General features: G+C 34.9%; 4 protein-coding genes across 5 annotated transcripts; 2 read left to right on the forward strand and 2 right to left on the reverse strand.

The window, feature by feature from the left end:
* Positions 1–33,170: 33,170 nt before the first annotated feature.
* Positions 33,171–34,260, reverse strand: LOC134839722 (craniofacial development protein 2-like). The gene is made up of 3 exons (XM_063855344.1): positions 34,226–34,260; positions 33,725–34,130; positions 33,171–33,470 (listed from the first exon to the last, which is right to left on the reverse strand). The coding sequence occupies exons 1-3, from the start codon at positions 34,258–34,260 to the stop codon at positions 33,171–33,173; spliced, it is 741 nt and encodes a 246-aa protein (XP_063711414.1).
* Positions 34,261–39,006: 4,746 nt separating this feature from the next.
* Positions 39,007–43,809, forward strand: LOC134838989 (mothers against decapentaplegic homolog 5-like). 2 transcript variants are annotated; one of them, XM_063854366.1, is made up of 6 exons: positions 39,007–39,142; positions 39,495–39,758; positions 39,832–40,053; positions 40,606–40,986; positions 41,288–41,426; positions 41,639–43,809. In XM_063854366.1, the coding sequence occupies exons 1-6, from the start codon at positions 39,007–39,009 to the stop codon at positions 41,898–41,900; spliced, it is 1,404 nt and encodes a 467-aa protein (XP_063710436.1). In that variant the 3' UTR covers positions 41,901–43,809. The 2 variants fall into 2 exon arrangements, with proteins under 2 accessions (XP_063710436.1, XP_063710435.1); XM_063854365.1 differs by having other exon boundaries at positions 39,832–40,071; positions 41,639–43,808.
* A 5-nt stretch (positions 43,810–43,814) lies between these two features.
* LOC134838990 (uncharacterized) lies at positions 43,815–57,070 on the forward strand. Its single transcript, XM_063854367.1, has 2 exons — positions 43,815–44,573; positions 56,351–57,070. The coding sequence occupies exons 1-2, from the start codon at positions 44,496–44,498 to the stop codon at positions 57,026–57,028; spliced, it is 756 nt and encodes a 251-aa protein (XP_063710437.1). The 5' UTR covers positions 43,815–44,495; the 3' UTR covers positions 57,029–57,070.
* Positions 57,071–69,495: 12,425 nt separating this feature from the next.
* On the reverse strand, positions 69,496–71,108 carry LOC134840019 (uncharacterized). Its single transcript, XM_063855646.1, has 2 exons — positions 70,893–71,108; positions 69,496–70,578 (listed from the first exon to the last, which is right to left on the reverse strand). The coding sequence occupies exons 1-2, from the start codon at positions 71,041–71,043 to the stop codon at positions 69,551–69,553; spliced, it is 1,179 nt and encodes a 392-aa protein (XP_063711716.1). The 5' UTR covers positions 71,044–71,108; the 3' UTR covers positions 69,496–69,550.
* Positions 71,109–72,089: the final 981 nt, after the last annotated feature.

Genomic DNA, 72,089 nt, shown 5'->3' on the forward strand with positions numbered 1-72,089 from the left:
GAGGTCAATGGGTTTCCAGGAACTATTTAAAAAGTTACCAGTGCAAAACATTGATTTTAAAATGCTACCCATTACAAATGACGGACGCATTCCTAAAGGCGCCATAAAAAACCATGATAATTATAATCTTACCTTTACCTGTATTGGTGGACACATCAATGTAACCTCCACGATAGTCAGAACTTTTTTTCATTACATGGGCCACAATGAAATTCACATTCGATTTTTCCGTTTTTTCTTAAATTATAAAATACTAATAATTCAATCAGCAAGGACAAACTTCTTCAAAATTGGTTCTGCTATTTTAATCTTTATCACAAAAGCTTCTTTTTTCTATTCGTAACTAGAATTTATATACATTGACTTTGTGATAGCTAACAGAGTTAAATTCATGATGCATTTAAGCAAAGATGGAAACGAATAGTTTTCCATGGGTTGCTCAACATCTTTCAATATGTTAATTTGGTGCCTTCAAGCGCATTTTGCTTAAGAAATGAGGGTATCTCCAGCGCACTAGAAAGATTTTCTTCTAAGTTTTTTTTTCATAGTTATGAACTTTTTGTTACCGATATTTAGATGAGTTATACATTTTCTACTGAAAAATGTTTTCAATTAGGCAAAGTTTATTCCAAAACCGGGTCCGTTAAGGAAATTTTACATTTTTTAGTGTCGCAGAAACATCCTTAAATTACTCAAACGACCCGTTTTTTGGCGCTAACAAACGTGGAAGATTTCTTTTCTTTAGATGTGATAGATCCATTGAAATTGGCACCAAAACAAAAATAAGCGGTCACATAATTTCAGTTCCTAAAAAACTTTGAAACAATAGGTAAGATTATGAATTGACCTTGTAACTACATCTAATGGAAATGACACCAGTACTGTATTTAAAATATCTAACAATTAAGCAAAAAAAAATGAGTTTCCTGACATTTTCGCTTAATTGCTTGCTACTACTCAGTCCAAAATGATCTTTTTACTCCATATTTGCCGTACTAACAATGAAAAAATCAAATAAATCATATATCTTATCAGGGCCAGACAATTACCCTGTTTTGTTCACAAGCAGAACTAAAAAATTAGAGAAACAAAACAACAGTCTAAAAAATTTTAAGGTAAGAAATCTATATGAAACATTTTCAATTAATATTTAATTGGGAAGAAACTTTAAAAAGAGAAACCTAATATCGGAAGCAATGATCCGCATATTATTTCGATTATTGTTTGAAATTTTTCTAAAAAGTGCCTCACACAAAAAACCAGACATTATACACGATAATATTTCAAAACGTCAATCAACGAAACTTTAATTTGCTATCAATTTTGTACGGTACAAACAAAACATAGCAAAAATATTGAATTATAATAAATGATGCAAGAAAATTAAAGAAATTGTCTAACATCAATTCAATTCTAAATATTTTTTGATAAGAACTAAAAGCTTCAAAGTGGCAAATCTCTTTAGCAAAAATTTTTCAAACTGAAATTTTTTCTATGACAAAGAGACTAAAATCAAGCTCAATATAGACCCTCAGTCCATCATCGATATTGACCAAAAATCAATTTTGTTCAAATTCAAAATCGTTAGTAAATGAAGGTAACACGAGCTTCTCCATAAATGCAAAAAAGAAGCCACGCCAATCTTAAAAACCCGTAATGGAGACTTAAATATGGTTGCTTCAAAATGAACTTAACTAACTTTTTTGATCGAGTACCTGAAAAGCAAATTTTTTTTCGAAAAAAAGTAATTCAAAAAGCTATCAATTTACCAATATACCTAAACTTGAAAAATCAGAACTCAACAAATCTATCTTCATCACTAGATCACGGTTGAAAAGCTCTTGAACAAAAATATTTTTTGATAGATAAATTAAAGGAAATTTCTATCCCATAATCATCTAACTCATCTTCATTTTGATTACAAACCTGAGATTTTTTTTATGACAAAGAGTCTAAAGTCAAGCTCAAAGTAGATTCAGAACCCATCAAAATTTTTTACAGAACTAATTTTTTATTCAAATTTGTTACTATATTTAAAATAATTCAGTTCTTGTTTAAATTCGTTAGTAATTTAAAAAATAAAAAAAAATTCCCCCAATTTAAAAAGCAAAAAAGAGGTCAGGCTAATCTAAAAATATAAAAAGGAGACCTAAAGATTATTGCAATGAAGTTAAAACCCCATTTTTTTTCATGGAGTAAATGAAAAAGCAAAATAGTTTGAAAAAAAAGACAAAAAAAGGAATATACTAAAAAAAAAAAAATCTTTGAAAACTCACAAAAAAATCAAATCTATCTCAATTACTGGACCGACATTGACGGTTATTGAGAAAAAAAAAAATTCAAAAAAATATCTGATGTAGTTTCTATCTTAAAAATTGCTAAGACATCTTCATTTTAATCTATATATCTATAGAAAAAACCTAATAAAACCAGTATTTTTTTGCATCCTCATTATCAGATCTCTCTGAAGCTATCAATTCTATCAAATATGATCACTTCAAACAAAAAATAAATTTTTCTGAGTTTTGTTGCAACTCCGCAACATAATTGATAAATTTTCTCAATAGGCCATCTTAGAAATCAAAAATTATTAAAACCGGTGTCCTACTTGCTCTGACTTCATCATGGTAAGCCCCAGGGTACAGTCTTAGGACATCCTATTGTCAACCTGTGCCTTAATAAACTTAACAAGCAATTGACTAATTCATACAAGATAAAGCAACATGCAGAAGACCAAGAGCAATCTTTGCATAGAATAAAAGTTTTCTGCTGGTTACCAGAGTTCAATTTGTACGCTTTATGAATAAAACTTTTATAAAATTTTATTTGCGAAAAAGTTACAATGTTTTTTCTTCAATAATTTGGTCGAGGGTGACCAACAAAATTGTTCATTTTTTCAGTAATCGTCATTGGTGAAAAATAATTGTTTGAACCTTTTTATGGTTTTGTGCTTAAGATGAAATCTTTGATGTTAGTTTCAAAGGTTGTGTTGCTTGTAAATTTGCGCTAAATTAGAAAAAAATTTGGACAAACCATTTACCCACGCACAGTGTTACTGAAGAAACGACTGGAAATTTTTTCTTCTTTCCTTTTTGGTTGAAAACCAAAATTGAAAGAAGAAAAAATTACCAGTAGTTTCTTCAGTAACACTGTAGGTGGTAAATGGTTGTCCTGGATCTATTCAATTTCTTGTCACAGCAATTAGTATTTTTATAAAGCTATATTTATAACTATCGGACGAACGACCCCTATGGAGATCATAAAAGCCAAAGATAATTATAATATTAACTATTAGATTTATTGGGCATATGAATACGGCCTCCTTAATAGTCAGAATGGTTTCACTCAAATCATGGGCTAAAACCAAATTCACAATCCATTTTTCATTTATGCTAACCGGTTCTCACTTTTAAATCAATAAGTCTAAGTTTTCTTCAAAACTACTCTGTTTTTTCAATCTTTAGCATAAGTGATATTTTTTTCTATTCGTAACTAGAAAGTATGAGGTATTTTTTGTGCTAGCGAATAGCTGGTTTTTACAATATCTCTTTACAAAGAAGCAAGTGAAAAGTTTTCCATTCATTGCCTTAAATCTTTCGACACGTTCATTTGGTACCACTTAAATGCATTTTGTTCAAGAGATACGTGCCTCTCCAGCGCACTTCAAAAAAAATCATTTTAAAATTCTCAAAGTTATGACTTTTTGTGACTGATTTCCACGGTAGTTATTCATACTCTACTTTTAAAAGGTCTTCAAAAAAGCGACATTTACCCAAAACAAAATTAAATGACTCAAACAGAAGCTATGGGCTCACGGTTGTGGAAATTTTTTTGTCTAAATATGATTGATCGATTAAAATTGGCTACAAAACAAAAATGGTCCGCATCTCAGTTCCACTGCCCAAAAGTTTAATTCACAGCTCGCCAAATTTTATTTGTTCGTAACAAAAGTATAGCAGCTTGGAAAAGAATTTGAAACTTCATCTAAAGGTTTTAGGAACTGCTCTATTGAAAATATATTATAATTCTAATAGAGGCTTTCAGGTGCATTGACTCCAATTTAATGGTAGGAAAAACGGAAACAAGCTGAAAACAGAAAAAAAATTACATGATTGAACTACAGGGAAGAATGCATTGAAAAATGATTATTGTTTAGTTTTTTTATTAGGTTAAAATAGCTAGAACATATTTCGAAATTGCAAGATGAAGTTTAAATCCTTTTACGAGATTGTCTATTGGCGAAAAACATAAATATAAAAAAACACCGCTTCTGATAAAAAAACACTACTACTCATCGCTTCTAATTACCTACACTACTGTGACAACCTAATAAATGATTTTTCAGCAATCTCATGGGTAACAAAAACTAAGCTGGAGAACTAAAACTAGGAAGATCAAGCTCCTAATAAACAATCTTTTGGCTTAAAACATGAAAAAAATAACTTAAGTACAAACACAAGAAGTATGAAACTACTACTTGTCGATAATTTTGTAGGATAAAAAATGTGGCATTTGAGCAGAGTGCATTGAAAATTGCATTGCATTTCGAACAGAGTGCATTGACAGTTAACGACTTTATCTACAAAAAGAACCCAAAAGTGAAGATTACGAATGTCCGATGAAATTTTTTTGAAATTTCGATTGAAAAAAAGACACGTAACAACTAAATACTTTCGCGATAACTAAGAAACCGTGAAAATCAGAAAGACGGTTTTCGCTGCCAGAAAACAGACAGAGAAGATAAAAAGACGGCAAATAGCTGCAGCTGATTGCAAATGGAAACGAAGCCCTGCCGCAAGTAACGGTTATACCATTGCAATCGTTACCGGTCCTATTTTACAATTCGAGAACGCCGAGCACAAGAAGAACGGTCTTTGCTGGTTGTGCAGAAGGCATTTCCTCAGCAAACTTAGAGAAATCCGAAGAGTCGGAAATTGTTTACAAGAACTAACAATTTGATCACCTATTAGCTTTCTGGACAAGTTCTAACTTTAGTCTATTAATATCAATAGTTCATTGTTGGGATATGAGGAGCTTGGAGTAAAAAGTAAGGGTCGATCGTTTTGCGATGGATGGGTTGGATTTTCTCTACTGAACGAAAACGATCGTTAAAAATTGATGATGTAGCAACACTGTTTTTATGAGTGACCTCGTGTTCCGCGGTAACTAACTTTGCTCACTAACACTGCAGGTAACTTTGCAGGTAATTAGATTAAAATGCATGATTTGGCCGATATCCTTGAAAGAATATCAGTTTTTTTTGAACCGATTTTAGGAAAGGCCAGTTTGAATTGAAAGGCGCTATCTTGTCGCAAGACAATATTTACACGGTTTAACCTTACTTTTCGTCGTTATGTTTTTTCTCAGCAAATGTTACAGAACTTATCAGAACTTAGCGATACACTTTATAATTATAATTTTTGAGTGCTTGAAAAATCAGAATTCAGAGGATTAAATATGAAACTACACAGCTTTTTGCACATTTTTGCATCATCAGCTTTAAAGCAATTAACTTTTTGTGAAATGATCATCGATCATAAATCCTCAGAGAATTTACTCTACAGAAAAGTTTTTAAAAATTATACCACTCAGATATTTGAAATTATAAAATAAAACTTGCGCCAAATTTACATATTGATTAAAACATCGAACCTAATTTTTGAGAAAAATTTTGAGCTCCATTTTACAATTTTGTATAATTTAAATAGTTTCTCTTTCGAAATTGATTTGTTTTATTTTTTCCGCCAATTTTTTTTTATTTAGAACTCATATTATAGTGTCAATTCTCTGCTCCTCAGCTCTCTTCACATGTTTGTTTTCTTGGCCTCTGCTTCCAGATGTGAAGTTCTTCAAATGCAGTAGCTTGATGTTCAGTGTTGTTTGCTTGGTCTATAACCTCTCAGAGTTTTCTTACGCTAGTGCCCTCATTTTCACATTGCCTTACATGTTGTCCTACCGATGCGTCCTTTTTTGGTAATCTGATTTAATAATGGTAAGACTATGATTAATTTGGCAAACATAAATTGAGTAAAAACCTTGACAAATTTTGATTTTTGTTTACCCGAAAAAGGAAACTTTAACGGTGGTAGGCAGATTTTCAGATTTCTATGTTGAATAACATTGGTACCTCGATTATGTTCCGCACCTTTTTTTGCTAAATTCAGATTTGCCTTGCCCAGTTGATGTACCAGCAACATAGCTTCGGTATTGTACCGCCAGTGTTGAATCAATTTACTTGGTTTCGTTTTTTTTCCCTGGATCGTGTTGATTTTTTTTTAATATTTCATCCAGAGTCACCCATGCAGTTTTATCAATCTATGATTCTTAAAAATGGTTGTCAACCCATTGACTTTTCTTACTTTCAAGGCCTCTAAATTTTTTTCAAAATAGAGTACCTCTAAATATTCAATGTGCCTTCTTTTATAACTTTTTCTTTTTTTTGAGTGCAGTGCAACTTCTAAAATTAGAAATACTTCCTGTATGAAATGATTTTTTGTTTTGTTAATATCCACAGACTACGTTTTAACGTGATTCCTTGTCAACATGGATGTCCAGAAAGCTTAAGTTATGTTTTTCAGCGGCCTTTTGTCAAGCAAAATGTTTCTACATCAAATCATATCAGAAAAAACGCAAAGGTCGAAAGAACCAAAAGAACAATCAAAGAAGCATTGTCTATATAAGTGAGAGAAGTTCATAACGGCTAGATCAAAAAGTTTCAAACAGTTATATTCACAGAGCTTCATTTCCTGCATTGACAAACTACAGCCCGTTTTACTTGATCTTTGGTCGCCGTTGCCGTTGTCAATAGAATGCATGTACGAAACATCACAAACTCAAGTCTCTTTAACGCCAAGCTACTACATAGGGAACCTTAAGAAGGAACTCCAAACAAGCCACGAATATGTGCGCGATACGATAGATGTCGAACAAGAACGACAGAAAATTCTAATATGGCAGAAAACATTAAGGACCTAAAACTAAAGCGAACGACAAAGTACGAATTTTTAACCCCATTTTTTGCAAAGGACAGGTAAAGACCTTAAATTAGTTCTATAACAAACCGCATATAATCAAAGGATAAAATGAACAAGAAAGACATTTCATAGTTGTTGAGTTCTCTAAGGTTAGCCCAAGAAAAGGGTCCACTAAAATTTTTATCCCTGAGACAGTAGCATTTCGGGAAGAAAAAATTACGATCAGATCAGTATCCCATCGGAGGTTTTGGATTTTAGAGGACCTAATTGCAGAGCATAATTCTAGTAGACATTCTGACGAACCAGGAGAAGTTTGGTAAGTAAGACATCGTTAAAACTTATAAAAACAAAACCAAAATCAGAATCTGAAGCAGCTAGTTTCGTGATGGATAGTAAGAAGAGATCACCGAATGGATTGAGAATTAATAAACGGTATATGACAAGAAAGCCAAGTGAATGTTCAGCGCCTAAACGATTTGCGGACTTTTCTTCGTATGAAGACCCTGATCATGCACATGATAATAATAAGTTTTAGACAAATCGTTCGTGAAAATCAAAATTCAAATCCTCATCATGAACAACAAGGAAGCGTTCTTTGGTGATTAAAAGTTAATCCCACAATGTCTTATAAAATTGACTGGCAAAACTGTGATAGAATTTTAATTTGAAAAACTATTTCCGACTAAAATTGTATCATTGAGTAAAAACAGCAACTTTACTCGAGCAAAAAAACAATTTGAAGCTCTCAAAACAGGAAATTACTGTTTAAACCATTTGTAACAGAATAAGGGCTAAAGTTTTGCATCTTTTTCGCGTCATTTTCCGTGACAGGGCTCAAGAAAAGTAGCTTGTGATACGAAGCAAAATTCCTGCATGAATTATCAAACTTATTCCCATTTTCTAATCACTCAAGGAATCATATTGTTAGAAATAATGGGCTGAAAAAATTACAAAATCTTGTTTCATGAAATGAGGATGTTATTATACCTCGGGAAAACTCAGATGGTATGGTATGTTAGCATCACATAATTCAAATATGTTTATGGTATAATTATCAAAAAACTTTCAGGAGGAAAGGGAACAAAAGAAATATCAAATATATATATATATATATATATATATATATATATATATATATATATATATATATATATATATCCAGTGGAGTGGATTTCACCTAATAATCAAATGATGACCTAGTCTTTTTGCCAGTTTTCAAAAACCCAACAGGAATGCCACAAGTGAATTATTGAGGGAACAGTGGCTTCGAACTTGACTCCGTATTGTACATGCACGATGTTGAAACAACTGGACAACAAGTAACCTCGTAAGCTTTAAGAGATCAAACCATATTGCACAGTCATAAAAAAACGAATCATCACTCCGTGTTTTGCACATTTTATTAAGCCACAGTTGATTTTTTAACAATTTTAAATTAACTAACTGCTAAAAAATTTTATACAAATTGAATTCGATATATTTTTCAAGTAAAAGTTTTAAGCAAATATAAATACACTACGTGTTCTGAAAAAAAAACACGAATGTGATATAGATCATATTTTTAGGCATTTAGCAACAAACCAGAAGATGGGAAAACTTTAACATTGAAAAAAATTGCCTCGGCGTTATCGCTCCAAAAAATTGGGAGGTATGTTGTAAATATGTCAATTTGCACAAATGCAGGTCAGATTTTTTAACAAATTCATTTGCCTGGAAGATGTACAAGTTGAAGTCACAGCAACAGGTAACTCTTCTGTGCAAACAAATATGTTGAAGATTGTGACCTGTATTTTTGCATATTCAAATATCTACAACAGATCTCCAGCTTTTTTGGAGTGGTTTTGTTAGCAGTGTGTCGCATGTAAAATTTTTGAATCCAATCGGAAGAGGTTTTATTGCATGTATACTTTCACACTGTGCTCTAAAATTTATTCTAAATCTTTTGAATTATGTAGTGGATCCTGAGTATTGTATGCAAAACAACTGAAGTTGAGTCCCAGACGTAGATAGATAAAATAGATACAGAGCAACCAGAAAAAAAATATGCTATTTTCATCTCGCTTGATTTTGCCGGGATTAGCCCGTTATCAAAACTCAAAAAACGTGGTAAAAAGACAATAACAGAACGAGGTATCTTCCTTGGACAAAACGGGCAATACTCTCATGATCAGTTGTGTCATTTCGGACTGAAAATTTTATCATGTAGGTGGTAAATTTTTCCTGTTTTTTTTCAGAGAGTGAAACACAGATGCTCCAGTATCAGGCAAAAACTAGATATACTGCAATCACTATGCTTACAATTTATCGCCTCCAATTTAGGAGTGAACTTGCGTAAGTTTTTCTCTGCCGCTCTGATGAAAGACGGGGCAATCAAGGAAAAGATATTCCAGCCGTTAAACCCATTGGGGAAAACAGTTAATGCTTACAGCAGTCCTCGGTGTTTCTAAGTTTGTATGACATACTGCTGTTACAGGAACTGGCGCCAGCCGAAATTGTAGCCAGGCATTTGAGAAGCTTTTCTTCACTCTGGCATCCAGATAAGGAACTAAGAAAAGTATACCTCAAGATGCTGTTAAATGCCAATAAATTATGCTATAAATCATGATGCAGCTCAGTCGCGAGTGGAAACAATAAATTTCCATGGCGTTAAAAAGTGTAGGGAATTCGTGTGTATTTACGGAAAAGTCAAGGTTAAAACCTGAACTCATTTGAGAAAATAAGATTTCTGAGAACTGACATCACTAATTAACGATAATGAAACTGAAACAAGAGACTTGACAGTTGATAATAATTCCCTGTATACAATCGTCACGATCACATGACAAGCATACAGAAATGATACTGAGAAGATTCATAGCCTTGCTCAGCTAGTGTTAGTGATTTTAAAGAGGTAAACGGGGAAACACCAGACAATCAGGGGAGATTTGAATATCCCGAAACTGTTTGGTGACCTCTCAATCAAGAACGAATCCCACCTTGAACAATTGGTGGTTCAAATGGAATTTCTACTAACTGTGATTTTTTCAAGGTATATGAAAAACAGACATAAAAGAAAAATTGAAATTTAAACCTGCTTACATCCAACTCTGATACACGAGTTGCACAACCTTAAAATGTCAATCAAGTGCACCGTTTTTTTCTTCCGAGTCATCTTTCTTAGTTCTCACGATGTCATCCAAATAACTTAGTAAGAGTTTAATCCAATCACAGGTTGTCAAGCAAAACCGAGCAGTTTTAATATCTTAGTATATTCTCAACAGTTGCCATTTAGATATTCAGTGAGTCTTCAGTTTTTGGGAATCTCTTTTCGACTGTTTTACCCACAATTTTGCCATTATGACTGCAAGAGAGCTCTCATAACCAAACCACTCTTCTGTTTGTACCACAAAAGTATTTTGCATTGAACAAGTTACTTAATTTCAGGAACATCTTTTCTAATAACAGCAAAAAAACATACGTATGATTTTCTTCATTTCCTTTCAAAGGAGATCTAACGGTATCAACTTATGGCAAAAAATTTCAAGGAAGGATTTTTAATAATTTTAGAAGAAAAATTCGTGAGATTGATGGTATTTTACAACCAAAATCAAGATCACACACCAAAAAGTCTACCAGAAGAATTAAAAAATGTCACTAAAACAGTTGCAAAACTAGAGGACATTGAAAAAACGTCTACAAACAGGTGCTAATTCTTATTGAATTTTCTCTATGAAAACTTTCTAGAACCAATAATACAGTACAGTTGTTAAGGTTTTCTTGTAAGAAAAGGAGTTATTTGTTCCGATTTTTAAAATCAGCGAATCCAGAAACTACCTCACTTTGGTAATTTTCCTGAAATCTCATTACATACTAAAACCGAGTTTTGGTAGTAAAAAACTTTGAAAGCTTCTTTTGAAACGTTTTTTAAAGTCAAAACGTATCGAAATATCCATTTCTCCAAACACTCTGAATAAAGTAAGTACAACAGATTTAAAATATCCCAAAATATCCAAAGTTAGCCCTATGTCTTTTTCCTGAAGCAGCGTAATTAACTAAAACGGAGAAATTGACCAAACTGAAAGCAGATTCAAAAACTAAAAAAAGCCAGGTCACCTATTGGTTTTTGAAGAGCTTGATAGATTAAGCAAATCGGCCCTTTGCAAAGTATATTCTGATATATCACAAGAAAATTACAGGAAAACTAACTATCAAAGACATAAACAGAGACTTGGTTAAGGCCGACGCAGCAACCTTCGAGTCGACTGAATTCTAAGACCGTGACTGATTCACCCCATTCTCTGTACCAGAAAAAAAGTGAAAACATAATTGTACGGTCACGTTTAACAGCTCGGATTAAGACTAAAATTCTCCCTAATGACAAAAACATATACATACTTGGATGGCACCCATAAATAGAAACTTGAAGCTCTGAATCGGTATCCTGAACTAAAATTAAAACGAGTTCGTCCAAGATAAGACCAGCTCTGTTCTTAAACAGAAATTTTGTACCACTCATGAACTTATTAATAAATATAAGGTTGTTTCTCTTACTCAGTCAATTGCTACCCATTTAGCCCGGAAATGATCTTTGTTTGCCAAACACCGCCAATATTAGACAACCTTGCGGCTAATTTGTTTTTTGATGAACTTATTAATGGTAATAACGATCTATTCGGATCTAGACCAGGTTTTAAATTGCTCAAATTACATTCACTGTTGACGGTTTTAAAAGAAAATAGTTTTTTTTGGGCCAAAATCCACTTCGATGTGTCACAGCGCTCCTTTCTTACGTAACTGTTTTCCACTTTTGTTTGTAAAATCTCTAGCAACCTTCCATGAGTCAAACTATTTAAGGGTCATGCATCCCCATCCCTACCTGCCTAAAAAGCGCCTTTTGAGCTTTATCAGCACTCTATTTGAACAACAATACTAATCCTGGTTGCTTTCGAATGCATCCCCAATGCTGCCATTCTATCCGTAATCATATTCAAAATAATTTCTCTCACTTCCGGGCTACAATAAAAATCACTATCAAACATTCAATTATAGTAAGGGCTTTTTTCAATAAACTAAACTAGTTAAGGTAAATCGTTTTCAAATTTGGTGTGTTTTTTTTTATTTTACCACAATTGCTACTAATTTTAGTTGTAACCAATTTATCTGTGCTTGATTGTTGTGAAAGCAAAAAACTAACGTTTACGATGTGTTGAAAATATGAAACGAAACAAATTATTTTCCGTGGATAGCCAAATTTCCTTCCAATAAGTTTTTTTCCCTGCTTCTCCATTGCATTGTTTTAACTAAAAAAGGCTCACTAGCCTCATATTCTAACATTAATTTGAATTTTAAATTTTTCCGCGCTATATCTCCTACTTTGGCCACTACTTTTTTTAATTATAATTTTTGTTATTATTTTTTTTATTTTCACAACAATCACATAAACTTTTCTACAATCAAAATTCGTCAATCAGATGACATCCATCTCAATCCGGGTCCACTGATAGAATTTTGTTATCTCAAAAAAATTTCGAAACTACAAAAGTCATATTAAAATTTTATATCAAAAGTGCAGAAGCATAGCCAGGAAACGTTCAGAACTGAAATCACTTGTGATTACTATTGGTGAAAAAAACAGTTTTTGATTTTTCGTAAACATGGCTTAACTGCTCAAACAAAAATTATGGGATCTAGAATTTTAAAAAAGTGTTTTGCTTGGAAGTGTGAGATCAGTCAAAACCAGAAGGAAAAAGAAAAGAGGCGCTATCATGCTTTTAGTGCAAAAAAACTCTGCCAAAATTTATTTGCTTTAACCAAAAAAATTATGACATTTTATGGTTTCAATTCAAAACTGCAACCAAACAAAGAGAAAGAACAACTCTCTTGAAAGTATCCTACTCTGCAAGCAAAGTAACAAACCTAAAATCATTGCAAAAAATACTACACAATCATTCCACGCTGATATAATACTTTTTGGCAATTATAGCATATCGTACCTTAACCATGACAATAATTATTGATAAAATTCTCACGCCACACAATCTCGATGTTGGAAATCCAACAATTGATTCTCGCTCGAAATCACTAATTGACAACATAATCAACAATCGTAGTTTATAAGACCAAACAAACAAATCAATCCTATTAACACCTCTTATAAAAACGAATCATTTGGCAAATTTTTTCTTGACTGAACTCAAAAAAAATGCAAACAAAACTCCCTTCAAGCACACAATATATGATAAAATAACAGCTCAGAAGACTTTTTTGAAAGCAAATATGTCAAAATTTAAATAGGAAAGCTTCTACCACCTAAGTAACCCAGAAGTAATGTTCAACATTTTAGTTGAATAAATTACAATATGTGCTTCTTGATTGGTAATCTTTATACGTATTGATACATCAAAAAAAACAAGATACTATTTTGATATCGCAGTTATTCAAATAAAAATAGCTTATGTGAAAACGAAAAATTTTTAACGCCACAAGAAACTCCAAACAATTGTCTAAGAGCATTTCTCTTAAGAAAAATTGTTCGGAGAAATCATAACAATCAGCTTAAAAATTGCAAATCTCTTGAACTATAAAACTTTAACACTAGGTTGTTTCTATGAAAAAGACACCAAGAGCTGTATCACTGAAGAACAACATCAAATCAAATTTAATGATAAAACTCCATTTTCCTTCAGATTTATGCCTACCGTATTGTGTAAAGAGAAATTCTCAAAGCTAATGCAATAAAAAACACAAAGCAGATCTTCTTTCCATCCCTGGCTCTTAAAGATGGTTGCATTTAATCTACACGCATCTTTCTTTTCATTTCAAAGGAATACCTGAAAAAAAAATCGTTTTCCTCAGAAGCCTAAAAAACAATTGTTACTTCAATGTACAAAAAAGACCATCTTGAGTACCCAAATATAACAAGCCTATCTCAATTTCTGGAACACTATCAAATATGTTTAAAAAAATTAATAGACGAAATGAATACTCAATAATAAATAATACTGAATCGAACTAGAATACACTTCTTTAGTTTCAACCTGTACATCAATGGTCTTAACAAGCAATTGACTAACACATGCAAGCATTTCATAATGGATATGACGCAACTCTTTTCTTTAGCGATAAAAAACAATGAAACTGCCCTAAAAGAGTATGAAACAATTTACCATAATCTAATAGAGTACTTTTGGAGACACTTATTTTAACTTAATGCTATGAAAACAGAGCTTATCATCTTCAATAGAAAACATGTAAAAAAAGGTGAAAAAAACACACACAATTGCCCTTGACAAAATAGTATTGAAAAAAAAATCAGTTTGAAACATCACAGAGTAAATTTAGACCATTTTTTGACATTTCAAGAAGAATAAAAGACCGCTTATTACCAGCTTACGAGAAGCTTGAATTTGATAACAATCACATATAAATGAACACAAGAAAAACCATATTTGTCGATGCACTCAATGGGCAACACATTAAAAACGTAGTTTGGAACAGTTTATATGATAACAAAATCAGTTTCCAAAATATCTTCACTGACAGAGAAACAAAAACAATTTTTAAAAATTATTACTAACTTTTAATTAGAGAATATTTAACAGTGACAACCTATGGAAAACTCTAATGGAAAGATTTCAAACATTTATAGTGGAAATTCTGTTAGATGGGATACTGTTAGATTGTGAAATAGTTTCGTGTTTGTTATGAATCAAATCGTGTGGTAGGCCTCTAATTGGAGACAAAATACATAAAAAGACGATATTTTAAACCAGATAGAGTTCAACTCAACAGAAATGATCTAAATAACTTCAAAAACACCTATTAGAGGGCAGATTTTTGTAATCGAATACCACAAAAAACTGAACGAAGCCGAAAACACATAGGTGATAACTTGTCATAAAAACAATTGTCACTGTGCCGATCTGTGGAAACCTCAACGTCAAAAAATCAGTGAGTACGCTTAAAATAGATTTTCAAAGGGTATTTTAGGGCGCCATCGGTTTATCAGTACTAAATTTCTTTTCCAAAGGTTTTTTTCCAGATTCCAATGGTTAAGATGAGAACAATAGTTCATGTTTGGAAGACCTACAAAATCAACAGCAAAGAAAAAGAAAATTCTTATCACTGAGTCTCATGCATTTGTCACATAGATCTAACGCCTGAATGAGCAGCTCTGTCAAATGTCGCATGTCGCCGTAAACGGTATACGGGAGCTGGGTATGATAGCAATGTTGTAGTGTAATTGTTGTGTCGAGATCATTTAGCACGATAGGTTTATAAGAAAGAGAAGTGTAGAGAAAATGAAATTAGAACCAAGCTTGCAAAATCTAGAAAAAAACTGAGAGTAAAAATTTAGGCAGTATTTTCAAAAATATAAAGCTCATCAGGAAACTACCAATCAGATTGAAGCTGACAGCGGTGAAACCAGTGTCTTTGAAAAACCTGGCTTAATTGGCAAACTAAGTCAATTGAAGTGATACTAACTGATTTCACAATATATTGATTGAACAAAAAACATTAAATTGAAAAAAAAGGTGGATCACTACAAAATACATAAAATTATCATGATGGATCACTAATTGCCGTCAAAAACAGTTTTGAATTAAAGCACAACCTTCCTGACTCTTATAGCTTGTAGAGAAAAATAGATGGCAACAAACTAGACGTCTGCGTTTTCTACTAAATAAACATAATACTAGCTAATACAGATGTAATGAAGAAGATATCGAAAAAAGCACAATATTCAAAAACTTAACCGCTCTTGATATGCGAAAACTTAAACACTCCAAACATCAATTGGGAAACTTTAATGAGCAGCGATGAGTATGCGCAAATTATTGTCGACCTACTTGATGGAAAAAATATTTAAACCAGCGTTATTTTTAATACGTGTTCCAATAACCCGCTTGATGTAGCATTCTATCGAAACTGTCTTATCCATGCAGAAAAAAATAACGAATTTGTTTCTAAAGTCCATAATTGCTCAGATTGCAATGCAATACCACTTTTGGTGGAGTTTTTTTTACAAAATCATAAAGCAGGTTAAAGAGAACCGCAGAATCGTCGGCGATGCTGATTATAACCAACTCGGCAGGATGATTGAATTTGCACTTTTTGAGCCCAGATGTCATGCCACTGACCAATAAGAAAATAGCTTATCCAGATGAGTGAAGAATTGAATCAGTTTTTTGACGATGTCCTAAGAGTATGCGTTCAACGAAGAACGAAGCATGAACAAACTCTCCCAACATGGATATCTGCGAGCAACTCTAACTTTTTAAATAAAACACACACGCAACAACATTTGCTTCTCGCAAAACCTACAAGCTACAGAAAGAGGCAAATTGATAACTTAAGAGCGATAGTAACCAAAGCTCGAAAGTGACGGATTTAGACATCAACAAAACCTTATGTAAGAAGGGGCACTAATCCAATTTTTAAACACCTCAAAAGTTAAAATGCGAGAAACAGCAGTAACCAAAACGAAAAAGAGACACGATGAACGAATTCTCTCATTCTGATTTCTCACCGAAAAAATATTTTCCGATTGAAGACATAACAATAGAAAAACCAAAATGAATAACTTCCGCGTATTGGTAGAGACTCTTCAAGAGATAAAAAACACAAGATCCAAAAAAAACTAAACCCGAAAAAACACTATATCCGAAAAAACCACTAGCAAATGGCAGTTAATTTAGGCAGTATTTTCAAAAATATAAAGCTCATCAGGAAACTACCAATCAGATTGAAGCTGACAGCGGTGAAACCAGTGTCTTTGAGAAACCTGGCTTAATTGGCAAACTAAGTCAATTGAAGTGATGCTAACTGATTTCACAATGTGCAGAGTGAACAAAGTACATAAAATTTAAAAAACTGGTGGATCACTACAAAATACATAAAATTATCATGATGGATCACTAATTCCTGTCAAAAGCAGTACAAAGTTTTGAATTAAAGCACAACCTTCCTGACTCGTGCATAGCTTGTAGAGAAAACTAGATGGCAACAAACTAGACGTCTGCGTTTTCTACTACAGAAACATAATAATAGCTAATACAGATGTAATGAAGAAGATATCGAAAAAAACACAATATTCAAAAACTTAACCGCTCTTGATATGCGAAAACTTAAACACTCCAAACATCAATTGGGAAACTCTAATGAGCAGCGATGAGTATGCGCAAATTATTGTCGACCTACTTGATGGAAAAAATATTTAAACCAGCGTTATTTTTAATACGTGTTCCAATAACCCGCTTGATGTAGCATTCTATCGAAACTGTCTTATCCATGCAGAAAAAAATAACGAATTTGTTTCTAAAGTCCATAATTGCTCAGATCGCAATGCAAAACAACTTTTGGTGGAATTTCTTTACAAAATCATAAAGCAGGTTAAAGAGGACCGCAGAAGCGTCGGCGTAGGCGAAACAGCAGTAATCAAAACAAAAAAGTAGACATGATGAACTAATTTTCTCATTCAGAATTTTCTCATTTCTGACTCTGAACACTAAATCCAAAAAAAAGTCCGAAAAAACACTATATCCGAAAAAAACACCGGCTTGTACCAAACTTTTTCACAAAACCGCCATGCAAATGGCAGTTAATTTAGCCTTTATTTTCAAAAATATAAAGCGCATCAGTAAACTACCAATCAGATTGAAGCTGACAGCGATGAAACCAGCGTTCAAACTGAGAAATAGGCTATGTTTAGACATCTACAGACCTGTATCACTCCTAATTAATATTTGCTTAACTTATGGAAAAATGTATCGATAAAGATTTTTATCAGCACTTTGCGGGTCAGTTAACCTCAAGCCAGCATTGTTTTGTCTACATGTCTACTTTGTTGCTAATGTTAAGTTTCCCCAAGAAAAGTCTCAAAGCTCTAGACAAAGATTCAACTTGCTACGTCTTCGCTTTTTACACGGACTTTTTGAAGGCGTTTGTTAAAATGCTCTATAGAAAACTTCTCAAAAAGCTTGGTAAAACTGGCGTGGGCTGATGTTTAATTGACATCCGGGTCCACTGATAGAAGTTTTTTTATCTCAAAAAAACTACGAAACTACAAAAGTGATATTAAAAGTTTATATCTAAATTGGAGAAGCAGGAAACGTTCAGAACTGAAATCACTTGTGATTACTATTGGTGAAAAAACAGTTTTTGATTTTTCGTAAGCATGGCTTAACTGCTCAAACAAAAAAATGGGATCTAGAATGTTAAAAAAGTGTTTTGCTTAGAAGTGTGAGATCAGTCGAAGCCAGAAGGAAAACAAAAAGAGGCGCTATCGTGCTTTTAGTGCAAAATTTTTTTAAATCAAAACTATACCAAAACTTAATTGCTCTAAACACAAAAAACTATGACAGTTTATGGTTTTAATTCAAAACTGCAACCAAACCAAGAGAAAGAACAACTCTCTTGAAACTATCCTACTCTGCATACAAAGTAACAAACCTAAAATCATTGAAAAAATACTATACAATCATTCCACACTGTTAAAATACTTTTTGGCAATTATAGCATATCGTACCTTAACCATGACAATAATTATTCACTTGATAAAATTCTCACGCCACACAATCTCGATGTTAGAAATCCAACAATTGATTCTCGCTCGAAATCACTATTTGACAACATAATCAACAATCGTAGTTTATAAGACCAAAGAAACAAATCAATCCTATTAACACCTCTTATAAAAACGAATCATTTGGCAGATTTTTTTCTTAACTGAACTTGAAGAAATGGAAACAAAACTCCTCTCAAGCACAAAATATATGATAAAATAACAGCTCAGAAGACTTTTTTGAAAGCAAATCTGTCAAAATTTAAATAGGAAAGCTTCTACCACCTAAATAACCCAGAAGTAGTGTTCAACAATTTAGTAGAAAAAATTACAATATGTGCTTCATGAAAGATAGTCTTTATACGTATTGATACATCAAAAAAAAACAAGATGCTATTTTGATATCGCAGTTATTCAAATAAAAATAGCTTATTGAAAACGAAAATTTTTTAACGCCACAAGAAACTCCAAAAAATTGTCTGAGAGCATTTCTCTTAAGAAAAATTGTTCGGAGCGAAAATTTTAACAATCAGTTTTAAAATTGCAAATCTCTGGAACTATAAAATTTCAACACTAGGTTGTTTCTATGAAAAAGACAACAAGAGCTGTATCACTGAAGAAAAACATCAAATCAAAATTGATGATAAAACTCCATTTTCCTTCAGATTTATGCCTACCTTATTGTGTAAAAGAGAAATTCTCAAAGCTAATGCAATAAAAAACACAAAGCAGATCTTTTATCATCCTTGGCGCTTAAAGATGGTTGCACTTATTCTACACGCATCTTTCTTTTCATTTCAAAGGAATACCTGAAAAAAAATCGTTTTCCTCAGAAGCCTAAAAAACAATTTTTACTTCAATGTACAAAAAAGATAATCTTGAAGTACCCATAAATTACCGGCCTATCTCAATTTCTGGAACACTATCAAATAATGAACATCTTTTATCAAAATGTTTCTCAATTAACACTCAATTTGCAGTAGAAAATCATACTCAGTAGAAATTTGATGCTATTTTATTTTGCACGGATTAATTTTGAAAATCAAATGATACCAACAGTTTCTTTGATTTTTTTTATAAGATCTCTCTAAGACTTTTGTGTCAACTGACCATAACCATTAACAAAAACTCAACAACTAAATTTTTCTAAACCTGTTATAGACTTGGTAAAATCTATTACATATGACCAATATCATTAAGCAATAATAAATAATACTGAATCGAAGTAGAATATACTTCTTTAGTTTCAACCTGTACATCAATGGTCTTAACAGGCAATTGACTAACACATGCAAGTATTTTAAAATGGAGATGACGCAACTCTTTTCTTTAACGATAAAAAACATTGAAACTGCCCTAAAGGAGTATGAAAAAATTTACCATGATATAAAAGAGTACTTTTGGAGACACATATTTTGATTTAATGCTATGAAAACAGAGCTTATCATCTTCATTAGAAAACATGTGAAAAAAGGTGAAAAAAACACACACAATTGCCCTTGACGAAAATATTGAAAAAAAAAATCAGTTTGAAACATCACAGAGTAATATTAGACCAAATTTTGACATTTCAAGACGAAAAGAATAAGATCTTGAGAAAATTGATCTGCAAAATTAAAACCTTACAGACGATCAAAAAACCCTTCCTTAAAAACAAAGACTACTACTCAAGAGCGCACTCGTTCTCGGTCACCTATACTATACTTCCATCCTCTTGAATAAAAATTCAGCGAATTTGTCAATTTCATCACAAAAACAAATGAACTGGGCCCTTAAACTTTGGTCTGATCGTGCAAATTTCGGTTCATGATCTGATCTTTAATTGAAACACATTGTAGTGCCAGTAACAAATTTTTTTGAATGAAAAGTAATTTGCCGTTTCTGGAGAACAAAACACCGCTTACTACCAACTTACGAGAAGCTTGAATTTGATAACAATCACAAATACATGAATACAAGAAAAATAGTATTTGTCGATACACTCAATAGGCAACACATTAAAAACGTATTTTTTCTTTTAAAAAAAACAAAAACAGTTTGGAACAGGTTATATGATGACAAAATCAGTTTCCAGAAAATCTTCACTTACAGAGAAGCAAAAGCAATTTTCAAAAATTATTACTTACTTTTAATTAGAGAAGATTCAACAGTGACAACCTATGGAAAAATCTAATGGAAAAATTTCAAACATTTATAGTGGAAATTCCGTTAGATTGTGATACTGTTAGATTGTGAAATAGTTTCATGCTTGTTATGAATCAAATCGTGTGGTAGGCCTCTAATTGGAGTATTACTCTAGAGACAAAATTTATAACAAGACAATCTTTTAAACCAGATAGAGTTCAAATCTTCAGCTGACCAACGGTGGTGTGACAATCGAAATTGAAGCAAATTCAAACTCTAGCAAAAGTACTCAACACACGAATCTTGGTTAGCGTTGAAAGGAAATCAAAAATGTCATATCCGAAAATTTCCACATTCTTTGTCTTTGAGAAACCTGGCTTAATTGGCAAACTAAGTCAATTGAAGTGATACTAACTGATTTCACGATATAGTGAATGAACAAAATACATTAAATTGAAAAAAATGGTGGATCACTCCAAAAAACATAAAATTATCATGGTGGATCACTAATTGCTGTCAAAAACAGTACAAAGTTTTCGAATTAAAGCACAACCTTCCTGACTCGTGCATAGCTTGTAGACGGCGACGAGCTAGACGTTGCGTTTTCTACTACACAAACATAAGAATAGCTAATACAGATGTAATGAAGAAGATATCGAAAAAAGCACAATTTTCAAAAACTTAACCGCTCTTAATATGCGAATACTTAAACACTCCAAACACCAATTGGGAAACTCTAATGAGCAAAGATGAGTATGCGCAAAGTATTGTCGACCTACTTGATGGGAAAAATGTTTAAACCAGCGTTATTTTTAATAAGTGTTCCAATAACCTGCTTTATGTAGCATTCTATCGAAACTGTCTTATCCATGCTGAAAAAAAAAACTAATTTGTTTCTAAAGCCCATAATTGCTCAGATCGCAATGCAATACAACTTTTGGGGGAATGTCTGTACAAAATCATAAAGCAGGTTAAAGAGAACCGCAGAAGCGTCGGCGTAGGCGAAACAGCAGTAACCAAAACGAAAAAGTAGACATGATGAACGAATTCTCTCATTCTGTTTTCTCACCGAAAGAATATTTTCATATTGAAAACATAACAATAGAAACACCAAATTGAATAATTTAAGAGTATCGGTAGAGACTTTTTAAGAAATAAAAGAACACTAGATCCAAAAAAATTACTAAATTCGAAAAAACACTTATCCGAAAAATACAAAGGCTCGTACCAAACTTTTTCACAAAACCGCCATGCAAATGGCAGTTAATTTAGGCAGTATTTTCAAAAAAATAAAGCGCATCAGGAAACTAACAATCAGATTGAAGCTTACAGCGGTAAAACCAGCGTTCAAACTGGGAGATAGGCTATATTTAGACATCTACCGACCTGTATCACTCCTAATTAATATTTGCTAAACTTATGGAAAAATGTATCGATAAAGATTTTTATTAGCACTTTGCGGATCAATTAACCTCAAGCCAGCATTGTTTTGTCAAAATGTCCTCTTTGTAGCACATGTTAAGTTTCCTCAAGAAAAGTCTCAAAGCTCTAGACAAAGATTCATCTTCTTACGTCTTCGCTTTTTACACGGACTTTTTGAAGGCGTTTGTTAAAATGCTCTATAGAAAACTTCTCAAAAAGCTTGGTAAAACTGGCGTGGGCTGATGTTTAATTGACATCCGGGTCCACTGATAGAAGTTTTTTTATCTCAAAAAAACTACGAAACTACAAAAGTGATATTAAAAGTTTATATCTAAATTGGAGAAGCAGGTCTATCGAAACTGTCTTATCCATACTGAAAAAAATAACGAATTTGTTTCTAAAGTCCATAATTGCTCAGATTGCAATGCAATACGACTTTTGGTGGAGTTTTTTTACAAAATCATAAAGCAGGTTAAAGAGAACCGCAGAATCGTCGGCGATGCTGATTACAACCAACTCGGCAGGATGATTGAATTTGCACTTTTTGAGCCCAGATGTCACGCCAACATCGATAAAATGAGTGAAGAATTGAAGGATGGATTTAGACATAAACAAAACCTTAAGTAAGAAGGGGCACTAATCCAATTTTTAAACACCTCAAAAGTTAAAATGTGAGAAACAGCAGTAACCAAAACGAAAAAGTAGACATGATGAACGATTTCGCTCATTCTGATTTCTCACCGAAACAATATTTTCATATTGAAGACATAACAATAGAAAAACCAAAATGAACAAGTTCCGTGTATTGGCAGAGACTCTTCAAGAAATAAAAAACACAAGATCCAAAAAAAAAATTTAAATCCGAAAAAACACTATATCCGAAAAAACCACTGGCTCGTACTAAACTTTTTCACAAAACCGCCAGGCTAATGGCAGTTAATTTAGGCAGTATTTTCAAAATATAAAGCGCATCAGGAAACTACCAATCAGATTGAAACTGGCAGCGGTGACACTAGTGTTCAAACAGTAGGATAGGCTTTATTTAGACAACTACCGACCTGTAGCACTCCTAATTATTATTTGCTCAATTTTTAGAAAAGTGTATCGTTAAAGAGTTGTATCAGCACTTTGCGGATCAATTAAGCTCGAGCCAGAATTGCTTCGCCTACATGTCTTCTTTGTTGCACATGTTAAGTTTCCTCAAGAAAAGTCTCAAAGCTCTAGACAAAGATTCATCTTCTTACGTCTTCGCTTTTTACACGGACTTTTTGAAGGCGTTTGTTAAAATGCTCTATAGAAAACTTCTCAAAAAACTTGGTAAAACAGGCGTCGGCTGATGTTTAACTGAAATTTTGCAGGACTATATTAGCGGGCGAAATAACATATTCGTGTAGATAATACATGTTCCAGTATACTGGAAGTGACAAGCATTGTACCACAGGGCTCTCTACGGGGACTAATTCTGTTTTGTACAGCAAATTTAGCAACCCGTTCTTGTTCGCTAGTGACCTAACAACTCTCCCCGTAAACAAGCGTTATGTCCAAGTACAGTTACATTTAGACTCTCTTGATACCTGGGTCAGCAAAAACAAGATGAGACTAGCCATGCACAAATAATTCAAGATAATCTTCAGAAGAATTGAGACTCAGTCAATTTCACAAGTTGCTGCGCTAGAACAATCAGATGTTATCAAGGACCTAGGGGCGCCTTTAAACAAAAACCTGAACTGGCATACACACAGTAATGAGATTAAAGGAGGCTAATAGTTTTTTCTATCTGAAAAGCAATCTTTCGTACATTTTGAAAACATCGTGTAAACTGAGCCTGTACAAATGTTTGTTTTATGCTAGTCGGCCATATCGTGAAGTTTCATAAATGGTTTTGGATTGAAATGATGTTTTTGAAAAATTTGATTTGGCCATGTCATGCTCAAGTTTAATGCAGCAACTGAATTAATAGTCAGAAAAAATCAGAAGAACCTATTAATAATTGCGGGAAAGTTGACAGAAAGTCGGCTCAGAGTCAAATTGCTATTCGCAATTCACCCAATAACCAACCTTTCGAGTCGAACAGTCTTGTACCCGATAGAGAACACCGGGATATCGTTTGAGAGTGTCGTCACTGGACAAAAGAGAACCTTGATTAAGCAGGTCGACAAGTGAAGCGACCCAATGACCCAGACAAAAACATCTTGAGTCAAAGTTTTTCAAAAATATTTGTTATGTTTTATTAATTACCTTACTTAATCGATTTCTGAGACGTAGTCACTATGTGAGTACTGAAGTTATTTTCTAGAGTTATGTTTAGATAAGGCGAAGTTTAGGTTGATCCATCCGAATCGGATCAAAGGTCCACCGTCTAATGAAAACTAATGGTGTTTATTTGAGTTTACAACCCTGTTCTTAAGGGATTTCGCGTGTTTTATGTTTTTAGAGACCTATCCATGGGAACCTGCTTATTTCTAGAGTGGGGGTATTATGGTATTATGGTATTTCGTATTTAAGCTGTTATACGATCTTGATGACCCATGTCTTAAGCGAATCAAATTGGCTCCGACAGAATGAGGTGTGAAAACTCAACACGTAGTGTCCCTGTCTCCTGAGCTAATGGTTATTGGGCTGATTTCTCTTAACCTCATATGTGACGTAAGCGGACAATTTCTATGCGCCTTCCAATTTTTACATATAGGTTTCTGACCTTTCAAGTCTGGAAAATTTCCAAAAAAGTGATATTCGGTGAATACTAGGACAAAAGCTTCAAGTTATCTCAGTCAACTAAAAATGATGAAATTTTTTACCATTCCCCATGTTTTTTCAATTAAATGACAACCTTTTGGTTGCTAAAATGGGTGTTGAAACTGAGTCCAACAAATTCTACCAACTCGGTAGGTCAGGTAAGCCCGTACACAGCTCAGTTGGACTTCTAGGACTGAGTAGCTTGGGCAGCAATGTGGATAGCGTTCGTGATATTCTTCCAGTAATTTCTTTCTGCTGCAATTCGAGCGAGGTGGAACAGGTTTTCGAGTGTCTCCAGTGGTGCGATTTCAAGGATTGCTGCTGCTTCTTGATTTGTTGCTTCGAATAGTTTGATGTCTTCGTTTATGGTGGTCACGAGTGTGGTACGGTGTTCTTCCTCGGAATTTCTTCAATCCTTTTTGATTGAAATAATGGACCATAGACCGCCAGCAGGGTGCTGTTTCTGGTAGACGTAATATGTGGCCGAAGACATTCCAGCGTCTTCTGGTCACTTCGAGTGATACTTGGGATGAGTCGCACCATTCGTATAGTTGTTTATTGGAAATCTTGTATGGGTACTTGATTTTAGTACTTTTCGTAATTGTTGGCGATGCAAGGCGTCGATTAGTTTTCGTTCTGTCCTTCTGAGACCCCAGGTTTCGCAGTTGTAGAGCAGTATCGGTTTCATCAGGCAATTATACAGTTGCAACCGTATTCTCAGTTTGATTTTATCGCTGCACCAGTTTAATTGTAATGTTGCTAGGGCTTTTGAGGTTAGTGTTTTCCTATGTATCAGGTCTTCAGAATCTCCTAATAACGAGCGGAGCTACTTCGTTTTCCTCCACCTCTCTTCTGATCTATATCCTTATTTGATCACTGTGATCTCGGTCTTGTCCGGGTTTGCTTTGAGTCGATGCGTCTGCAAGATGGTTTTGATGTTCTTTTGAATGCAAGTTGAGTCGTTTTTGTCTTCCGTTATAAATTCGGTATCGTCTGCGTAAATCGCTTCTTCTGATTTCGGGATTGAGTAATCATGGTCTAATTGTGCCGGTGGTTTCGCTTTATCTCGTTCCCGTCTCACATCTTTAAGGGCATTTTCAAGGTAAACATTATAGTTGACTACGCTTAGTCCGTCTCCCTGGGGGGATCCGATGTTGGTTGAGAATGTTTTGTGGTTCTGACAACTCTAAGTCTTGATCTCCAGGTTAGTTTGCGTCTAAAATTTTCTAGTAGTCGAACAATGTTTTGATTAGCTGTTTTCTGTCGATCGAGTCAAATGCAGCTGAAATGTCGATTCCTGTCAAATATACTTTCATCTGGAACTTCTGAAGTTTCGCGACCAGCCACTTCAATCCCCAGACTACGTCCTTTGTCCCTCTGCCCTGTCGTCTTGAACTCTGAGATTCGGAGATGTATTGTTCAGTGGCCGAGCGGATTCGGTTCATTAAGATCAAAAACAACAGTTTGCGGATTGTTGGAAGCAGTATAACTGGTCGGAGGTTCTTGACGGTTCCCTTTTTTCCGGGCTGTTTCGCTTTATCTCGTTCCCGTCTCACATCTTTAAGGGCATTTTCAAAGTAAACATTATAATTGACTCCGCTTAGTCCGTCTCCCTGGAGTGATACGATGTTGGTTGGGAGTGTTTCGTGGTTCTGACAACTCTCAGTCTTGATCTCCACGTTATTTTGCGTCAAAAGTTTTGTTAGTAGTCTAACTTTGTCTAGTGGAATGATCTTGTGATATGTTTGATTAGCTGTTTTCTGTCGATCGAGTCAAATGCAGCTGAAATGTCGATTCCTGTCAAATATACTTTCATCTGGAACTTCTGAAGTTTCGCGACCAGCCACTTCAATCCCCAGACTACGTCCTTTGTCCCTCTGCCCTGTGGTCTTGAACTCTGAGAGTGGGAGATGTATTGTTCAGTGGCCGAGCGGATTCGGTTCATTAAGATCAGTGACAGCAGTTTAAGGATTGTTGGAAGCAGTAGAACTGGTCGGAGGTTCTTGACGGATCCCTTTTTTTCCCGGAATTCTGGAGGGGAACCAGGATTCCGTGTCCAAGCTTCAGGTCGGAGTGCTGCTGGAATGCACCGTTCAGTATGCTGGTCACGCGTGTTACTAGGATATCTGGTCCATATTTGAGCAGTTCTTCACTGATCCCATCAAACCCAGCAGCTTTTCCGTTCTTCATTTTCTTCAGCGCAGATCTTACTTCACTTTCGGGCATTGTCCGGCAGTTCATGTGACGTGTCGCTTTCAAGTTCGTCGATATCGCTCTTGAAGAAAAGTTGTTGGATAAAATCTTTGATGCTCTCGTATCTCTCCTCCGGTGATTTTATAGTGTGATTGTTGCCATCCTTCATCTTTGGGTTTTGCCGCTTCCCTCGAAACAAAATTTTCACAGATTTAAACATCTTCGCATTGTCAGGTGTGATTTCAACTTCAGTCAACAGCAAGTCGAGGCTGTATTATTTCGCTTTCTTCACTTGGGCATGAATTTCGGTGAGGAGCTGACTTCGTTTGCTTCTGAGCCTTCAATCTTGTCCTCGTCCGTAGCGTCCTTGATTTTCAGTCGTAGATCTCTTTGCTTCTGCGAAAAGAAATGGATCTCTGGGTTATTATCTTTTCTCGTTACGTTCTGTTCCAAGGTTCATGTTGCGGCTGCAAGAACGTCCCGCAAAAGTTCCCAGGCTGTGTTGGGTTCTGATTTTCTTATTCGTGCCTCCAGTTTAGTTTAGCATTGTTCTATCGTGTTCTTTTTGGGCACCAAATGATTGATATTAAGTGGTGGCTGAATTCGCTCGGTTTTTGGCTTGTACAACTTGTAGTTTCATATATTGAGTTTTGCTACTACCAGACTGTGATCAGAGTCTTTTACCGTTCCGCTTTAGCTTCTCGCATTCGTCAGATATAGTTTCTTAACCATGAAGCAGGCTATGTAGTCAATCTGATTGAACAATCTTATTAGTTTTCCATTAACTCTGCTTCTCGGTTCCCACGTCGTGATGTGGCTGGCGCGATAATGATAGCCGGTGTTCGAGATGAAGAGATGGGTCGTCTCGCAGAATTCTAGAAGAGTTGTGCCGCTGTTGTTTTTCCGTCCCCTGGAAAACCGTCCGATGCATGTGTATCCGGTCGGGCGTCCAACTTTGGCGTTGAAGTCTCCAGCAATGTACAACAGGTTGTGTTTCTTGTTCTCATCAACCAATTTGTTCAGTTTATGGTAAACTTCGTCCACCTCATATAGGTTGTTTTGTAATCTGCCTGTGTGGGGGCATTAATGTTGATCACGGAGATGTTTCAGTTTCAGAGTTGTTAGTTTCGGTTTCGTAACGGTGACGCGTTTGCACCTGTATTGTTCTCTTTTCCGCAGTTTCATCGTCATTTCCCCGGTTTTCTCGATTTCGTATTCTTCTTCTAATCGAACTTGGAGAAAATATATCCAGTCGGATACTTTCCAATCGCTGTCAACTAAAAGTGACATATTGGGAAGAAACTCCTAGATTTTCAAACTAAGTTAAGCGAGAACACAAAAAATAAAAGGATGATTCACGTTTAGAAATTGTAGAAAAATAAACAGATTGAGTGAATTTGTAGATTTCACTAGATTGGTGGGTTTAACTAACAGAGTTTTGAAGATGTGGAGTTATGATAATTATTGATAGCAATTTCACAGGCCAGGTTTTTGAAAGCTGGTAGCCTCAATATGCTAACACTTTAGGCACGCATACGACTTTATTATCCCCGTTAGACGTTTTGATATCATCATTCTTTTTCTTGGAGGCAACGATCTATTCAATGCGCTCTAGCCTTCTAGCAACACTCAAGACTCGCCGAAAAACAGCTCAACATTTGATCGATCAACCTCGTCTGCTATAGAACCAAAAAAAACGTTTGTGTTCTGGGTATTCGCGAACGGGACGAAAATTTTGCAGTAGAAAGTGTATCGAGCAAAGCTCTTCGAGCGAGAGCTGAGTGAGTTTCACCGAGAGTTCAGCCAAGATTCGATTGGAAAAATAGCGGCGTCAGTAGCCGTACCTTAGGTAGAGGACACTTTAAACCAGATAGAGCTCAACTCAACAAACAAAATGGTCTAAATAACATCAAAAACAGATAGTAGAGGGCAGATTTTTGTAATCGAACACCACAGGAAACTGAACGAAGCCGAAAACACAAAGGTGATAACTTGTCATACAAACAATTGTCAGTATGCCGATCTATGGAAACCTCCACGTCAGTAAATTAGTGAGTACGCTTAAAATTGATTTTCAAAAGATATCTTAAGGCGCCATCGGTTTATCAGTATTAAATGATCTTTCTTGTTCTTCTTTTCCAAAGGTTTTTTTCCAGATTCCAATTGTTAAGATATGAACAGTAGTTCATGTTTGGAAGACCTGCAAAATCAACAGCAAAGAAAAGAAAAATTCTTATCACTGAGTCTCATGCATTTGTCACATAGATCTAACGCCTGAATGTACAGCTCTATCAAATTTCGCCGTAAACGGTATACGGGAGCTGGGTATGATAGCAATGTTGTAGTGTAACTGTTGTCTCGAGATCAATGAGCACGATAGGTTTATAAGAAACAGCAGTGTAGAGAAAGTGAAATTAGAACCAAGCTTGCAAAAAAACTGAGAGTAATAATTGATAAGAAAACTGATGATGCATTAAACAAGATTTTTGAGAAAATTCAAAGAACATATTTAGTTGTGTTGGAAGCAAAATAACAAAAGGGATTTGGATCTACCCAGTCGCCAAAAATTGAATATGCAAGAACATTGCACTAACAGACAATGTTTTTGAAACCAACGGGTCCCCGAAGACTCAAAGAAATTCAGAGTAGAAAATTTACTCCCCACGAACGGAAAAAAATGCAATACTGAGTGTAGTCGCTGAGAAACCAAATATAGTTGAACTAAAAAGACTGGGAAAGTTGATTAGAAAATATCTCTTGTTTCAGTTGCAAATGAACATGAGGCGCGTTTAATCTTGGCAAAGACTAAGGAGAAACAAGTTTGCTTGTGAAAAATGGGCATATTTTTTACTCCCGGCTCTTTTGAGAGAAGAAGCAGCTAAAAAGAATCAAAACTTGAAGACCAGGCGATCTTTAATGGATGAAGGTGTACCCAAGGAGAAGGTAAAAATTAGAAATCTTCAACTGACCAACAATGGAGTGACAATTGAAATTGGAGCAAACTCAAGCCCTAGCAATAGTACTTGACTAGGTTTCCTTAAAAATCTGCAACTCAACACTTGAAACTTTGTTAGCATTGAAAAGAGATCAAAACTATCATATCCGAACATTTCCACATTCTTTGTCTTTGAGAAACCTGGCTTATTTGGCAAACTAAGTCAATTGAACTGATGCTAACTGATTTCACAATATGCAGAGTGAACAAAATACATAAAATTAAAAAAAAATGGTGGATCACTACAAAATACATAAAATTATCATGATGGATCACTAATTGCTGTCAAAAACAGTACAAAATTTTTGAATTAAAGCACAACCTTCTTTACTCGTGCATAGCTTGTAGAGAAAAATAGATGGCAACAAACTAAGCGTCTGCGTTTCCTACTAAACAAACATAACACTAGCTAATACTGATGTACTGAAGAAGATTTCGAAAGAAGCACAAATTTCAAAAACTTAACAGCTCTTATTATGCGAATACTTAAACACTCCAAACACCAATTGGGAGACTCTAATGAGCAGCGATGAGTATGCGCTTAGTATTGTCGACCTAATTGATGGAAAAACTATTTAAACCAGCAGTATTTTCAATAAGTCTTCCAAAAACCTGCTTGATGTAGCATTCTATCGAAACTGTCTTATCCATACTGAAAAAAATAACGAATTTGTTTCTAAAGTCCATAATTGCTCAGATTGCAATGCAATACGACTTTTGGTGGAGTTTTTTTACAAAATCATAAAGCAGGTTAAAGAGAACCGCAGAATCGTCGGCGATGCTGATTACAACCAACTCGGCAGGATGATTGAATTTGCACTTTTTGAGCCCAGATGTCACGCCAACATCGATAAAATGAGTGAAGAATTGAAGGATGGATTTAGACATAAACAAAACCTTAAGTAAGAAGGGGCCTTAATCCAATTTTTAAACACCTCAAAAGTTAAAATGTGAGAAACAGCAGTAACCAAAACGAAAAAGTAGACATGATGAACGAATTCGCTCATTCTGATTTCTCACCGAAACAATATTTTCATATTGAAGACATAACAATAGAAAAACCAAATTGAATAAGTTCCGTGTATTGGTAGAGACTCTTCAAGAAACAAAAAACACAAGATCCAAAAAAAAAATTTAAATCCGAAAAAACACTATATCCGAAAAAACCACTGGCTCGTACTAAACTTTTTCACAAAACCGCCAGGCTAATGGCAGTTAATTTAGGCAGTATTTTCAAAATATAAAGCGCATCAGGAAACTACCAATCAGATTGAAACTGGCAGCGGTGACACTAGTGTTCAAACAGTAGGATAGGCTTTATTTAGACAACTACCGACCTGTAGCACTCCTAATTATTATTTGCTCAATTTTTAGAAAAGTGTATCGTTAAAGAGTTGTATCAGCACTTTGCGGATCAATTAAGCTCGAGCCAGAATTGCTTCGCCTACATGTCTTCTTTGATGCACATGTTAAATTTCCTCAAGAAAAGTCTCAAAGCTCTAGACAAAAAATCATCTTGCTACGTCTTCGCTTTTTACACGGATTTTTTGAAGGCGTTTGTTAAAATGCCTTATAGAAAACTTCTCAAAAACTTGGTAAAACAGGCGTGGGGTTATGTTTAACTGAAATTTTGCATGACTATCCTAGCGGGCGAAACAACATATTTGTGTAGATAATACATGTTCCAGTGTACTGGAAGTAGCAAGCAGTGTAGCACAGGGCTCTCTACGGGGACTAATTCTGTTTTGTATTGAAATTTAGCAACCCGTTCTTGTTCGCTGGTGACCTAACAATTTTTCCCGTAAACAAGCGTTATGTCCAAGTACAGTTACACTTGGACTCACTTGATACCTGGGTCAGCAAAAACAAGATGAGTCTAGCAATGCGCAAATAATTCAAGATAAACTTCAGAACATTGAAATAATGGATCATAGATTGAAATAATGGATCATAGACCGCCAGCAGGGTGTTGGCTTTGGTAGACTTAATATGTGGCCGAGGGCATTCCAGCGTCTTGTGGTCACTTCGAGTGATACTTGGGATGAGTCGCACCATTCGTATAGTTGTTTATTGGAAATCTTGTATGGGTACTTGATTTTTAGTACTTTTCGTAATTGTTGGCGATGGAAGGCGTCGATTAGTTTTCGTTCTATCCTTCTCAGACCCCAGGTTTCGCAGTTGTGGAGCAGTATCGGTTTCATCAGGCAATTATACAGTTGTAATCGTCTTCTCAGTTTGATAGTTAGACTAGTTGTAGTTCTGCTAGGGCTGTTGAGGCTAGCGTTTTCCTACGTATCAGGTCTTCAGAATCTCCTAATAACGAGCGGAGCTACTTCGTTTTCCTCCACCTCCCTTCTGATCTATTTGCTCGTTTTGACGGTCTCTTGAATCCAAGTTGAGTCGTTTTCGTCTTCCATTATAAAGTCGGTATCGTCTGCGTAAATCGCTTCGTCTGATTACAGGATTGAGTAATCGTGGTCTAATTGTGCCGGTGGTTTCGCTTTATCTCGTTGCTCTGATGTTGGTTGGGAATGTTTCGTGGTTCTGACAAATGTCAATCTTGATCTCCAGGTTGGTTTCAGTCAAAAATTTTGTTAGTAGTCGAACTTCGTCTAGTGGAATGATCTTGTGATATGTTTTGATTAGCTGTTTTCTGTCGATCGAGTCAAATGCAGCTGAAATGTCGATTCCTGTCAAATATACTTTCATCTGGAACTTCTGAAGTTTCGCGACCAGCCACTTCAATCCCCAGACTATGTCCTTTGTCCCTCTGCCCTGTCGTCTTGAACTCTGAGAGTCGGAGATGTATTGTTCAGTGGCCGAGCGGATTCGGCTCATTAAGATCAAAAACAACAGTTTGCGGATTGTTGGAAGCAGTATAACTGGTCGGAGGTTCTTGACGGATCCCTTTTTTTCCCCGGAATTCTGTAGGGGAACCAGGATTCCGTGTCCAAGCTTCAGGTCGGCGTGCTGCTGGAATGCACCGTTCAGTATGCTGGTCACGCCTGTTACTAGGATATCTGGTCCATATTTGAGCGGTTCTTCACTGATCCCATCAAACACAGCAGCTTTTCCGTTCTTCATTTTCTTCAGCGCAGATATTACTTCACTTTCGGGCATAGTCCGGTAGTTCTTGTGACGTGTCGCTTTCAAGTTCGTCGATATCGCTCTTGAAGAAAAGTTGTTAGAAAAAATCTTTGATGCTGTCGTATCCCTCCTCCGGTGATTTTATAGTGTGATTGTTGCCATCCTTCATCTTTGGGTTTTGCCGCTTCCCTCGAAACAAAATTTTCACAGATTTAAACATCTTCGCATTGTCATGTGTGATTTCAACTTCAGTCAATAGCAAGTCGAGGCTGTCCTGTTTCGCTTTCTTCACTTGGGCATGAATTTCGGTGAGGATCTGACTTCGTTTGCTTCTGAGCCTTCTAATCTTGTCCTCCTCCGTAGCCTCCTTGATTTTCAGTCTTAGATCTCTTTGCTTCTGCGACAAGAAATGGATCTCTGGGTTTTTATCTTTTCTCGTTACGTTCTATTCCAAGGTTCATGTTGCGGCTGCAAGAACGTCCTTGCGCAAAGGTTCCCAGGCCGTTTTCTTATTCCTCCCTCCAGTTCGGATTGGTATTGTTCTCTCGTGTTCTTCTTTGGCACCAAGCGATTGATAATATGTGGTGGCTGATTTCGCTCGATTTTTGGCTTGTACAACTTAAATTTTCGTATATTGAATCTTGCTACTACCAGACGGTGATTAGAGTCTGTTATCGTTCCGCTGTAGCTTCTCGCATTCGTCAAATTTGGTTTCTCAACCATGAAGTAGGCTATGTAGTCAATCTGATTGAACAATGTTATTAGTTTCCCATTAATTCTGATTCTCGATTCCCACGTCGTGATTTGGCTAGCGCAATGTTGAAAGCCGGTGTTTGCGATGAAGAGTTGGGTCGTCTCGCAGAATTCTAGAAGAGTTGTGGCGCTGTTGTTTTTCCGTCCCCTGGAAAACCGTCCGATGCATGTGTATCCGGTCGGGCGTCCTACTTTGGCGTTGAAGTTTCCAGCAATGTACAGCAAATTGTGTTTCTTGTTCTCACCAACCAATTTGTTCAGTTTATGGTAAACTTCGTCCAACTCATCTAGGTTGTGCTTTAATCTGCCTGTTTGGGGGCATAAATATTAATCACGACTAGGAGATGTTTCGGTTTCGGAGTTGTTAGTTTCAGTTTCGTATCGGTGACGCGTTCGCACCTGTAGCGTTCACGTTTTCGCAGTTTCATCGTCATTTCCTCGGTTTTCTCGATTTCGCATTCTTCTTCTAATCGAACTTGGAGAACAGGTATCCGGTCGGATACTTTCCAATAGCTGTCAACTAAAAGTGAAATTTTGGGAAGAAACTCCTAGATTTTCAAACTAAGTAAAACGAGAACAGAAAAAGCAAAAGGAGGGTTCACATTTAGAACTTGTAGAATAAAAAACAGATTGAATGAATTTGTGGATTTCACTGGATTGGTGGGTTTAATAAACAGTATTTTGAAGATGTGGAGTTATGTGAACTTTTCAGAAGCTAATATCTGCGTTTGGTTAAGTTCATGTTGATTTCAGTGGCTGCAGAAACTCGCGTAGGAATTATAAAAAAATTTTCTGGGAGCAATCCCAGCAGCAGTTGCTAAAAAATCTATTCATCAGCAACAACAATAATACTATCAATTAATTGCTTAAAGTTTGTATTTTTAAAATGTTGCTATATTTGACAATTTTTTACATTATAAACATATTTTGACTCACACTTGTACATTTCAAAATACTTTCAACTAGCAAATAGTGTTTTTTTCTTTGACAAAAATGAAAAACATTAGCATGTTCTCTAGAAAGTTTTATCTACTGGAAAATATAGTATTTTTTTTTCTTGAATATTCCTTCTTTTTAGCTGGATTGATTGTTACACGCGCAATTCTTAAAACGTTTTTGCTTCAATTGTTTGAAGGGAAAACTGCGATGCTCAAACAATCGAAATTCAGTGCTCAATTATGCAACAATTTGTACTTCATCACACTGTTTTCAGAAATGACAATGGCGAGTCTATTCTCTTTCACTAGTCCCGCCGTCAAACGTCTTCTCGGATGGAAACAAGGCGATGAAGAAGAGAAGTGGGCTAAAAAAGCTGTTGACGCGTTGGTCAAAAAATTGAAACATCTTGCTACGTCTTCGCTTTTTACACGGATTTTTTGAAGGCGTTTGTTAAAATGGATTATAGAAAACTTCTCAAAAACTTAGTAAAACTAGCGTGGGCTGATGTTTAACTGAAATTTTGCATGACTATCTTAGCGGGGGGATCTGACTTCGTTTGCTTCTGAGCCTTCTAATCTTGTCCTCCTCCGTAGCCTCCTTGATTTTCAGTCGTAGATCTCTTTGCTTCTGCGACAAGAAATGGATCTCTGGGTTTTTATCTTTTCTCGTTACGTTCTATTCCAAGGTTCAAGTTGCGGCTGGAAGAACGTCCTTGTGCAAAGGTTCCCAGGCCGTGTTGGGTTCTGATTTTCTTATTCCTCCCTCCAGTTCGGATTGGTATTGTTCTCTCGTGTTCTTCTTGGGCACTAAGCGATTGATAATATGTGGTGGCTGATTTCGCTCGGTTTTTGGCTTGTACAAATTGTATATTCGTATATCGAATCTTGCTACTACAGACGGTGATTAGATTCTGTTATCGTTCCGCTATAGCTTCTCGCATTCGACAGATTCAGTTTCTCAACCATGAAGTAGGCTATGTAGTCAATCTGATTGAACAATGTTATTAGTTTTCCATTAATTCTGCTTCTCGATTCCCACGTCGTGATGTGGCCAGGGCCCATCAAAATACTATTGCTATTGCAATATTTTGCAATATGTGTATTGCAATTTTCTATTTTGAACAATTATCATAAGCAATATATTGATGTTTATACTGCAATTTGTTGCAATATTTTGCAATACTTAAATTGATTAATAAAGCAGCGTTTAGGTTAAATGCACGTAATTTTGCCGCCATTTATAGCTTGCACGGCATAATTGCGTGGCGACTGTTTGTCTGGTTAGCTCGAATGCAATTGGCTAACGTTGCAAATTGCACATATTACACGTGTCTAAGTACATATTCGAGTACATATTTTATGGTTCACATCAAAATGACAGCTAAAGTTAACTACAGATCAAATAAGGAAATTGCTCTTACATTTTATTCTCTTCTACCTTGTGAGAACGACAGATATGAATGTAAATGTGGGAGTAAAAGAACTCGCAAAGACAAATCGGGGTGGCAAAATTTGATTGATCACATTGAGCATTCACATCAAGAAGAATACAAACTGCTAAAAGAAACCCCTTTAGATGGAAACCCAAACCAGCAGAATATTACCAATTTCTATCGAACAATATCAGTTCATTCCGAGAAAACCAAGAAGATTCATGGATGGGTTGATTGGGTTTCAACACATCTGAAGCCATTCAGTTTCGTTGAAGAGGTTTGTACCCGAAATTATTCGAATTTACCAGAAATTTCAGTTACTCTCCCAAAAAGTACATGGAATGCATTGCAAAATGAGTAGAAGAAAAAGTCGCTTCCAGACTTCAGAGAAATTTGCATTAATTATGAACGGCTGGTCTGCGGGAACAACACATTTTATTGGGTTATTTGCTAGTTACAGCAATGGGCTAGCGGATCCTGGAAGCACATTACTAGCTTTTTCCCCCTTTATTGATGAATCAAATTTCGGGGCAGATCAACATGTTAATTTCATTAACTGGGTAGTGACAAAAGTTTATAGAAAAGAGATGGTTTGCATCACTTGCATAACTTCAGACAACTGCTCGACTAACAAAAAAGTTGCAGAGTTACTTGGAGTTCCAATGTTAGGTTGTGCTTCTCACAAACTAAACCTGGCGGTTGGTGAGTTTTGTTCGGAGTTTTCGGACATTATTGATCGAATTCACGACATGATGGTCAGACTGCGCCAGCTGAAAATGGCGGGAACATTACGTGCGTTAACGAACCTTTCTCCGGTACTGCGGGCACCTACACGATGGTCCAGTGTATACAAAATGCTTTCTCGTTATGTGGAAATTAAGCATTTTATCAGTCAAGTTTTTGGCAATGAGAATTTGCACGATATGCTATAGCTATTGCCCCAATTCAAGAAAAAAATGCAATTTCTCTTCTAACCAAATTGAAGATATTCAACTCATATTGCATTGAATTACAAGCTAATTCGACTACTATAGCTGATGTTCGCTACTTATTCGATCTTATTCTTGAAAAGTTTCCGGAAACAGTTCGTAATTGAGGTCAAAAAGAAGACAAGTATTTCGAAAACGCCATTATCAAAATTCAGAATGGTAAAGCCGGTGAATTGACGTATAATGAATTGGAGGCCGCAAAAGCACTTCAATTATTGGTCGCCCCGTTCGATACTTCCAGTACGGAAGATGATGATTTTGCAAAAAAATACTCTCAAAAAAACGAAAATTTCAGTTGTCGACCAGTTGCAGATTCATGAGAACGGAATTTAATACACCGACTTCAAATATTCCCGAAAGATTTTTCAGCAAAGCTGGTTATGCTTATAATGGTTATCGGAAAAGTATGCTAATCTGGAAATGCAACTTTTTCTTCACTACAATCATAAATTTTGGGACATTAATACCGTGAAAGAATGTGTTGACAAAAATAATTTTTAATAGTTGTTTGCAATTCATTGTTTCTTGCATTTTTCTTCTCGGAAGTATTGCAATATATTGCAATATTATATTGCAAATGTGAAAAAAAAATAATATTTTATTGCCAAAAAATTCGGAAAGCAATAATATTGCAATAGTTTTTTGATATGCCCTGGATGTGGCTAGCACAATGTTGAAAGCCGGTGTTCGCGATGAAGAGTTGGTTCGTCTCGCAGAATTCTAGAAGAGTTGTGGCGCTGTTGTTTTTCCGTCCCCTGGAAAACCGTCCGATGCATGTGTATCCGGTCGGGCGTCCTACTTTGGCGTTGAAGTTTCCAGCAATGTACAGCAAATTGTGTTTCTTGTTCTCACCAACCAATTTGTTCAGTTTATGGTAAACTTCGTCCAACTCATCTAGGTTGTGCTTTAATCTGCCTGTGTGGGGGCATAAATATTAATCACGACTAGATGTTTCAGTTTCGGAGTTGTTAGTTTCAGTTTCGTATCGGTGACGCGTTTGCACCTGTAGCGTTCACGTTTTCGCAGTTTCATCGTCATTTCCCCGGTTTTATCGATTTCGCATTCTTCTTCTAATCGAACTTGGAGAACAGATATCCGGTCGGATACTTTCCAATAGCTGTCAACTAAACGTGAAATTTTGGGAAGAAACTCCTAGATTTTCAAACTAAGTAAAACGAGAACAGAAAAAACAAAAGGAGGGTTCACATTTAGAACTTGTAGAATAAAAAACAGATTGAATGAATTTGTGGATTTCACTGGATTGGTGGGTTTAATAAACAGTATTTTGAAGATGTGGAGTTATGTGAACTGTTCAGAAGCTAATATCTGCGTTTGGTTAAGTTTATGTTGATTTCAGTGGCTGCAGAAACTCGCGTAGGAAATTATAAAAAAAACTTTCTGGGAGCAATCCCAGCAGCAGTTGCTAAAAAATCTATTCATCAGCAACAACAATAATACTATCAATTAATTGCTTAAAGTTTGTATTTTAAAATGTTGCTATATTTGACAATTTTTTACATTATAAATATAATTTGACTCACACTTGTACATTTCAAAATACTTTCAACTGGCAAATAGTGTTTTTTTTCTTTGACAAAAATGAAAAACATTAGCATGTTCTCTAGAACGTTTTATCTACTGGAAATTATAGTGTTTTTTTTCTTGAATATTCCTTGTTTTTAGCTGGATTGATTGTTAAACGCACAATTCTTAAAACGTTTCTGCTTCAATTGTTTGAAGGGAAAACTGCGATGCTCAAACAATCGAAATTCAGTGCTCAATTATGCAACCATTTGTACTTCAACACACTGTTTTCAGAAATGACAATGGCGAGTCTATTCTCTTTCACTAGTCCCGCCGTCAAACGTCTTCTCGGATGGAAACAAGGCGATGAAGAAGAGAAGTGGGCTGAAAAAGCTGTTGACGCGTTGGTCAAGAAATTGAAAAAGCAGAAAGGTAAATTTCTACTTATCCACAAAAATTGTTATCCGAATGTAATCAGTGAACAGTGATGGATCAGTAATAACTCATAGTATTCAGTTCTAATGGAGATAGCTAAGATCAGAGTTTTGATTCTTCCATTAAACTTTAATAAGGGCGGCCATTCAGTTTTGAGCTCTGAGTTGATTGATCATTGAATTCAAACCTCATCTATCGCAGAAATTTTTCAAAGCAGATTGTAGAGCTGTGATATAATGTAGTATGTGTTCAATTCATAGAAAAACTTACTGGGAAATCATGCTACTGAGTGAGTTAACCCAAAATTATCCAAGCTCTCAAATTTTCAAGTTGGTTTTTTCAATTTTAGGAGCATTTGAAGATTTGGAACGAGCACTAAGTAGACCCGGTGAGCCGAGCAATTGTGTCACGATCCCCCGTTCACTTGATGGTCGTCTGCAAGTGTCCCATCGAAAGGGATTACCACATGTGATTTATTGCCGTGTTTGGAGATGGCCAGACTTACAATCCCATCATGAGCTGAAAGCGCTAGACATCTGCAAGTTCCCATTTAACAGTAAACAGAATGATGTCTGCATCAACCCTTATCACTACAAGAGGGTCGAAACACCAGGTGACATTTTAGTTTTGAGTAAAAACTAACTTGGATCAGAAAGACATTTTATTTGCATCTAAAAACGTTTTAGTCCTTCCTCCAGTTTTGGTCCCTCGATACAGCGAGTTTCCGCCCACCCACAAATTCCTACCGGGCGGTGTGCCCTTTGGTCAGCCAGGCCCACCTGGTGTGCCACCAACAGGAGGAATGGATCAGTCAGCTGCAATGCCTTTCAACATGTCCCCTTTCCCTTCAGCAAGCAACCCTTCGAGTCCCAGTCAAACAGCAACTGCAACTACCGCCGGACCAACAAGTCCGTATGATTTATCCGGTATGGTTTTTTCTTTCACAAATGAAATGTGTACTTGTTTACAGGTGGTCAGTCAATGAGCTGATTGGTCTTAGAGCTGAATGGGTCCAAGAGCAGAAAAAGAGTCATTATTACCAAAGAAACTAATATTTTATGCATAATTAAAAAAAAATCTATAAAAAACGAAATTATACAATTCTTGCATAATTTTATTTTCTTGGTTTTATTGACGTCTCTGACGATTGTTTTCTCAATTAGCTCGTACAAATCAATAAAAGTTAAAATTTGTCTGTTTTTCTGCTCGTGGACCCATTCTGCTCTTAGAACATTCTGCTTGCTGCTCCGCCTCCTTGTTTACAAGAACGTTTGGAATCAAATGCGGGGCAACGGTTATTTGATCGCGAGAGCGCCGATGCCAAATGTTTGAAAAGATAGCCCATAACGCAAAATTCAAATTGTTGCCTTTTTTGGTCGAGTTTGTGATTAAATTCAAATTCGGACCCGTAAATCCGCTAAAGGTTTAAAATACATTGAGTCGATTTTTTTGCTATTTAGATACGCCACAGTCTGCGTACATGTCGGGAAACGAAGAGCACAAAACGAGCATAGAACAGATGTTGGAGGGAGGTCAAGGAGGCGTGATCAACCACCACCCGATGCACTCGGCAGCAGCTGCGGCAGCCGCAAACAGAGCCGGAGTCGGAAATATGCCCGTAGAAGTTACACCCGTGAACTACCAAGAGCCTCCCTGGTGGTGCTCGATTGCCTATTATGAATTGAATTACAGAGTGGGAGAACCGTTTCATGCCTCGAGGCCGAGCATCGTGATTGATGGGTTTACTGAGCCTTCGAACCCCGAACGATTTTGTCTCGGTTTGCTCTCGAATGTGAACAGAAATTCAACGATAGAAAACACTAGAAGACACATCGGAAAAGGCTAGTTCAACTAAAATTTGCAGTTAAATTGGTTTTTCAATTGAGAAAACTGTGATTATCAATGTTAAATTTGAAGCATGTTCGAGCTATCGGTCATCATCGGCAGTTAAACAACAAAAGAATCGACCTTGTAATAAAGCACCATTTTTCGATGAAATAAAAGAAAAACCTAATCGAATCACAAACAAAGAAATTTTGTCTGTGGAAAATGTCAATTTGTCCACACTTTTCAGTAAAGCAATTTTTAAATTGTTGGTCCCAACAAAGCAGCGGCCATGATTTTATTCCAACACTGTTTCAGGAGTCCATCTGTATTATGTGGGAGGCGAAGTGTTCGCCGAGTGTTTAAGCGACAGTAGCATTTTCGTGCAGAGCAGAAACTGCAATCACCACCATAACTTCCACCCTTCCACCGTCTGCAAAATACCGCCGGGATGCAGGTATGTCAGTGAGCGGGCTTAACTGGCAATACTTTTTATGGCCCAAAGATGTGATTGGGTTTATTCAAATGAACTCCACATACCAGAGATGTCCCTAGGTGAAAATTCAGCTAGATCTCAATATTGCAACGTTTCCATAATTCGGAGTTTTCCATATAATTCTATATTATTTTTTTTATTTTAGCTAAGACCTCAAAACAAGTTCTTTTTAGTTTGAAAATCTTCAACAATCAAGAGTTCGCCCAACTGCTGTCAAATTCAGTGAATCACGGTTTTGAGGCAGTCTACGAACTCACTAAAATGTGCACTATCCGAATGAGTTTCGTCAAGGGGTGGGGAGCTGAGTACCACCGACAAGACGTCACCAGCACCCCCTGCTGGATCGAAATCCACCTTCATGGCCCCCTCCAATGGCTGGACAAAGTCCTAACCCAGATGGGATCGCCCAGAAACCCTATTTCATCCGTCTCCTGAAACACAGACTCTTTGAATATTTCTCTCTTTTTTTTGCACGGGAAGTTGACTCTTTCTGCATTCATTTTTCTTCTCATGATGCCATTTTTACTTCACTCTGAGTAGCTTTACATTTTAAGGAGACAATTTTGTATCGTAAAATAGAGTCGTACTACTTCTTTTTCTTATTACTGATCGAGAATGGGTCGACACTCTTGTCATTTACTGGGCTTTTATGATAATGGTTAGGTTCCATCTCCTCAGTGCTCCCTTCCTTTGTCAACATACTTATTGACTGCCTTCGTCCATTTGGGACAAATATTCTATCTTCTGATTCTGTAACTTATGAAGTTCAATTTATTGTAATTACATCTTGCTGGGCTAACATTATTTTTAATTACAGTGAAAGGTTTCAATGACTCAACGAGTTAAAGTGTTTTGAGCAAATGCAATTCTTCTGGTCATTTTACGCAAAATCAGCAAACAATCAACTAAAGTGATTTTTATTTTAATCATTTATCTTTCATGTTCATATGAATACCTTTTGAGATTGTACCCCTTCGATTTGTATCCTGCTTCTGTTTTTGTATTTTGACAATTTGTATTGTAAAATGTACAAAAGTGCTGTTTTGATGTATTTTAGAAGGAGAGGAAAAGCAAACATTTCAAGCATTCTTAAACATCTTGAGACTGTCAACTTTCAAAAATTTTGGTTTAAATGTGAAAAAAAGCGTTTTGTGTAGATATTTGTTTTTATTTATTTTTCATTGGATGTTTTTGAAAATTACTTTAGCCTTATTGGCACCATTTATTGGAAAATTGTCAAATTAAGGAAGGAAGTAAACAATTAGAGCTCAGATCCGCCAAAGAAATATCCGTTTTTACCTCTCCCCGCTAAATTTGTTGCCTTAGGCCACTTTTATGCACACGAATGAAATCAGAGGGAGTAAGATAGAAGTGTATTAATAGTAGTAGTAATAGTTGCCTCAATTTGAAGGTGTAATTTGGGTAATTTGAACCTGGTGATTACAAACTATGATAATTCACTTTGTTCCTGTAGCCAATATTAATCATCGGGGCTTAGCACACAATCCGTGGGGAGAGCAAAAGAATGGCCCAGAAGTCGTGGCGCCTGCCTTTATTAATTTTAGTCGCCACGCCAGAGCAAACGTCGCAAAGTCCATTCAACAGTCACAGTACCTTTTATTGTCTCAAAAGAATCAAAACAACATGCAGCTGATCAACGGAAAAATCATGTACTATATCAATTTGCTATTAATACTACTCGATAAAACTTTATGTCAAAATCGATTACGTCATAAATGATTCAATTGAAAATGTCACTAATTATACAAAAAGTGTCCTTCGCACCGAGAAAAACGAAAAACACTGTAGCGCAGATGAACGCATTGGGACCTACATAATCCATAAAGAAGACTATTTTGTTCATAGAAACTAACGACAAAAGCTCAAAATTGATGCCTAAAATCAATTCTAAAAGTTTTTTTCCGGTCAGAATTAATGCAAACAAGCAAAATGTTTTTGAAGTTCATTCAACGCACTTGATAAAGCTTTATAGGATATCTTTTTAAAAAATAGAAATAAAATTTTTAAATCAGCTGTTTTTAATTGGCTTTTCGATATGAAATACTTTGCCTTTTGTTGCTACGTGAAAAGAGAATTTTGTTGTAGAAATTTCCCTTGTGCTGTGAAGTAGTAGCTTCGAACAGCATTTACTTAGTTTATCATCAGCTTGATTTGAACTAACATTAGACATATGAGATTATTTTGTGCCTTTAATATTATATCCTCATTTTTCATGTATCTAACTTGCAATAAACAGTTTAAATGCAAAAAAATGCAGTGTTTTCCCAGTGCTTTTTGTTGACTGATAAAAATGAAATATAAAATAGTATTAATGTTTTTCAAAGGAAACAAGGACATGGGAGAATAATTGTATTTTCATGCATTGCTTTATTTCAAACTTAAACAAAACTTTTGAGTCGTACATGAAAAAAATTGAAGTTGAAAAATGAAAGTTTTGTGAAATTGATTTGTATTTCTGATATATTTGTACATTACACTAGATTTATCTTTCGCAGTCTAGTGTGTTTAACTTACCTAACTTTATATTTGAAGTAGCTAGCTGTTATTAATATGTACTTAATATTATAAAGACGAATTGGACATACATGGTCGGACGTTTCTGTTCTAAATATGAAATGTTTCTGCTGATCGGAATTCATTTTTCAAATATAATTTCTTTATTTTAACTATGAGTAAGAAAGTCATGCGCTGTTTGCGATGTATTTGCAAGTATCATGGTAGTATATGAACACTACAGTCACCATGTTTTAGGATAGGACAGTGACAACACAGATGTTGCACCACTAGTGATAATAGATCTAATAGCTCTGCAGGAGAGAGATTTTACTCATTGTTCCAAACTGAAATCCATCCAGATTATTAACGAAATAATAAAATTGAAAATATTGGCGTTTTTATTTTTCTTCACTGAAAACTACTATAAAAAAAACAAGTTGAAAAATTGTTTGCTTTTGGTTCATTTATCTGCTTAATAAGACACAATATTGCGCTCTAAAATATACTATTGCAATGTTGCCGCATACGTATAACCAGAAACCTTATTGGGAGACGGCAGCCAACCAACACCGCATGCTGCGATTTTTCATGGTAAGGTGCTCCAAATATTCTAGAGGGTAGTTTTTATCAGGAATAACCGGCGATACAGCAAATACTGATCCCGATTTATTTCTTAAATGCCGAGAAACGCTGAGTTTTTTATGTAGCGAAATACACTAATTCTGGTCTTGTTTTTGTAAAACAAACTCATTTTTAAATAAAACAAGACTGCTCGTATCAGGGCGAAGCCCTGAATGTTCCGACTGCCTTTTAAGGTTTATGGAGCAGTAATAACATAAACAACATAAAAAAATTAAATGAAATAAAATAAAATGCAAAAAAAATTTTTTCTAAAATTTGAAAATTTTTCTTAGAAAATCATCCCCCCACACGCCATATAAAGTACAAAAGGATAGATTTCGTTCCTTGTAACAAATCAATTATGGCAAATAAGCTTCCTTCAACCAATTTGGAACGATTTCTAAGACGGATTAAATCTCCGCTTACGCGTTAATAGCTCGAATTATATCGCGCGTTAATTGTCCCAAATTGGTCAAAATGGCCGAAATAGCAACCTTTAAACCCTCATAGCTTTACGAAAAATGATCACAGGTGAAATATCTTTTCGAATTTAAGCTCAGGTCAGCAATACCTTTTGAATGATATAAAAAAATTCCGTCAAAAATGGCTAGTTAAAAAGTCGAAATTTGTCTGAAGAAAAAAAAACCCACCCCGAGCACAAATATTCCGTTACTTTCGTATCGAAAGTCGGAACAATAACAATTTTAATTGTTAACCGATGAAAGTTTGTCTTTATGGACGACATCATTAAAACGATGGTAAAAACAGAAAAATGTTGAAGGAGATGTCGGTCGATTCAATCGGAGGTTGTCTTCACAGTGCGCAAAACTGTAACAATGTTTCAAAACTTTACTTTTAGCCCTCTCTTATTATAAGCCATTAAAATCTCGGTCTTTACTTTTGCATGCTTAATTAGCAGGTATTTACCTATGCATCGCACATAAATTCAACTTATCCTGAAATTTACATCTTGAGTTTTCTGTTTGCTTTAGGTTGAATAATATTGATTTTTCTTCGAAGTAGTTCTTTCTATGAACCCTATAACCAAACTAACAGTGTTCAATAATGTTGAAAGATTCGTGAAAAGTGGGGTACCAACGTTAGAACGCTGAATTTATTGGAGATGCATTGGTAAACTCCTGCTATTCAAATATGCAAAGAATAGCGACCGAGATAGTTTATATACTAAGTGATGGCTGAAGTAAAGTTTTGAAACATTTTTTTGAGTTACTGTATGTGTCGAAAAATCAGATAAACAACGCTATGAGTGTCAATGCTCGGACTCAAAACTGTTTTTTGGTAAAGTTAAAATTCTAGCTAGAAAAAATTCGATAGTGAGTTTTCAAAAAAAGTGTTCAAGCTTTGATTGAAAACGAAAAGGACGAAAATTGTTCCGTTCTTTTTTCTTGCTTTTGAAGCTGATTTTTTATACGCTCGACATAAGTAAATCTCAGATTACGTTTTCTTAAATTTACGCTCAAATAAAAAAAAGTAAAAGTGTTTAGTTTCCAATTGAAAAAATACAAGCATGTTAGGTTAACTTCATAATAAAATGTTCATCATGAATGATTTGTGAGTTTAGATCCAGCGTGCGGTGATGTAACTTGTTATAAAAAAGCAACGTTAAACATAACTTTTTCCATCCATTATGTTACCGTTTTCCCAATTATTAACAGGTATGGTACTCTATTTGGTGAAAATAGTTGTTAATTTTAATTTAACAGATAAGTTTGCTTTCTTGTCGTTTGTTTGATTCATTGAAATTTTACTGCATAACTGACCAAATTTTTATTTTATTTATTTATCATTACACAAGCAAAGCTTGTGTAAGAGTCTGAACTATCTTTTTTTTTTCAACCTAAGTCGCAAATGTTGTTGCGACGCAAATTTTGTTGCGACAAAATGTGTTCATTTGATCCATCGCCAGCTATTAAGTACAGCCAATGCTAAGGATATTAACACAGACTATTAAATTACAAATAGCAATTTAGCTTCAAGCTATCATGGATCTGTAGCGTAGAGGTAGGAAAGGAGACCCGCAGCAAAAAAGAGGGTTCGAACCTGGGCAGGGTCGGTTGTTTTTGAAGAACTTTTTTGTATACTTGTCAAAATGCTTCCGCTCTGAAAATTCAGGCATGTTATTTGGCAAATTTCTTCTGGTATTTTTTCTTCTGGAACTTTTTTCAAATTGGCTGGTATTGCTTATACGTCATAATTGGCTTGCATCACCTAGTTATTACTTATACTCATATTTGGCGTGCGTCACTTGAGAAATTTGGTAGACTCAAAGTTGTACTCATTCAGTTTTTCCCGGTAGCATTATTGGTCAAAACAGTGTATGCGAACTGCAACTTCGCCGTCTGTGTAATTTTTTGAATGATGAAAAACAAGATACCTTAGAAACCGATATAATTTCATTTCAAAAAATATTGATAATTTTTGCTAGCCTCAAAAGTACTATACCAACTTAACATACTAACTAATTTGAGGGCGATTTTTTTATGAATTAATAGTTTTTTTTTGTACACAAACGAAGCGTTTTGTAACACTACAACGCATTTTTTACCAACATAAATCTCAACCTGAGGGGGGCTTTGGTATTTTAAGAGCTTGTGCTTTGTGTTTCGATTAGTAATTTACGACAGTTGATGCATTTGTATGTTGGTGCAAATATTCATAAAAATGTGCATGAAAAAAAGCTATTTACTACATCATGCAATAGTACAAAAAAATAACTAATTTATTTCGTTAAATTTTTGAAATGAGTAATTTATGTGAAATTGAGTTTTTTAGTTTCCAATAGTTGATATGAAAGGTTTGACTGGTTGTCTTTAGCTCATGTTTGGAGGCATTTTTGCTGCATAGTAGCGGCAATTTAATGGAATCTAGATCTGAATTGTTGATGGCTACTGTTAGTATCCACAGCAAATAAATTCTTGAGATTCCAAAGTTAAGGGGCAGAACTAGGTATTCAAGCCTACGGAAACTTTTTTTTATTAACTTAGTTTTACCTTTTCTGCTTCTTTTTAGAGCTGATTACTGTCGATTTCTCTTTTGTTTTGCGAGGCACAGCTTCGCTACTGTGTTAAAAGGTTGTAATTTTAAAACTGATTGAAAAAAAACTGAAAGGCAGTTATGCTAGTAGTAATTCAACTGTCCTGGTCTTTTCTCTCAAATATAAATAGAGAAGAAAACAAGAAAAATTTCGTCGATTTTTTTTCTTTCAATTGTTATAACTTGGCAATTTCGGCCCCATTTTCTGTCGGACAGTTTGTGATGCTGCGATTGTGTTCTTTTGTAAGTATCGCGAAGCTCCGCTCGCCTCTGTCAAAATTTTTTTGTCCCGATACCTGAGAAATTTTCTAGACTCAAAGTTGTACTCAATCAGTTTTTCCCGGTAGCATTATCGGTCAAAGTTTTGATTGTGTATGCGAACTTCAATTTCGCTTCTGTGTAATTTTTTGAATAATGAAAGCAAGATACCATAGAAACCGATATATTTTCTTTTCAAAAAATATTCATAATTTTTGCTAGCCTCAAAAGTACTATACCAAGTTAACATATTAATTATTTTGAGGGCAATTTTTTTTTATGAATTAATAGTGTTTTTGTACACAAACGAAGCGTTTTGTAGCACTACAACGCATTTTTATCAACTTAAATCTCAACCTGAGGAAGGCTTTGGTAGTTTAAGAGCTTGTGCTTTGTTTTTCGATTAGTAATAAGTTACGACAGTTGATGCATTTGTATGTTGGTGCAAATTTTCATGTAAATGTGCATGAAAAAAGCTATTTACTTCATGCAATAGTACAAAAAATTAACTAATTTATTTCGTTAATTTTTTGAAATGAGTAATTTATGTGAAATTGAGTTTTTTAGTTTCCAATAGTTGATAAGAATTGTTTGACTGGTTGTCTTTAGCTCATGTTTGGAGGCATTTTTGCTGCATAGTAGCGGCAATTGGTTGGAATCTAGATCTGAATTGTTGATGGCTACTGTTAGTACCCACAGCAAATAAATTCTTGAGATTCCAAAGTTTAGGGGCATAACTAGGTATTCAAGCCTACGGAAATTTTTTTTTATTAGCTTAGTTTTACCTTTTCTGCTTCTTTTTAGAGCTGATTTTTGTCGATTTCTCTTTTGTTTTGCAAGGCACAGCTTCGCTACTGTGTTAAAAGGTTGTAATTTTAAAACTGATTGAAAAAAAACTAAAAGGCAGTTATGCTAGAAGTAATTCAACTGTCCTGGTCCTTTCTCTCAAATATAAATAGAGAAGAAAACAAGAAAAATTTTATTGATTTTTTTTCTTTCAATTGTTATAACTTGGCAATTTTGGCCCCATTTTCTGTCGGACAGTTTGTGATGCTGCGGTTGTGTTCTTTTGTAAGTATCGCGAAGCTCCGCTCGCCTCTGTCAAAATTTTTTTGTCCCGATACCTGAGAAATTTTGTAGACTCAAAGTTGTACTCAATCAGTTTTTCCCGGTAGCATTATCGGTCAAAGTTTTGCTTGTGTATGCGAACTTCAACTTCGCTTCTGTGTAATTTTTTGAATAATGAAAGCAAGATACCATAGAAACCGATATAAATTCTTTTCAAAAAATATTCATAATTTTTGCTAGCCTCAAAAGTACTATACCAAGTTAACATATTAATTATTTTGAGGGCGATTTTTTTTATGAATTAATAGTGTTTTTGTACACAAACGAAGCGTTTTGTAGCACTACAACGCATTTTTTATCAACATAAATCTCAACCTGAGGGGGGTTTTGGTAGTTTAAGAGCTTGTGCTTTGTTTTTCGATTAGTAATAAGTTACGACAGTTGATGCATTTGTATGTTGGTGCAAATTTTCATGTAAATGTGCATGAAAAAAAGCTATTTACTTGATCATGCAATAGTACAAAAAAAATAACTAATTTAGTTCGTTAAATTTTTGAAATGAGTAATTTATGTGAAATTGAGTTTTTTAGTTTCCAATAATTGATTTGAAATGTTTGACTGGTTGTCTTTAGCTCATGTTTGGAGGCATTTTTGCTGCATAGTAGCGGCAATTTGTTGGAATCTAGATCTGAATTGTTGATGACTACTGTTAGTACCCACAGCAAATCAATTGTTGAGATTCCAAAGTTAAGGGACAGAAGTAGGTATTCAAGCCTACAGAATTTTTTTTTTTATTAGCTTAGTTTTACCTTTTCTGTTTCTTTTTAGAGCTGGTTTTTTGTCGATTTCTCTTTTGTTTTGCGAGGCACAGCTTCGCTTTTATGTTAAAATTTTGTAAGTTTAAAACTGGTTGAAAAAAACTAAAAGGCAATTATGCCAGAATTAATTCAACTGTCCTGGTCTTTTCTCCCAAATATAAATAGAGAAGAAAACATGAAAAATTTTATAGATTTTTTCTTCCAATTGTTATAACTTGGCGGTTTTGGCCCCATTTTCTGTCGGATAGTTTGCGATGCTGCGGTTGTGTTCTTTTCTAAGTATCGCTAAGCTCCGCTCGCCTCTGTGTCAAAATTTTTTTGTCCCGATACTTTGTAATCATATTTGAACGACATCTAGATTAGTTTTTTTTTCTGAAAACCAGATAGTTTTGGTTTTTTATGAACTTCAATTTTGTATATCCACAGACAAATACACGTATTGCAGTCACATGTGTAAAAATAAATTGCAACATTTGCTTTTCAATCGATAGAAAACTATCTTTGTGTCTTGCTTTTTTCTTACTCTGTAACTACTTGAAATTGGTAAAATTAAGATAAAATGGTTTAAAATATTCGAAGTGATTTAACCGACTTAATAATAGCAAATGAGTGTTCTCAAGCTGTTGTTGGGTCATTCAATTGAGGAAAAATGGTCGGAATACTAGCAAACCAGAACACTCGTCGAGCGAGCTGCAATTCAACGACCAAACAACGACTTGAAAACACGAATTTGACAATTTTAGCTCGGTATTTAGTGGCGAAGAATTAAGCAACTGCCTATATAGACAAAGTTCAATGTTTCGAATCCGGCCAGGACCTGTTTTTTTGCATGCGTCATGTTTGTCGGTCTTCTGTTTGCCTGTTTGTTTGTCGGCTTGGTTGCCGCAGTACCAAGTCTACATAAATTTGGGCATTTTTACTCAAATTAAAAAACATTGAGTTCCAAGAACTTTTTCCCATGTTTTTATTGCTAGGTTGGTGCTGTGGTCACATCCATACTTGAGACGACAAATCTCGGAAGTTCGATTACAGTCGGGGCCTAGTTTTGTGGAAATTGAAAACTTTCGAATATTTTAAACTTTTGTGTCAGCTATTTTTTGTCGGTTTAGGTCCCGAAGACAGATTTAGTTTCTTTTTAGCGTTTTGAAAAGTCTTTTTTTTCTCTCTATTGTTGATTTTTATTTTCAGTTGCCAATAACTACAGTGAATAATATTTCATAATCATAATCCTAGCGAAAGCAAGTGTCTTGTAATCGAGAATTAGACTTTTTCGCGTGAACAATTTTTCTTACAATTTTTCAACTTGTCTATTATTGAATGCCAACAACTTCTAGGTTCCTTCGCACTTGGCCTCTGCATCCTAATGTCCGGGGCTCGAATTCCGGCCGGCTTTGTTTTTTAAGTGTGTATGCAATTGATTTTTTTTCCGGTAAAAATTGATTTGTAGTACTTTCGTTTATCTGCTCAGGTTTCGTCGGTTGATATGAGCCATCGCAATTTTTTTGTGCTATGAGCAAGTATCATGCTATCATGTTCAAGGTAGTTTCCGAATCGTACTGAAAGTTTGCTAACGTTTTTTATATAATCATTTGTTTTTCGTTCTATCTGGTGTCTGCTCAATACCTGCTGACTTTGTTTCCGCTTCGTAAACGTTATTTTAATGCTGAATAAAATTCAAATTGTTTGCTCGGCATATTTGCCAAAAACTCCTAATAGGTATAATAAAGTTTTATGAAAATTTATGGGATTTGATTTTTCATTTTATTTTTTTTGATGCCGGGGTTCAATGGAGATAAAGGGTAGCGTGGAGCTTCACTGCTGTACTGGCTACTCACAATTTCCTACACAAAATGTTTTTGCCCTCGCAAAAAAAAAACTTTTTTTTTTTAATTTTTGACCATTTTCAAAATTTTTCGATTTTTTTGACAACTATCCCAAATCTGAGATCTTGGGTTCAATTGAGATAACGGGTAGCGTTGGGTTTAACTATTGTAGTGGCTTCTCACAATTTTTTTACACAAAAATTTATTACTGTCGCAAAAATTAAACTTTTGATTTCAACCGTTTTTTAAATTTTTTGACAACAACTCTGCCATATATGAGATTTTGGATTAATCCAAAAAACAGGCTCTAAGAATTTTCGATTGGCGACTATGTTCAAACTTTTTCCAGCGAAAAGTTATGGTCCTCGGAAAAATCAATTTTTTACCGTTATTTGAAACTTTTAGATTGTTCTGGAGAAATACCCTCCCCTATCTGAATTTTTGGGCTCAATCAAAAATTTAGGTTGCCTGGAACTTTTTTGCATAGAAATATAGGTTGCCTGAAACTTTTTGCATTGTTCAGTTCGTTCCTGATTTTCGATTATTTCGATTATTTTAAACCTTCGTATCAGCTAATTTTTGTCGGTTTAGGTCCCGAAGACAGATTCGGTTTCATAGAGCCTGTTTTTTGGATTGAACCCAAAATCTCATTCATGGCAGAGTTGTTGTCAAAAAATCGAAAATTTTTCAAAAACGGTTGAAAATAAAAAGTTTGATTTTTGCAAGAGCGATAACTTTTTGTGTAAAAAAATTGTGAGAAACCACTAGAACTGTTAAACACAACGCTACCCGTTGTCTCAATTGAACTCAAAATCTCAGATTTGGGAGTTGTTGTCAAAAAAATCGAAAAAATTTTGAAAACGGTCAAAAATCAAACATTTGGTTTTTGCGAGGGCAAAAACACTTCGTGTAAAAAATTGTGAGTAGCCAGCACAGCAGGGAAGCTTTACGCTACCCCTTTATCTCCATTGAACCCAAAATCTCACATCTGGGAATTTAGTTTTTGAGAAAAGTCAAAAAGATTCACAAAACGATCACAAAATTAAAATTTTGAATATTCCGATTTAAAAAACTTTATGTGAAGAAACTTTTTTGGTGTAGACACTTGTTTATGGGAGCTTTCTAACAACCGCTAATTTCATTGAAACCCAAATCTCATGCTTGAGAAATTAGTTTCTAAAAGAAAAAAGAAAAAAAAATTAAATATTCCTGACAAAGCTTTTTTTGAAGGCTGTAAACAGATGAGTAAAGTCAAATGAGTCTATGCAGATACATAAAAGAATAAGCAGCATTTTCCATGATACACTTTTTTTAACGATTTTTTTTCTAAAAAAAAGAAAATAAATATCTCAAGCGCATCAAAATTTAGCTGACACGAAAGTTTAAAACAATCAAAAGTTTTCAATTTTTGTTAAGACGGAACGAAGTAAACACGCCGAAAAAACAAACGAACGGAAGGAACGAATGAACCATTTTTCTAAAAGAAAAAGAAAAAAACAAAAGTATGTGTCAAATATTCCTGACAAAGCTTTTTTCGAAGGCTGTAAACAGATGAGTAAAGTCAAACGAGTCTATGCAGATACATAAAAGAATAAGCGGCATTTTCATTGATACCCCTCTTTTTAACACATTTTTGTCATAAAATTAAAATAAATATTTAAAGCGCATCAAAAATTAGCTGACACGAAAGTTTAAAATATTCGAAATTTTTCAATTGTTTTTTTTTTGAAAAAACGAACTAAACAAGCTGTCTTATACCGAGCAGATCTTATTGAAAATTTAAACTTAACGATTGTTTGCTCTTATTTCATACCCTACGTACTGAAAAAATATACGATCTATTTGTTAACTTTGTTTTGTTTTTGATTTTTTTTTTTACAATTGATGGAGTTTCGCAGTTTCCGCGGTCCCGCAGGGCTTGAGCGGAAACAGCCACAGAAAAATAAAAAAGAAAAAGTGACTTCTTTTTCGACTTACGATTTAAAAAAGTAGCTTTCAATTGTTCACAATCCTCAAATGCTCAGATAGTTAAAGTGAGAACACCTACAACAATAGGTCTGGTGATCGAACCCCGCACTGAGCGATTGCAATTTGTTGTCATATTTGAACAAAAAAATGACTTTTGCTTAAAGATAAGCTTTAGTCGTTCCATTTTTGAGAGCAATAGAGTCTGAACAGGCTCATTGATACCCTTTTTTGCCAAAATTTTGTGAAAAATGAAAATAAACTTTTAAAGCGCGTCAAAAAAATGAAAAATCAAATCCCATAAATTTTCATATTACCTTTAATATGCCCAATAGAAATTTTTGGCAAATATGCCGAGCAAAAGATTTGAATTTTTTTTAGCAGCAAAATAACGTTTACAAAGCGGAAACAAAACCAACTTTTATTGGGCAGACGCCAGATAGAACGAAAAAAAATGATTTCATAAAAATAGTCAAAATTTTAATTTTGTTACCGTTTTGTGAACCTTTTTGACTTTTCTCAAAAATTAACTCCCCAAATGTGAAATTTTGGGTTCAATGGAGATAACGGATAGCGTGGAGTTTCCCTGCTGTACTGGCTACTCACAATTTTTTACACAAACGTCTTTGCCCTCGCAAAAATCAAATTTTTGATTTTTGACCGTTTTTAAATTTTTTCGAGTTTTTTGACAACTCTCCCAATTCTGAGACTTTGGGTTCAATTGAGATAACCGGTAGCGTTGGGTTTAACTATTATAGTGGCTTTTCACCATTTTTTTGCACAAAAACTTATTGCTCTTGCAAAATTTATTTGGTAATATCAATTGATTTTCACCCGTTTTTAAAATTTTCGATTTTTTGACAACAACTCTGCCATATATGAGATTATAGATTCAACCCAAAAAACAGAGTCTATGAATTTTTTTCGATTGACGACTATGCTCAAATTTTTCAAGCGTAAGAGTCAACTTTTTTTCACTGTTATTTGAAACGTTTAGATTGTTCTGGAGAAATACCCTCCCGCATCTGAATTTTTGTGCTCAATCAGAAATACAGGTTACCTGAAACTTTTTTGCATGGAAGGATACTCCAAAAAAATCCACAAAAAACTGTGCTTCGTTAATAGTTTTTGGGACGTTTCTCGATGGCTATCCTTTCAAATCTGATATCATAGATTTAATCGAAACAACAGGTTGTTGAAAGCTTAGCTTTATAATCAGCTCCGCCCAATTTTTTTGTAGAAAAGTTATGGTTTTAGAAAAAGAGTTCAAATTTCGACCGTTTTTGAAAACTTTTGACTTTACTCGAGAACTATCGTGCCAATTCTCAGTTTAAGTGATCAATCGAGAAACCCGGTTTTTGGACACTTCTCTACTTCATCTGAGATGAAAAAATCAATTTAAAGAACCGGTTGCGAGAGTTTTTATTGCAGAAGCGACGGTTCTTTTGTTTTTTGTGAAAAAAATGTTATGTCCTTGGGAAAAGTCCAATACCTCAAAAATTTTCACTCTTCTCATTTAGCTTAGTAGAGAAACAACACAGGTTTAGGGCAGTTTTCAATTTTAGAAAATGCGCTGCATCAGTTCTGCATCAGTATGACAAATTCAAAAAAAATACACCTACCGTGTACATCCAATCCAGCTTTAGCTGGTGCCCCTGATTGTCTTTTATCGAGACTACTGAAATATTGGTTCACCTAGTTATTCAACATTTTCATTTTTTCGACTTCTTATGTTTTTTTATTATTTGTGATGTATTGCAAGAGATATGAAGCTCTGCTTCGTCTCTATGGTGATCATAGTTCAGGCTTGAATCGCTAATAGTTACAGTGAACAGGACGAAAACGTAAAAAAAAAACGTTATTTTTTATTGGTTGAAAGCATAAGTTACGACTATTGGGTCTTGTGACTGTAGCTGAAGTGCTCAAAAATGCGCAGTTTCTTAATTCAGTTTAATTTGAGTGCTTACATAATACCATAATTAAAGTTAATTTCAATTCGATGCTGAAAATATTAAAACTAATATTATAATTTTCTTATACCATTTGAAAGATTGATGTTCTAAGCCTCAAAATATTTGAAAATTGTTTAAGCTATTTTTTTCGCAAAGTTTTGCAGTTTGAAAAATACCATTTTTGGCACTATTAAAGCTTGCTCTACCTGTTTTCTTTTAATGCGTGTAGCGTAGACGGCGCGCTAATTCAGCTGAAAAGTTATTCCAAGTGATCTCAGCCAAGATTGTTGGTCTTATTGATGCGTTAAACAAACTATTTCGTACTTTACAGAGTGTGCATTTTTGTGCAGGGGGGGGGGGGGGGGGAGGGGGTGGTTGTCTTTGAAAGGTTTTTTTCAGAATCAGATGTAATTTCTTGCATTTTTACATCTTTTTTGCCGTTTTATTATCACTTTTGTTTGCAAGTAAGAAATAAAGAAACAATTTATTTCTCATTGTTAATGGTAAATATGAATATAACGAGAATTTAAACATGAAGCACCAGAAACAGTGAGGGGACAGTTAACGAACCCAATTGGGTTATAGAGCTTTGCCCGTTTATAAAGCTGCGTCCGGTTAAAACTGCACGGAGGCGATATATGAAATCATTGAGGAAATTGACCCAAATATCGTAGCGTGAATAAAGGAAAAAAGATTAGTGCAACAGAAAAGGCAGCTTTTTGGGAATAGATCCGAATTTTGTGCAAAAAAAGTGTAATTATAGGGTTTTTCCAATTTTTGCGCTCAAATTTATCTTTTTTGAGTTACAGGTGTTCAGCGGAATATGCAGTATTTGCCTCGTTATGACATTACGCCAACAACATCAACTCAAAAGTGAATTCGCCAAGCTTGAAGGCAGTTTTGAAAAACGAGGTGAACTCGTGGGTCAACTTCAGGATAGTTTGCAACAAAACGTGAAGACCTGTGAACTAAAATCTCAAGAGCTCCAGGGAAAGTTATCCGAGATCGGAATGGAAAGAGACCAGGTTTCTGAGAACTCGCAACAAAAAGAGAACCGCTACCTAGAAAGAATTTCCATTCTCGAAAAGCAACTCGATTACAGCGACCTGAAATTTGTCAACTGTTCCAAGAAAGTTAACGACTACAGTGATAAATGCAACGTCCGAATCCAAGAACAATACAACAAATTTGCCGACTCACAGCACAAATTAGAAAACTGTGAAGGTGATTCAGCTATCTGCAAAACAGAAATCGAGCAATGTCAGCTGAAATACAAAGAGGCCTTGAAAATTATCAAAGGGCTAAGAGGTGGCTCAAATATCGTGGACCAGGCGGACAATTTAGCAGGTGGTCAACTGCATGAAGATGGCAGCTATAACAACCTAATACCTCAAAACGAGAACCCAGTCGAGCATGAAAAACTTGTTCAAAACATGGGAAATGAGCTGAATAACAATAATGCATTGATGTTGGTGCAGGGTAACTAAGACTATGAGTTTTCCTTTTTGAGTTAAGCTGTCGTTTTCTTGCTTTTTTGGACCATTATATGAACTTTGAGGCATTTCTCAGCAATTGACTTTTTTGTAAAAATGTATCTGATGTAGCAGCCAAAACATCAGTAATAAGTTCTGATCGACACAAAATTTGTCGGATTCTAAGTCGTGTAACGACGCTCGCTTAGGAATAGATTGCCGGATGAATATGGCACATGCGCTATCGCTTGCAAGGCAATCTCTTGTAAGTCTGCTTCAGCTAAGTCAAGCTTCAATAAATAACTTAATTGCAACTGCTTGACAAAACTTTGATTAGACGTTTCAATTGCTTCTAAAAACTTAGTTTTTTCATTTTCCGGCAAATTGTTGTCAGTTTTCTGTTATAATTTGCTTTCTTTTTGTAGTTTTTCTCCCAAACACAATCAAGCTACAGCCTCTTCTTGGGTTTACCATGCTGTATCACACTAAAGTAAGTTCAACGACCCGGGTTGACCAAAATGCTACTCATACAATTTTCATATATAGAAAAATGCCAATCATACACTTTTCATACAATCCATAAATACAGAAAAATGCATTAAAGGTCTATGATTAGTATTTTTCTACAGTATTTTTGTTCCGACCATTGAAAATGGGGAGGAACTTTGTATTCGGATTTGTTTTAGTTTTTTTGCTTTTTGTTTTCCACGCAAAATCAGGTACTACAAATAATCATCAGACTGCGTTGGTTGAGTGATATATCATTTTAAAGCCCGTTCAGCCATGACTCGAACGACGTTTAAAAATTTTGAAGATTTTTTGTACAATGCCGAGAAAAAACCTGTTTGAAGTTTTTGATTTTTGGTCTAATTTCGAGCTAATAGATTACCGTATGTGCTTACAATAGCGTATTTAAGCTTAATTTCAGCTGTGAAAACTTTTTTTTTCAAGTAAAAGTATTTTTTGGAGTTTTTTTGCTCAATTTTGGGAATCAAAAACTTAAAAATTTAAAAAGCGAAAAAAATTGAACCAGTTTTTTATGACTCAAATATGCTTAATTTATATTTTTTCGTTCAGATTTTTTGATTACAACATGCAGAAAAAAAACGACGCCAATTTGTAGAAAATTTTTTTTTGTTTTTTATTAAGACTGTGGTAGGAACATTCTGTGCTACTTGCACAGTAACCAGCTATCCTTTTTATATATATAAAAATTGTACGACAAGATTTTTTAATAGTTGGGAAATGTGAAATTAGAACTTTTCATAGATGAAAGTTTTATGATTCGCATTTTTTATTAATTAAAAATACAGCAGAATGAGGCACAAACTACTTTAAATCCCATACGACGAGCAGTTTCTGAAAAGAGATGAAAAAAAAACAGAGAAAACGCAATTTAAAAACCAGTGCATCTTAAAAAGCGTAATGCATACATGCTGTTCAATAATTTCAAAGAATGTTGGTCTGAAGACCAAGATACTGAAAGAGACCACAAAAATATAACAAACGTTTCGGCTTAGCAACGTTTTTCAAAAAATAATTTTTGAAACATTTTGCTAAGTCTAAACTTTTGTCATATTTTTGTGTTCTCTTTCAGTATCCGTCTTCAGACCGACATTCTATGAAATTATTTAAAAACATGCATGTCTTACGCTTTTTTAAAATAAATGCACTTAGTTTAATTTGGTATTTGGTATTATAAATTATGCAAAAGTAATAGTTATAAAGGGTGAGTGGTCAAGCGGTGAAGTTATGACTTGGCCGCTATAGAAAGGGACTTGCTGTCATTTCCGGCTTATTCTTACACTTTGTTGATCTCTATGAATATTTTTTTGCCGGTGTGCTTGCATGTGGCTGCGAATTGCCGCAGATTGTTACAGATCAAACCCAAATCAAGACTTTAAAATTTTCATCAAACAGCTAAACAGCCGCAGGAAAACTTGCTTGCTAGGAGATCTTTTTAAGCTACTTGAATCAAAAATGACATCAACGATTTTTGTGAACAGAACGTTCATTGCCACTTACATAGCAGCAAGTAGTTTTTTTCGAAAAAATTGCCGTCAGAAGTTTTTTTACTGAGTGCGCAGTGTTTGTATCTTTTTATTGTTTTGATCATTGAAAATAGGACGGAAGTTGGCATTCAGGTCATTTTTATTTTTTTTTGTTTTCTTACGCGAAATCAGGCACCAAAAAAATTATCGGGTAGGGTCGATTGATAATCATATTAAATCCCTTTTAGCCGTGAGTCAAACAATTTTTAAAGCCAAACAAAATTTGAAAATTTGCCCCGGTGTCGAGAAAAGCCGCTTTGAAAATTTCGAGGTTTAGTCTAATTTCGAGAAAGTAAAGGCAATTTGGTAACCTTGTTATTATAAAACCTGTTTATTTAGGCTAACAAAACATGATTTTACTTTAAAAAAAACTGGTTTTAAAGGCTTCATTTAGCGCTTGCGCGGCAAAAATTTTCTAAAAAGCTATCAGAAACTTTTGTGCAAAAAAATTATGTATATCTTTTCACGCAAAAATAGCTGCCTCAAATATTAGGTGCGGCGAATGTCATTTCTAAATTAACTACTATTAGACAAATATATTAAAAATTAGCTAATTGTTGTTCTGATCACCAAAAAAAGAGAAATTTTAGCTCAAGTGTGTTGCAGGTTTTTTTTATTTATTTTTTTTTCACGCGCAAGCAAGTACCATGAAAAACAGATGGAGTTACGGTGGAAAAACAGATGGTTCTTCGCGTGATTCAATCGACAAGGAAAATTTCCAAGAGTTCTAACAATTGAGCAAAGCTGGTGAAAAAGTTTATATTCATGTATAGGCAAAAAAAACCAACGTATGCAGCTAGGCTATGAAATTGTGGTGGTTAATGATCTTTTTTAGCTAGCGCTTTCCTGGAAAGAAAAGTTAGAAAAATCGAAAAAAAATTAACTTTTTATGAGAACTCACTGATAAATTTTTAAAACCTAATTTGGTCACTCTTTTGCTTTCGCTCACAAAAATTTCAACAAATTTGAACTTTGAAAAGAATAATAAAGCTGTTTTTAAATATACTTTATTCTTTTTTATTTTGCTGTGGTTGGAACCTTTTGTGTTAGTTGTATAGGAATAGTCAAATTTTTGCCGTTTTTAAGCATTTGCTGTGTACATGCGCATCTGTACTTTTCTGTTTTTCGCACTGTTTGCAACCTTTTTTTTTAAAATTTTTTTGTTTTCTTATTTGATTGTGTAAGTGGACCTCTACTTCACATTCGTGTTCAACAGTAACAAAACCAGGTCGGACAAAGATGTTTCCCACTATTTTCAATCAAATGCAATAGTAAACAAGGGTTAACGGTTGAGTGTAAGTAGCCCAGCATTTTCCGACCAAATTGTTAATAAAATACATAAGAAGTTTTTTTTAATTAATGTAGTTTTTTAAGCGTGATGTGATAATATATGATCAGATGAAAAATTAAAACTTAGAAAACTTCGATATTCACAGTAACATAAGCAAATTGAGCAACAGTTTGTTTCAATAAAAATGACAAGAAAAAGAAAAAAATTAAGAAACTCAACAAATTTTTAATTAGAATCTTTTTTGTGTTCTTGAAGTTCTTGCAGTTTTTTATTCAATAAACGGCGGTAAAAACTCTTTGAAAAAAATTAAACTGAAACAAAACAAAAGTTTTGCAATTTATCCTTCTAGATGAGCCTGACCGCTCGCTTTACTCGCTCGAAACTGAAATGGAACTCAAAATTTTCAAAACAGTGAAACTCAAAATTTTCAAAAGTTTTCTCGACACTGGAACAATTTATGGCTATTTTTTAAACTGTCAGTGGAATCAAGAATAAAAGAGCTTCAATATGATATATCACTCCTCTCAATCCAAAGATTTTTTTGGTAACCGATTTGGATGACAAAAAATACACCTGCTCGCTCGAAAAGTACCAGCCTGCTCGCTCGAAAATACATCAAAATTCAAAATTTGTAAACAGGTTTTTCTCAACACTGAGAAAATTTTTGAAGTACCTGGTTTTGCGTGGAAAACAAAAAACTAAAACGCACCCGAATAAAAATTTCCTCCCCAATTTCAATGGTCGGTGCTAAAACACTAAACTGTGATGTAGTTGGTGATTTTGAAGTGGTTTTCGAAGTGTGGATTTTGGATGTTTTGTTTGGAAATCTCCCCTTTGGGAAAATCTTTGATCCAACCCTTTGCGCATCATATGGATTTTTCACATTTAAAACAGCTACCATGTTTTTAAGTCTCAAAGTTAATCCATAAAGCTAAAACGTCTTTTAAACCATTTGAGAAGTTTTAGAATGATATTTTAGATTCGGATTTTAAAAAGCTCATATATATTTTGGTCTCATTAAGCACACGCTTAACTGTCTGTAAAAACAGGGCAAACTCTCAGAAGCTCAATTTTGAACATATAACGGGAAAATTTTCAGCCATAGCTGATGCACTTATGTTTGATAAATCAGTTTATATTAAACTTCAAGTTCGAACTAATAAATATAGTTTAACATTATATTATATTTTAAACAGATAGTGCATTTAATTATTTTAACTTCTCGAAAGAAAATTTATTCATTTTGACAATTATAATTTAGAGGTTTACGAGTTATGGCAGGCATGGAGTTAACAAATATGAACATGTCAGATTTGACAACTTTTTTATTCTTTGCCCAGAATATTACACCTGCTCATTTGCAACCGGGTATAGCGTGTAACGATGGATTCACTCGCTTCAAAAACAAGTGCGGCTAAACTTGACCAGATATGAAAACAAACCTTCGCCAACTAGTTCAAGTCATTTTTTGCAATCAATAATTCAAAAAACAAATTAAAGTGGTTCCTTGCGAATCGCAGAGGAGCTATCAGTAGGCCTTAACAGTCCTGTCGAGGATAGTCGATTTGTATTATCTCCCCACATTCCTGTGTGTTATTTTGTTGAGCGAAGCTCTTTTTTGCGACTCAAGGCCGTTTTTTTGCGCCTAGAACTTTCACGTGGCACCACAACCACTGCCTGACCAATTTCGGCTGCAATAGATCTGAAGCTAGAGGTCAAGTGAGAAACCGTCCTCACACACTATCATTGCTATGGCATGGGATCGAATACACGATCTGAAGATTTCATTGAGAACGCCTTATCACTATGCTAAGTGTCTCAAACCAACCAATCAAGGGCGGAGTTGGGGTGTGTTTTTGTTGTTGGGGGTCTTTTTTGAGGTCTTTTTTTGTTGTTTTTCCGATCCCAATATCTGACCCTTAACTCTAAAGTTCTACCGAAGTCTTCTTCGGTGTCAGAAAAATAAGGGATTTCTTGTGCTGGGAGGCCGCCGCTAATCTAAAGAAAACATGGCCAAGCATTTACTGATAATGGATTGTTTGGTCTCTTTTAAAGGAGTCTGAGTTGTGCAATCTTTATAAAGGAACAAATAGAGCTCGGTTAATCAATTTGGTCAGCCTTTTACGGGGCTCAGAGTTATGCGATATCTATTCCCTACCGCCAAAATCCTTATGTAGATAAACAGCTCATAATACGATGGTGTATATAGAGAAAAAAAATTCATAAAAAAATTGAATCGGAAACTGGCGAGGCAAAGCATCTCTGGTTGAGTTACGCCTTAGATGTTACCACATATCGGGAGACGACTTCAAGTTCCAGAGTATTTTCAAGGCCGACTCATACTGCCACTCCAAATCCGCTCAGTTAGCCGAACCACGATCAGTGGATGACTTGAAGGCGTTATTCCCTCTTACGAAGCAGTACCCAAAAGTGTGGATAGCTTACGCAGTAGTTAAAGTGAACGCAATTATCGATCACGCCGGGCAACCAGGGGTCCTAAAAGATGGTAAAAATCTGTATTATGGGAGTATTACCACTTTTAAAGAGTTACCACAGCAGGACGAAGGAATGTGGCTGGATCGAAAACCGGACATAAAGACCAGACTGCGGGAGAATAACTGTCTGATGTTGAAAAAGGGACTACTAAAAGATTTTCCTTGCTCCGTCAGTCGGAGGTTTGTGGCTCTGTGTCAACAAAATTAGAGTTAGGCTAAGATACCAATTGGTCTGTAGGCCCTGTCTTCCCCACTGCGAGCCAGTTTTTTATGGTATGCATTTACTTTCAATTTAGCAACCATTAAATAAGATAAGAAAAAGCCTAAATGCTGATGCTAACGAAGATGACCTGTGATAAGTTAAGCTTACAACTCTTTTTTTGGCAATACCCAAGAAACAGGACCAATTGGTATAATATAAAATATGAGAGAGATTTTCCCGCAATTATGATTGTTAAAATCACGTGACTTAAGGGTTCCTCGGACAAAAGTTTTAGATTTTTGAAGCTTAAAACATCTGATATTTTGTTTGAGATTGCCAAACCGATGTTCAAGAGCCTCCCCAATTACGCTTTTGTGATTATGAGCTCCGCAATCTGTTTTTTAAAGCAGTTTTTAGTATTTGTTGATAAATGCAGGCAACTCTATTTGAGGATTAAGAAAAAAGTTAAGAGAAATTATCTTTTCTCTGTAGTTTTGATTGTGTCTCAAATCTTATTCAGACTTTTCAGAGAGAAGTTTCGGAAAAACTTTTTAAACATTTCAGCCAAAATACGCCAGACCAGACATTCAGCCAATTTAAAATTGACACATTTCAGTCAGTTTAATTCAAGACATGAAACAAATTAGACTACTGATAAAACCCGGTACAAAAACCGATAGCATGCCCAATACCACTCGTGCAAGTGTGATGGCAGAGGAGCAAGCACTTGCTACAGTCCAATGTCACCGTTTGATATTGTTATCAAATTCTATTCGAATCTTAAATTTGATGAAATGTTCTCGGCTGAGTTTTTTCATACTTTTGGCCCAAATGCCTCAAGTTTAAGTTAGCTGATATGTCCCCGTCCGCAATTTCGCGTTACTTTTCAGGAAAAGATGAAACGATTTTGTAAAATAGACCCCATCTATTGCGCATTGTAAATTTTATTTTCGAATTAGTTTAAATGGAATGGGTTTCTTTAAATCGACAACAATAATAATATGAATAAACAGATCGAAAACCTTTGTTTTCATACATTTTTTTGATGTGAAGTTTATGCGTGGGTAAGTGGCTCATTCGGACGTAGAAATTTAGAGTTACAGAAATTTTATACATTGTTTTCGGCTCAACAAACAGAATTTATCTCTAAGGAAGCCTTTTTGGTCTGCTCTACAATCGCCTACCCAAGTTTTTTTTTCAGCTTGCTATACCGCTTCACAAATACTGATTCAATGCTAACTTATCGACAAAATTTTTTGTCATTGATGGCGTATTAGAAGCATGCATGACAAACCATTGAAAACTTCGTTAAATCTAGTATTTTTGACTGTCTTTTGAAACATACACTTGACTTACGTCGTACAATAAGTTTAACCAGGCAGCAAAAATAATATGAATTAACAGATCAAAAACATATGTTTTCATAAATTTTTTGTTGTGAAGTTTATGCTTGAGTAATCAGCTTGAGTGGACGTTGAAACTTAAAATTAGAACATTTTTATACATTGTTTTTGGATCAACAAACAGAATTTTTCTTCATCGAAGCTTTTTTTGTCTGCTCTTCAATCGTCCGAGTTTTTGCAGCTTACTATAACGCTGTCAAAAACACTGATTCAAGGCTAACTTATCGACTAGATTTTTCGTCAATGATGGCGTGTTAGAAGCATGCATGGCAAACCATGGAAAACTTCGTTGAATCTAGTACTTTTGACTGTATTTTGAAACCTACAGTGAACTTACGTCGAATTATAATTTTTAACTAGTGTAGTTATACAGAAAAACTTACACGTCGAACAAATTTCGGTGATTCGATTTTTTCAACGCATTATGTGTCTGATAAATTAAAAGTTTAAATTTTTTACAAGGACGCAAACGTGGTTTTGTACAAAGTATCTTCTTCAGATGACGATTCTGTAGGAAAAATGACTACATAACCGAATTTGATTTTCATCTTAAATTTGATTTTCTTAACTTGGACTTTTTCGGCTGATAAATAGTATCAAAACTGTTTTTTTTTTCTAAATTGTCCAACCAGTTGTTTCCCTAGCTTTATCTCAAATTATGATCCACTTAAAATTTTGACCATGTTAATTAGTTTCAACTTGAACTTTTGAGCACGAATAACTTGAGAAGTTCAAAAAATTATGATGGAATAAAGTTTATTTACGCTAAAAAATAGCGGAACAAAATTACTCGGTGAAGCAGTCGCGACTTAAATGGCTTCTAGTTGAAACTGCAGGAAAGTTTGCGGTTTCTTTCAAAGTTCGAAGAAAATGCTTTTTTGAAACATCTATAGCTCTACATGAGTGGAAAAAAGTTACCAGTTGATATGTTTCTGCGAAGTGTCTCTTGTATCTAATTTCGACATCATATGTTCGCCTTATGCTGTATTGGTTTTTGCTTTAAAAAACTTTTGACTTTACTTGCGACAAATTTGCTTACACCATTTAAAAAACTCAAGGTCAAAGAAAGAAATCGAGGGATTTTTAACAGAAAATTTAGATATTTGTAAAAGAAAAATTCCTGTACAAATCAAAACTTGAAAGTACAAATTTTTGTTGATACAATCAAACTCATCTTTAATTCAGGCGGCAGTGGTTTGTATTTTTTTAGGGTTCGATTTTTTTTTCGCTTGTGTTGGCTAATTGAATCTCACTCATTTGTGAGAATTTAACATCCCATTTCTGTCATATTTTGTCTTCCAATGTTTTCTTGTTGTGAGAGACTCAAAAGATTTTGAGTTTTCTCCATAAACTGGGAGTTTTTCCGAACGGGTTACAAGCGATAGTTATCTTTTGCGTAGTAGTTAATTGTTTTGCTACATAGTTGTTAATCAACTAAAATTTTCTTGCAAATATAGTCAAACTGGAATACTTAATGATTTAATGAATCTTACTCGGTTTGGTAAATTGTTTCGTAAGTTAGTTTCCTCAAAAGTCCATTACTGAAGACATCTTGTTGTTGTTCCGACTTTCGTAACGAAAGTAACGGAATATTTGTGCTCGCGGTGGGTTTTTTTTCTTCAGACAAATTTCGACTTTTTAACTAGCCATTTTTGACCGGGCTTTTTCAAATCATTCAAAAAGTATTGTTGTCCTGAGCCTAAATTTGAAAAAATATTTCACCTGTGATCCTTTTTTGTAAAGTTATGGGGGTTTAAAGATTTTTGTTTTATTTTAATATATTTAAATTTTTCTTGTTATTACTGCTCCATAGACCTTAAAAGGCTATCGGAACATTCAGGGCTTCACCCTGATACGAGCAGTCTTGTTACAGTTTTAAATTTCTGTGCAATACTAAGCTGTTTAATTTAATTTTCAAAATAATTTCTTATAGGCAGAGGTTTTCTCGACAATTTTATTTTTGTACTGGCCTTATCCTTGTACTTAATATGGCGTGTGGGTGAATGTTTTTACAAAAAAATCGTTTTTTTTTTAATTTTTGTTTTATTTTAATATTTTTAAATTTTTCTTGTTATTACTGCTCCATAGACCTTAAAAGGTTATCGGAACATTCAGGGCTTTGCCCTGATATGAGCAGTCTTGTTACAGTTTTAAATTTCTGTGCATTACTAAGCTGTTTAAATTAATTTTCAAAATAACTTCTTATAGGCAGAGGTTTTCTCGACAGTTTTATTTTTGTACTGGCCTTGTCCTTGTTTTAATGATTCAAACTATTCAAATTATTCATCAGTCTCCGAGAATGAGCCAAACTCTGCGACGAGCCACTATTAGAAAAATCAAAAATCTCAAAAAAAATTTTCTCTTCACTTGCCAACCCGATTTAGGGAATGTTTATTTACAAAATATGTCCGTAAAGTGTTCTAACGGTTGCAGCAAACTTGCTGAATAGTTGCCGAGGTATGAAGTAAAATTAAAATGTTTGAAATCGATCAGGTTTTTCAGGCAAAATCTAGCATCAAAAACAGTGTTTCTCCGCGGATAAAACACTCTTCCCTTAATATGAGATTAGTTATCTCTGAAGTTCTTATAGGCCTTTTAAGCGTGTCGCGTAAAAGTTTTGATCAATCTTTTTTGAGCTTGGAAATTTTTTTTACAGTTTTGATATTTCGTGTCAAAAATAGTCCATTCTTGATAAAAAAGTAAAGCAACCATAAATAATACACTAGATACATTGAATTCTTTCTCTAACCAAAGTATAACAAAGTAAACAAGACTGCTCGTATCAAGGCAAAGCCCTGAATGTTCCGACTGCCCTTCTAAGGTTTATGGAGCAGCAATAACATTAAAAAAATAAATGAAAGAAAAAAATGAAAAAAAAATTTTCTAATGTTTGAAATTTTTTTGAAAATCATCCCCCCAAAACGCCATATAAAGCATAAAAGGATAAATTTCGCACCTTGTAAAAAATCAATTAAGCTTCTTTCAACCAATTTGGAACGATTTCTAAGACGGATTAACTCTCCGCTTACGCGTTAATAGCGCAAAATATATCGTGCGTTAATCGTCCCAAATTGGCCAAAATGGCAATCTTTAAACCCCCGTAACTTTACGAAAAATGATCACAGGTAAAAAATCTTTTCGAATTTGAGCTCAAAACAACAATATCTTTTGAATGATGTCAAAAATTCCGTCAAAAATGGCTAGTTAAAAAGTCGAAATTTGTCTGAAGAAAAAAAACCCACCCCGAGCACAAATATTCCGTTACTTTCGTATCGAAAGTCGGAACAATTACAATCTTTGCCTTTTGCTTAAATTTTTTGCGCTTCTGCAACTAATACTGCGGAGAAAGCACAATGTAAACGAGCGGACATCACTATAAAAACACCTTCAGTCCTTAATGTATACAAATATATTCTTAAGTTTGCCCAAAACATCTAAGTACATAAGAAAAATTGTACAGAGAGAAACTTAGAAAAGCATTGCATACTAGCGTTAAAGCAATCTTTTTCTGCGGACTAGTGTATTTCTCTCTTACTAGGAGATTAGTTGTCTCTGTAAGATTCTTATTAGACTTTTTCAGGCGTGTCATTTACAAATTTAGACAGCTCTGGCGTAAAATTGACAAGAATTCATCACTACTTTTTTGAGCTTTGAAGAGCCCAGTTTTTTGAGAAGTCATGTCACCAATGAATTGTATCGATGTAGAAGATAATCTTTGCTTTTATTGGTTAATTTTTCTGTGATCCTGCAACAAAATTTTCCAGAGATGGACTAAGGTAAACAAAAAACTCGAATTTCTCCAGAAAATTGAACTATATCAAAAAGTCATCAGAATAACTTTCTAAGAAAATTTTTTTTTCCTAAATCAACTTTTGTTTCCTCTTTTGACCCTATTTCCTGTTTTGTTGATTCCAACTGATAATCAATGAAATTATTTTGCAGTTTCAGTTATATAATATGAGCAACGAGCCACGATTGAGAAAAATCATCGTTTTCAAAAAAAGTTATTTAGTAAACCAAACAAAATTTTTCTCTACAAAACCTGGAAATTCTCTCAACGGTTGCTATAAAAGTTAAATGTTCTAGAAAACAATTCGGGCTTCACGGGGAAATCTAGCGTCAAAAACATATTTTCTCAGCAGATAAATATAACCCACCTAGTTTTGTGATTAAGTGTTTATCCCAGTTATGCTTTCCAACTGTGACATCAATCTGTTCATTAACTCTGGTATATAATTGAGTGAACTCAGAAAAGTTTTGAGGGCATGAAAAGGAACGTTTTAACTTCTTTGATTTCATTCAAAATTCCTTGTTAAACATACCCTATCTAAGTGAACGAAACAAAGTTTAGGAACGCACATCACAAGAATGAAGCCTTCAGCTTTCAATGTTTCCAGGCAGGGGCGGATCTAGGATTTTCTTGAGGAGGGGCGGATTTTCAAAAAAAAAATCGAAAATTTTTCCTCTTTTTTAAGTCAACCAAATTGATTTTCCGACCTCTCCCAGAGCACTAAAAAGGCCATGTTTTGGTCAAATTTTCTGCGCTGCAGGCAAATTCTTGAAAAATAGGCCAAAAAAAGCGTTTTTATGGTGCGCGCTCCCCTCCCCTCCCCTCAAAATTAGTATATATTGGCGCCAAGGGCGCCCTTATATATATTATAGCATCAAAAAAAAAACAATCTTTTTCCGCGTATTAGATTATCCTTCCGTAAGTGATGGGTTGTAATCAAGATTTTTGAAAGCTGTCAACCAGTTTTTTTCCTCAATTTGGTATAAAAATGATAAAAACTCAAAAAACTTTTGAGTATGGAGAAAAAAAACATTTTTGAATATGGTTCTTTCTTGAGAACTGATGTCAAAAACTCTTTTTTATAATGAGTTATCGACAAAACCTAAAACAACATAAAGTGTGCACGCAATGCGTCAAATTCATGCTCTTACCGAATAAAAGCGATGTAAATAAAAAATCTTTGCCAATTTGTTTGTTGAATTCTGTAAACATTTTCTTGAAAACAATTAATGTTTTTTTTTAGAATCTTGTACATAACTTTTAAATCCCATCAAAACTAATATTTTTAAAATCCAACCAAATCAATCAAAAAGTTTGCAAACATCTTAATGACATGGGACAGAGTTTGGGGCCAAGGTACGAGTAGATATCTCTCCTTGGGTTCCCAGTCACAGGCTTATACTTCGAGAAGGGCGTCGCTAAGTGGACAACTCTGCTACATCTGATAATACTCTCCCACAAGGAAGCGTCATAATTGACGTCAAACGAGTAAAACCTCGTCATATGCTTGCCCATGTATAAAAACGTGAACGATGGCAGTATCGATAGTTCCGAGCTCTCATACGTCCAAATCAAGTGATAAAAATCGGTGTAGTTTAGAAATTTTTTAGCCGCTGTGGTCATAATAACCGGTCCGACATCTTGCCATTCCATGTTGCCGTGATAAAATTCTTTAATTTCCTTAAGATAAACCCACATAAATGGGTTCCCTTTGTTAAACTGCATGGCCCCGTTATTAACCCACTTTGATTTTTGACCCTGATGGTTGCCTCTAGATTGCAGAGTACACTGTAAACTAGGTAAGTAACGACTTTCTAAGCCTACGCTATTTGTGATATTTGTCAAATCGGAGCGAGTTAAAGTGTCGAAATCGAGATAGAAACCTCCGTATTTGTAAAGCAGCGCAGCTCTCATCATATCACTAATGTGTGTTTTGGTGTTCGTATTTGACATGTTAACGACTTCTAACATGCCTTCAATTGGCGTGTCAGCGAATAATTCGTCTACTTTTATTGTGTAAAACTGAATTTTGTGCGGACTGAAATTTTTCACCAAGTTCCGCAATTGTGGTTGAGATAAATTTAAAAATGGCGAGTTCATTACAACTTTAATTGGCATGTTAGCGAAATGTACTGCTGTTTCCATGCCGCATACGAAGCGTCCTTTGAATTTGGACTTGTTATACGACTCTACGAAGAACACTTGTTTGTTGTCGTCTTCTGAGTCGGCTGCTGTGAACTCGGGGAGCCTAATTACGCAATCGTCGAAATCGCATTTTTGTTTGACTTCACATGAATATTTTGAATTGCGCATAACTTTGCTTCCGTGAAATCCTGAAAAAAAGTATGAAACTTATCAATTTTCATTTTTTCCAATATAATTTGAAAGTGAACCCCAAGCTCTCGTTCCGGTATCCGACTGAAAAAAAATGATTGGGCTAATCGACTCGATAAGCACTGTCATCGCAAATTTAAAATGAATGCAGTGTCATCTTTTCACCTCCAACCAACCCTAAAACTTACCAAATGCGTCTTCTCGGGTCGAGTTGTGGTTTTAAGACCAGACCGTAGGACCAAAATTTGCTTAGTTCAGACCCACACCTCATCGTCAAAAATTCCTGTTGCCTTGACTATAGTATTGCGCTTACCATTTATTGAACGTGAGAAGTAATTAATATTTTCTGGCGGTGTTAAAATAATAAAACCCAAAGTTATAAGTAAAACAATGCCGATTTTAAATCTAATAGATTTTCTTCTTTGCATTCTAATATAGAAAAAGCAATATCTGAAGCTAATCATTGGAACTTTTTCGTGCGATTTAGTTTTATCTTAGCGTAGCGCAGAAACTCTTAAAGAAGATGAGAATATCAAGCTTTGACTTGTTATGATCGAAACGAATCTAATAAAAATAGATTTTGTTGTAGCTCATTGTCTAGTTTTATCTATTTAAAAACTATACTAAAATTTGCGGATAAAAAATAAACACGAAACTAGCGGCATGCACAGGAGTTTTTCACGCGCGCAAGAGTGGTGTTTTCTTGGAAACTTTTTTTCGAAAAGCTTGTTCAATCGAAATGATTTTCCGAGCTCCTAAGACCTTTTTGAGCACATTAAGATTTTGACCAAAATTTTTTTTTTGGTGTGCTCTGCAAGTATATAAGGACCTGTCAGGAAGTTCACTCAATGACCGTTCTCTAAAAATTGACGCAAAATCACAATGAAACAAAACCGCAATATTGACAATAGCTTGTTTCTTTTGAACTTGTGCAAATGCTTTTGACTCAAGCTTTTATTGATAACCAATAAGCACTGTTTGACCAAAAAGATTTTCAAAGGTGTACGCAAATGCTAATTTTGAAGGGGGCCCTTTCAAATTGGTATATATTGGCATCTTTTGAAAAAGGCATATGGCTGAATTGCAAACACAAATGAACACAAAACCAAAAAACAACAAGTTATTATTGTTCTGACTTCTAAAGAAAGTGCTGAATATTTATGCTTGGTGTGTTTTTTTATTCATTTTTTCGACCCGTTAGCTAAGCGTTTTTGATGGAAAATTTTTTTATCATCTGAGAGATATTGGCATCCTAAGCTCACATATAAAAAATGCTTAACTTGTGATCAGTTTTCGTAAAGTTACGTGCTTTTGAAAACTGCTAATTTGGCCAATTGGGTATAATTAAAGTGTGACGTATTGCAAATTTATATTACACTTAAGAAGCAAATTATTGTTCCGACTTTCGATACGAAAGTAACGGAATATTTGTGCTCGGGGTGGGTTTTTTTTTCTTCAGACAAATTTCGACTTTTTAACTAGCCATTTTTGACGGAAATTTTTTAGATCA

This window comes from Symsagittifera roscoffensis, chromosome 2 (assembly GCF_963678635.1).
Source record: "Symsagittifera roscoffensis chromosome 2, txSymRosc1.1, whole genome shotgun sequence".
Taxonomy (NCBI): domain Eukaryota; kingdom Metazoa; phylum Xenacoelomorpha; order Acoela; family Convolutidae; genus Symsagittifera; species Symsagittifera roscoffensis.

Excerpts from the sequence above, each read along its gene's own strand:
- LOC134839722 (XM_063855344.1), bottom strand. The coding sequence starts at position 34,260 with ATGACGATGAAACTGCGAAAACGTGAACGCTACAG. Across the intron at positions 34,131-34,225 it reads CGAAAACGTGAACGCTACAG|ATTAAAGCACAACCTAGATG; the intron begins GTGCGAACGCGT and ends CCAAACAGGCAG. Across the intron at positions 33,471-33,724 it reads CAGACTCTAATCACCGTCTG|AAGCAAAGAGATCTAAGACT; the intron begins GTAGTAGCAAGA and ends TTCTTGTCGCAG.
- LOC134838989 (XM_063854365.1), top strand. The coding sequence starts at position 39,007 with ATGACAATGGCGAGTCTATTCTCTTTCACTAGTCCCGCCGTCAAACGT. Across the intron at positions 39,143-39,494 it reads GAAATTGAAAAAGCAGAAAG|GAGCATTTGAAGATTTGGAA; the intron begins GTAAATTTCTAC and ends TTTCAATTTTAG. Across the intron at positions 40,987-41,287 it reads TAGAAGACACATCGGAAAAG|GAGTCCATCTGTATTATGTG; the intron begins GCTAGTTCAACT and ends ACACTGTTTCAG.
- LOC134838990 (XM_063854367.1), top strand. The coding sequence starts at position 44,496 with ATGTTGCCGCATACGTATAACCAGAAACCTTATTGGGAGACGGCAGCC. Across the intron at positions 44,574-56,350 it reads GCATGCTGCGATTTTTCATG|GTGTTCAGCGGAATATGCAG; the intron begins GTAAGGTGCTCC and ends TTTGAGTTACAG.
- LOC134840019 (XM_063855646.1), bottom strand. The coding sequence starts at position 71,043 with ATGATTAGCTTCAGATATTGCTTTTTCTATATTAGAATGCAAAGAAGA. Across the intron at positions 70,579-70,892 it reads CTTCTCACGTTCAATAAATG|GATTTCACGGAAGCAAAGTT; the intron begins GTAAGCGCAATA and ends ACTTTTTTTCAG.